The 72,089-nt window shown below is 40.3% G+C and overlaps 1 protein-coding gene and 1 pseudogene across 2 annotated transcripts; one reads left to right on the top strand and one right to left on the bottom strand.

The window, feature by feature from the left end:
* Positions 1-13,232: 13,232 nt before the first annotated feature.
* On the bottom strand, positions 13,233-67,914 carry STX2 (syntaxin 2). Of its 2 annotated transcripts, none has more exons than XM_063086288.1 (10): positions 67,772-67,914; positions 54,282-54,356; positions 46,372-46,471; positions 36,248-36,322; positions 33,434-33,507; positions 32,546-32,654; positions 22,084-22,157; positions 21,828-21,965; positions 19,540-19,650; positions 13,233-13,808 (listed from the first exon to the last, which is right to left on the bottom strand). In XM_063086288.1, the coding sequence occupies exons 1-10, from the start codon at positions 67,799-67,801 to the stop codon at positions 13,731-13,733; spliced, it is 864 nt and encodes a 287-aa protein (XP_062942358.1). In that variant the 5' UTR covers positions 67,802-67,914; the 3' UTR covers positions 13,233-13,730. The 2 variants fall into 2 exon arrangements, with proteins under 2 accessions (XP_062942358.1, XP_062942357.1); XM_063086287.1 differs by lacking the exon at positions 13,233-13,808 and adding an exon at positions 17,278-17,358.
* LOC134369497 (protein KTI12 homolog) lies at positions 52,063-52,712 on the top strand (annotated as a pseudogene).
* Positions 67,915-72,089: the final 4,175 nt, after the last annotated feature.

Here is a 72,089-nt window from a genome sequence, read left to right as displayed (position 1 = left end):
AGGAGGTACAGAGACGAGGGGATACGGTGCTGCATTAGTCCGGGTGCTCCAGAGAGACAGAACCAATAGGATATGGATATAAATATATGAGAGGGGGTTTATTAGGGGAAGTGGCTCACACAACTGAGAAGGCTGAGAAGTCCCATGATAGGCCGTCTGCAAACTGGATGCCAGTAGCGTGGCTCAGTACAAGTCTGGAAGCCTCAGATCCAGGGAAGCCGATGATGTGATTCTCAGTTCAAGGCCAAAGGCCTGAGAGCCAGAGGCGCCGCTGGAGTAAGTCCTGGAACCCAAAGGCTGAACAGCCTGGAAGTCTGATGTCCACAGACAGGACAGAAGAGTGTATCTCGGCTCCAGCATATAGAGCTAGAGATTCATCTTTCCTCTCTTTGTTTTCTCTGGGCCCTCAGTGGATTGGATGGGCCCACCCATATTCAGGGCAGATCTTTCCCACCCAGTCCACTCAGGTCCACATGCTAATCTCTTCTGGTAACACCCTCACAGACACACCCCAAAATAATGCTTTCCAGGTTTCTAGGTATTCCTTAATCCAGTCAAGTTGACACCTGCAATTAACCACCACAGATGTTCTCCAGCAAGGAGACCAAGATGCACGCCCAGTGGTGGTTTGGATCATGCTGATCTTGCTAGGAGCTGCTCACACTTGCTTCAAAAACCCAAATATAAAGTAGAAAGTGCTGTATCCTATAAAAAGAGAACCTATCAGTCTGCGAGTTCAAAGAATGAAAAGATCCTAGTGTAACCCATACCAAAGCTGAGCCCCATGTGAGGCAGGCTGTATGGAGAGCCACACATACAGAAATACCATTCATCAGTGAAATGTACTGAAAAGCAACTCCAATCTTTAGCTGTGCTTCTTGGAAAATTTATAGGGCATCTAGTCCATAATCCATCCACTTTTTATTTTGGAATAATTTTAGATTACAGAGACGTTGCAGCAATACCTCCTAACATCTCTTTTCCTTTCATCCTCGCTCTTCCACCCTTTGAAATCTGTTCCACTGCCTTAAACTCACTAACTCCCCAGCCCTCCTGCCTTGCTCTCCATTCTCTTCGTGGCACCCATTTTACATGGGATTTCAGCCCCTTTCTTGTTTCCCCCTCCTGTTCAACTCTTTTGTTATATAGCTTAGCCTCTCTGTCTTCTTTTTGTTTTCTCCCCCATCCCACCAATGGAGTGTGCTGGAATCAGTCCAGCAAGCAGGACCCTCACCCTTTCTGCATGACCTTCTGTTTCTTTCCTTCTCAGCCCATCCCTCCCCGACTCTGTTCTGGACTGTGCTCAAGGGGTCCAGGAGGAATCGCCACATTCTCAGGAGATGGAGAAGGATGCCGGAAGTGACAGGGTCTCCTCCATATGGGTGAGGGGTGGCCATGGACTGGGATCATGAACTGTGCCTGCTCACATGAAGAGCCCAGGGGATCGCCCAACTCCATGCTGTGGCTGCCCCAGGAACAGGAGAGGGAGCTCTGCATAGAGTCAGCTTCTTTTTTTTTTTTTTTTATTTTGTTTGTCGTTTTTTCGTGACCGGCACTCAGCCAGTGAGTGCACTGGTCATTCTTATATAGGATCCGAACCCGCGGCGGGAGCGTCGCCGCGCTCCCAGCGCAGCACTCTACCGAGTGCGCCACGGGCTCGGCCCAGAGTCAGCTTCTACAGGAGAGAACACCGCATGGCTGTTGTCACCTCTGCTGAGAAGCTCCCCAAAATACCCTGCTCATGACTGCTTCACAAGCTGATTGCCCACATGAAGAGTGGGCTGCTTGATACATGAGTCACATCATCTCAAATGAAGAAGGGTGGCTACAGTGGCATCCACTCTGCGCACTGTCTCCCCACCTGCACAGAGACGCTTCTCAGCAGGTTGCCCTCGAACCAGGTCCCATGGCCAAATGTTCTTATTTACCCATGGGTCTTTACTACAGTTTATGTTAAGCACTGCTTTCTTATAAAACAACATATGGGTTTGCAAAACGTTTCTTTTAGTCTGTCTCTGAAAATACACTGAAACATTTCTAACCTCTGTGTTTATGGATCAGTTGTGATATTAACCATGGAATTCATAATAGCAATGTGATAATAGCAAACATTACAGTCAGGTATGGAGTTAAGTCTATCCACGTGCTATCTTATTTAGTGCTCATGACCAAACTGAATTAAGTAGTGCTGGTAACCTCATTGTTTAGGTAAGGAACTAGGAGCTCAGAGGATGGAACCTCCCAAAGCTATACTGTTGTAAAATGCTGGAGTTGGGACATGAACCAAGTTCTGTGTCCATCAGAGCCTGCCCAGTCAATTGCTAGTCTCTGGCCCCTGTCAGCTTTCTTGTTCCTGTTTTGCTGCACTTTGGCTGGTTTTGCTTATAGTCATAGTGTGGCTATAAAAACTCCAGTAGACAGAGTTCATCTTCTAGATTAATTTAAATGCCTAGCAAATGCCCGGTGCTGAAATATTCATGCAAAATAAAGTTTAATAATATGAACTTTTTCCTACGTGTCAGACAATACAAGTACACGACACACTGTATATGTGTTGTCTTACCAAATGCACCATTGGCCCAATGATGTTATTAACCCATTTTACAGAGGAGGAAACTCAGGCTTAGGAACATTGAGTAACTAGCCCAAGGTCACAAAGTTAGCCTGGGAGCCAGGCCCTGAACCAACAGAGCTTTACGCAGGATTCCACTTCCTCAATCACTTCAGACCCTGCCAGGGCCCAGGTGGCTGAGCAGGCTCTGCCTCAACTCCCACTAAGGGTCAACACTAGTGTGAGTTCACCCACACCCTGAACTACCCATGCCTTTCCCAACGTATACCTCTCAGGAAAAGGCCCAATAGAGATTCCATCACACCAGTATTGAGTCCCCCCATTGGAGCAGAGAACACAAAGTGACAAGCCGCAACCAGATATGGCCACAGGCTTCTGCGGTTAGGCACATATAGGTTTTTGTTAGTGTTTTAAACTCAACCAACATTTTAAAAGTGGGACAAACACTCAATATTTCCAGCATCTCTTGAACATTTGGACACCCAGCAGCCCTGGGCTTGCATTCAAATGTGGAAACAGGTAGCTATAGCTGAGAAGCAGCTACCCCAGACAGGGCATCTGACCCACAATTTGCCACAGTCACCCCCACTCCCTGCCAGCCCCACGCTGAAGCAGCTGTCATATGCCACTGAGCAGGTACCGCTATTTTTGCACAGTACAAAGGATTTCTCTGTTTCCATGTTCTCTGTCACCAGTGGGGAAATGAAAGACAAGATCTACCAACTTCCAGGACATCACCACTCCTTGGCTGTTGGAAAAACATCAGGGGCCCAGGGCTCAGTCCTGCCCTCTTGCCTTCCTTCAGTCACTCACCCAGCCTCATGACAGGTTAATTCATCCACCCAGCCCTCTCCCCTGAAGACTGATGTTGAATGTCCAAATGCCTTCTCCCATATCCAGTTGGACAAATCATCGACAGCTTATACATAACATGTCAAAAACTGAGCTCCTAATTCTCCCCCAGCATGTGCCCCTCTTCTGCCTTCTTTGCCTCATTGATCCATCCTTCCAGCTGCCCAGGCCAAGAGTCTGCCCTGCCTCCTCTTCTTCCCATGCCCCACATCCAATACGTCCACAAATCCTCATTTTTATAACAACCTTTCTGAGATATAATTCACATACTGTTTTATTCACCCATTTAAACTGTACATGGCAATGATTTCCAGTATATTCATAGAGTTGTGCAGACATCTCCACAATTAATTTCAGAATATTTTCATTACCCCATAAAGAAACTCCATGCCTTTGAGCAATCCAGGTGAAGCACTTTTGACTCAAACTTCAAAGTATATTTATAAAGTCTCCCACCTCTTTTGCCCTATCCACAGCTATCACTGTGTCTAAGTCACCAACATCTCTCACCTAGATGACTTCAATAACCTCATAACTCACCTCCCTTTTTCTATCCTTGTCTCCCTGTAGATGTGTCTCAACATGAGAGTCAGGGCAATGCCTTTGAGTCATGTGTCAATTATCTGTATACAAGCTTCAAGTAGTTCCCATTTTTGTCAGAGTAAAAGTCAAAGTCCTTACAGTGGCCCACAAGGTCCTGTGTGACCTGGTTCTTCACCCACCCACCCAAACACACACATACAACGTGGTCTCTCTTCTCTCCTGCCACTGCAGCAACACCCACCTCCTGACTGTTGCTTAAACACACCAGGAATGTGCCTGCCTCAGGACCTTTGCACATGCTACTTCCTTAGCTTAGAAAGTTCTTCATTCAGAAATCCAAGTGAATCACAGTCTTATTTTACTTAACCATTTTGATTGTTGCCTGTCTCCCTCCTCTAGACTACAAGCCCTACAGGGATAGGAATTTCACTTGGACAGTTCACTGCTGTATCTCAGCATATAGAGTCTTACCTGGTGTGTAGTCAGTGCTGTGGAAACATTTATAGAATGAAAGATCCGCATGTCTCCACAAACACAATAAGGGCACGATATTGATATTTGTTTCCCGTATCAAGAATACAACCTAAGATGCACACTGAAATGAACCATAATAAGCATCCTGATGAGGGATCGGAGTCTGCGTTTTTTGCATTAGAGAAGGCAGATGGAAAGGAATGGAAAACTCTAATCAGTGTAGGGACTGGAAGTGAGTCATGGGAGCAAGGGTTTCCTACCTTCTTTCTCTGACCGGAACAGCAGGGGCCCTGCCCCATGTGGAAGCAGAAGGCCAGAGGCCAGGCTCTGCCCACAGCCCTCCACCTGGAGCTGGCTCCTGCGCCTGTTCTCCCCTTCTTCAAGGAGGGAATTGTCCAGGTGTCTACTGGAGCAGCTCAGAATTACAGATTTCTCAGAATCTTCTCTCTAGAAAAGATACTCCTATAAATCCATCAAAGTCAGGGCAGGGGGTAGACAGGGATGCTCAACTCCTTCTGCCTGGACACTGGATCCTGCCACCCACCTTGAGCTCCCAGCTCTTCAGCCGTCCAGATGGCCCAACCATCAGCAGAGCCAGGCAGAGGCAGGTCCTTGTAGGCCCTGAGTCCAGTGGCTGCTTCCGCTAATGGTCCTGTGACACTTCCACTGAGCAGAAACGTGGAAAAGTCTGTTGCCACAGCCTCCCACTGAATGGCTATGATGCCACAGTGGGAAAAACCAACCAACCAACCCCTCTCTCTTATCTACAGATGGGAACAAACCACAAAATCCCCTCCTGCAGCAAGGATGACACAAGAAGCTCTGCACAGCCACGCAATATCCACTGACCCACCAGGACAGGCTGCAGCCAGGAATTCAGGGATGAAGTGCCTACATGAGGCTTCCCAGGCGACAGTTCCGGGCTCCTGCTGTCAACTCCCAGGCTCCCCATCCCAGGGGGTGGGGGGCGGTTGACTCCAGGCGACGTACCTGTAGCTGCCCAGCGTGGGTAGCAATGCTCTTGGTGACGTCCTTCTGCCATCAGGACAGCAGAGGAGCCCAGCCCATGAGGATGGGAAAGTCTAACTGGAGAAGAAGATGATACCAAATGCAGAAGATGCTCCCACCAAATCTGCTCTCTGCTGAATCCTGAAGATGACAGCTTTCTCTACTGCGGGGCTCCCAACCCGCTGGCTTTGTACTTGCTGTGGATGGAACTATGTGCAAAATTTTGTGGGTGTAACAGGATGTTCTGCTCCTGACAATATGATAACAAGAAGCAGGGATTAACTGTTATTTTTAAACTCAGTAATTCTTTTCCAGTTATGGAGAATCCCCTGTAGGGATACATCATTCGAGTGAAGTTAGCCAGATCCTCTTCCAGAATAAAAATGTCCAGAAAATCGAAAACTAAAGCCACATAGTAATAATGAACACTCACTATGTGTCAGGTACAAATCTAAGCACTTTACATTTATTGCTCATTTAATCCTCCTAACAATCTTATGAGGTAGGTACTAATAGCCCCATTTAACAGAGGATGAAGCTGGGGCACAGAGTGGTGAGGTAACTTGCCCAAGATCACACAGCTCATGGGTGGCAGAGTCTGAATTCAAACCCAAAGTCTGGCTCCAGAATCTGAGATCTTGATAATTACACTATGTCACCATCTTTCCTTGTGGAAAGAATGACATTGCTGAGGATTATGTGCCTGGGATGCAGGGCATGGTTATCAGGGAAGTGGCCAAGGGCACGTCCACTGGGAATTGGTAAACTGGCCCCTACAAGATGGTGGTAACCATATGGACTTATCTACCCCCTTAACCACATCTTACCCCTTAAAGACTATGGCCACTACCAGCATTTGCAAAATTCAATACCTAAAAGGGCCAGGCAGGGAATGTACCTGAGTGAAACAGGCAAGGTACTGTGCAATAGAGAGTAGTGGGACTGTGGCAAACTGGAAAGTGCAAACCTGCTCCGAAGCGCAACTACTTCTTAGCTCCAGCTGAGTGTGGGCCCACAGGGCCAGATCTCCAGATGCGTTAAAAGAAATCTGGCTCTCTATGTAAAAGCTTCCAACTTTCATACGTTGGAGACATTCCAAAAAATACAGACTCTGACAATACCAAACACATCAAGGAGAATGCACTGCTATGGCCCTCCTCATCATTTATGGATGACATACATTCTGATTGGTTGGTACCTGGTTAGAATTGACTCTGATTGGTCATTGCCTGGTTAGCATTCATTCTGATTGGTCAGTACCTGGTTGGCTTCATTCTGATTGCTCAGCACTGAGCCTGTACCTGGAGGCATTTCATTAAGTAAACGTGATCATTTTTTCTAAGGAGAAGGTTCAGAGCTTCCAACAGGTTCTCAAAGATGTCCACAGTCCCTAAAGAGCCAAGAACCACTAATTTAGCGGTTCCCACTCTATTTCCCATCTAGGAACTGTCCCTGCTGCTCAGTTGATTTCTCTACCGCTGCCCTGCATCTCCCTCCCTGTCAGTGACTCAAGGTCTTGGTTTCTACAATTAATCCATCTCTCTCCCTTGCATGGAATTCCTCCTCTCTTCTGTACCTCTATTTTCCATTTTTTAAAAACAACAGACCTGGGCCGGCCCCGTGGCTCACTCGGGAGAGGGCAGCACTGGGAGCACCGAGGCCGTGGGTTCGGATCCTATATAGGGATGGCCAGTGTGCTCAATGGCTGAGGGTGGTGCTGACCACACTGTGCCGAGGGTTGCAATCCCCTTACCAGTCAAAAAAAAAAAAAAAAAACCTCCACATTCTGCTCCAGCTGTCATCCAGTGTCCCTGGTCCCTTTATAACAGAATTCTTCAGAAGAACCCCCTCCTCGCCTCCCACCTCTGCTGAATCCACTTCATTTGGACTTTCATCCCCAGCACCCTTGCAGCCACCCTACAATGTCCGTGTCACCACATCCAACAGTCCCCATCTCCCTGCCCTCCTGAGAGCATTTGGTGCAGTTGACCTCTCCTTCCTTCTTGAAACACTCTCCACTTGGATGTGAGGACATCGTACCCTTTTTTATTCCCCCTAGTGCCATTCCATTCCAGTCTCCTTTGTTGAACCCTTCTCCTCTTCCAGACCTCTGGTTTTGAAACACTCCAGTCTTAGTCCTTGGGCCACTTCTCTCCCTAATGATCTCATCTAATCCTACAGTTTTAAGGACCACCTACATGCTGGTGCCCTGCAGATTATAGATCATCAGCCCCCTCTCCTGAGTCCCAGCCTCGTGTATCCAACTGCTAAATAAATTTCTTGACTCCTATGTCTAACAGGCATCTCAAACTCATTTACCAAGCATAACTCTTGACTATTTGCTGGCAAGCACAATCTACCCAAGAGAAATGAAAACATTTGTCCATACAAATATATATACAGAAATGTTCCTAGAAGCATTATTCATAATAGCTAAAACTGGCCACAATTCAAAAGTCCAACTGGTGAGTGGATAGACAAAGTCCAACTGGTGAGTGGATAGACAAAGTGTGACACACCCTGACAATGGGGTACATTCAGCAATGAAAAGGAACTAACCAATGATGCACACTAGAGTGCAGGGACCTCAACAGCATATGCTGAGTGAAAGAAACCAGATGCAAAAGACAATGTCATACACAATTCCACTCACATGAAATGTCCGGGAAAGGCAAAGGTATGAAGACAAAACATTGTCAGTGGTTGCCTAGTGCCAGGGGTGGGAGAGGAGATTAACAGCAGATAGACATGAATTTCTGGGGGTGATGGAAATGTTACGAAATGGGAGGGTTGTAATGGCTATGCAACTGTACACATTTACTAAGAAATCATAGAATTGCACAGTTATGATGGAGGGATTTATGGCAAATTATACCTCAATAAAGCACTTTCTTTAGAAAAAGAGGAAAGTGTGTAGGCAGTGTATCCCAGGCCAGTAGCACACACAGCAATACTTTATATTTCACTGTTTGCATGTCTGGGCCCTAACTCCTAGTGGGATTACAGAAAGGCACAGGGGATGTTGGCAGCTACACGGACACGACTTGGTCCCAAGGGACCTAGCCCTGCTTGACCCAAGGCCACACCAGCTTGTAGAGATGACCTCTGGGGGCACTTCAAGTCCTAAGAGACCAAGTCCCCTAAGCAGCACAAAGGAAGCAGCTAAAGAGCCTCATACTTCCTGACACCCCCGCCTCTGCCGGCCCACACTTGATCCCCCATGTCCTCACAGATGCCACACTCTGCACTGTAGATGCTATCTTTGCTGTCCGCCCATTCCTCTGGACTTGACACTCAGAACCTTACCTGATCCCTGACCTACAGTCACACTCCCTTGCCTCACCAGATCCCCCATGCCCGTCTCCTGAGCCCAAGCCCCCGGCTGCCTGCTCCCCCCACCTGAATTAGTATCTGCAGCTGTGCTGCTCCAGGAGTTTCTTCATTCTCCCTGAGATTAAGGTTGATGGATACTTACAAAATTGGACAACTTCCCAACACCATCTGCCTTATGGCCAGTCAGTCTTGTCCTCTGCTCTCACACGGAAAGCCAGCTCAGGAAAACCACTGCAACCCATTAAAAAGTAGTTTGCAAAGAAATGGCACAGGAAAACTATCGTTTTTTTAGGTATACTACATTCATAGAAGATTTTGCCCCAGGAGAGTTTTCCACTGTGAACTTGCTAAGGATATAACTAAAATAAACTTAAATCTTTAGTCCTGGAAAGGCTCTCCAGGATGGATTTTCCACCACAGATGAGAGAACTGAGGTCACCCCAGCAAGGTCCTGCCTCCCACTCCTCCAGGCTGCCCTCCAGAGCCCATCCCTTCATAAAGCCAGAGGCCTAGCTGTCTCCTACGGCTCAGGAGTTTGCTTCCTCTTCAGTAGACACAAGTCAGAAAACCATGACCACATGTGGCCTTGAATTCATCCTACAGCTCAAAGAAAACCACCACGCAGGGCTACGACATGGCATTCCTAACATTTTCTGCCACTTGTCTCCTCCTGGTCGTTTTGAAAACAAAGGCTCACTTCCTTGGCTCCTCTTGATAACAATGAATCAGACCTCTCTCCAGAGGGTGTTGCCTGCAGCACTGGAGTCCCGTGCCACACACCACCCACACTCCACCCATTCCATACCGCACACCCTGAACCCAACTGTACTCAAACACCAAATCAGAGTTCAGTGAAACAAATATCGCCTGACATTTCCTAGTATTTACCACGTCCATCATAATCTGCAAAATTACCTGGCAAAATCCGCGTTAGCCCTTCCTCGGCTGCCCTTGGAGGCTGGTTTTTCTGTTTGTTTAAAGAACTCCGAGCATCCTTGTAGTCTGTTCTCATTAAGACTCTCCTTTGTGTTAAGTGAGTTTTATAGTGTTAACTAGAATAGCAACTAAGAAGCCCATCGCCCTTGCGGGGGGGAAACCCTGGACAACTTCCCGGGGGCTTGCACTGGCCCCTGACCCACCTCTGGAGTCACAGAGTGAGAACCAGAGACATCTGCCGCTGGCCACCAGTGTGGGGCAGGCCCAGGGCCCTGCACTTTTGCGGCTCTGCCTTACAGCCCACAGGGACACAGGCGCCACATAAGGCTAGTGGATTTTTCTTTTCTTTTTTTTTTTTTTTTTTGTCTTTTTCGTGACCGGCACTCAGCCAGTGAGCGCACCGGCCATTCCCATATAGGATCCGAACCCGCGGCCGGAGCATCGCTGCGCTCCCAGCGCTGCACTCTCCCGAGTGCACCACGGGCTCGGCCCACTAGTGGATTTTTCTCAGGCCCAAGTCCTTCTGCTCCTCTCTACTCAATACACAAACTTTCCAGTTCAAATTCCATCTCAATTTAATCCACTTTTTAAACTCATGGAAGGATACGAGTTTAGGTTTACTGAAGAAAGTCATAAATTCATGTAAGTGATAAACTTTGTTTTCTTTAAAAAGTATAAACAAAGGAACTAAATTAGTGAATGTGTTACTGGACTCAGGTCTGGCTGTCCACCCCTTTGAAAAGGAAATTAAAAAACCTCAGAATTCAAATGGTTGGTGTTAGAAAAGCAGATGTATTCAGCTGATGGAGATGGCAGGCTACCCCATCTCAAAGATTTACATTTACTGAGTGGTTTTTAAAGGAAGGGTTGAGAGAATGGAATGTGGGAGGTGAAAAGCAGGAGAGCAGATGTGAGTTACGAGGGGTACATGTCTCCGAGTCAGGTACAAGGTCTCGCCAAGGCTTCACCTGGTTTCTGTTCTCATCTTCGCTGTTATCTCAGGACTCTGCAAGATTTTGATTTGCGCCAGTGTACTTGGCTAGTGCCCAAGGTCAGCTTCCAGTCGTTTGGCCTTGATCATTTCTCAAAACTCTACAAATCTCAAAGAAAGAACTGCTAGCTTTGCAAAGTACTAATTAGCTTCTCAGCCTTGTTTTCCTACTTAGCGAGCGAGATAAGAAAGTCAGGGGATGGGAAGCAAGAGTGGAGAGAAAAAAACTGTCCATTTAAAAATCCTCCCCACCTCTGCAGGCCAGGAAGCTTTAGGTCCCAACATGGCTTCAGTCCTGCTCACTCCAACAAATGTGCATGTCAAGACTGAGAATTGAAAGGAAATTTATTGTGAAAGAAATATAGGAATAGCAGATTAAAACCACTGCACGGGAATTTATCTCCATGAATTAATTTTCTCCAGGACTATCTTCTTTTCTGTTTCTTTTTTTTTTTTTTTTTTTTAATTTTGAGTTTTGAACATCAGTTTCGAACATAGTTAGAATTCAGTAAGGGCTAAGAAATTAAGGAAATTCCACTTAATAGGAAAAACTCTGAGAAGATTAAGAAAAGTATAGATATAGATAACTCAGAACATGGTGGGGGGAAAGACTCCCCACCCTCATTAATACATGTTAACGAGAATCTGCCAAATTGGCCCAAGAATTCAAACCAAGTGGCTGAGATATGGCCTGGGTTTGTTGAACTGGGATTTGTTATAAACAGCAAGAATTCAGGTGAGGTCCTTAAATATGTGGTGCTGACATCTAGGACATGAACAACAGAAGCTTGTAATGCCAACAGTAATAAGTAAAATAATCAAAGAATAATTATCAAAAACATCTGAAGTTATCATACATAATAATAGCCACAGGGAAGAGTAATTTTCTTAGTAGAACAATTTATTAATGGATATGTAATAAAATATCTCCCCCACAATCTCTCCAGAAATAACAAAGCAGAAAGTAAATATTTCTTTTTTGTTTCTCTGGGAATTTTTTAAATGTAAACATGAAATATTTGAAGAAATAATAAAAAAGTAACACATGAATCTGTAAATACATTTTTTTAAATGTGATTTCAAATGGGTACATGAGGCTGAGACATACAAACATGTCATCCAACAACTGACTTAAATATCTAAATATAAATCAAAATTCATTTCCATAACTTCAACTATAAAAACACAAATTCAGCAAGTACTTCAAATCTAGGAAGAATAACTTGAAAAAATACAGTAAGAAGTATTATGAAAGGTGAGGACTAATAAGACTGTACTTGAAGAAGTGGGACATAAATGGAGGCAGGTTCTCACCAGCACAAGGGTCTACTGCATGTGGACATAATTATACAGACAGATGTCTAAAAGTTATATAAATACAAGCATGATCTTTAAATATTTAAATATCCTTCAAGACAAGTTATACCTTCAACTTAACCACAAAACAGTGAGCACATCCCACTGACAGGCTATTTAAAGACCAAAAACAAAATATGTCAGAGACAGAATATACCTATGTAATTCTGCATACACAGTTATGATCAGCAAGTAATAAAATGCGCACATACAGACTGGATCAAGCTAAGCAGTTTGATATATAAATTGTGAACGTGAGGAACTCATAATTGTTCAATAAATAAGGAACACAGTTTCTAAACTGTTCGATATTATTCACACTTATTGTTTGGAATCAAGTGTTATCTACGTTAGTTTCAAACCAAACATTGTTAAAAAACAGTCACATACATGATTATAAAATCATAGACAGGAGTAAGAAAAGTTAACTATATTTTGGGTATCCTTCACATATTCATTAAAATTTGACTAGATACTATCTTAATAGACAACCATTCACTGTTCACACATTTTCCAAGTTTAAAAACAAATCACATTATTATACTGAAAACACTGAGCAATAAAAATGTTTAATTATCATAGATTACTATAAACTTTGGGAATTAACTTTTAAAGTTCAGCAGAATATTAGGTACTTAAGAACATTTGAGTGATAAGTACAATAGTTTAAATTTATAAGAATTAATGTCTATATAATCTCCTTGAGTTCAGAGTACTAAATCTCACTTTCATCACCATCTTAAATTCAGACTTTATTAATGTGAACAGGGAAACACAAACCTTATTTTTAGTGAACAAAGAAGAGACCATTGCCTTTACAGTGCAGTAACTAATTATTTATTATCTTGAGTCATGGAACAAGTAGAAACAGAGCTAAATACAATAATCAAGACTTTTTTGGAGGGTATCAGGCACATTTAAACTATAAATTAATATTAACAGAAGGCACTTGAAAAGATTTTTGATGGGCTTTGCAACCAATGTTTTCTATGACAATGGCAAACTTTGTAAACAACTGCACAAAGATGGCTCGAATACCATGAAGCTTCCTATTTTATTCAAAAAGTGATATTTAGCATATAAAAACAGGGTAAATTAAGATGTTAATATATTAAACAATTAGTTTACAAAGATTTAAAATTATAGATATATTACAAAACAGCTCCATTATAAAAATTATTTCTGCAAACAAGAAATAAAAACAAATTAAACATAGTACAAAAAGTCTCTCTGTTAATCAGCATATATTAGCTGGGAGAAGGGGAGAAAAGTCTTAGACCTGAAATCTAATAGCTTCATAACATAAAGTATTCCTAATTAAACTTCACATACGTATTTAACACTGAAATATTTTTAAAAATTGAAATTTCCAATAATTCCTCATTTCAAGGCCACTGAAACAAAGTTCACATTGTTAAATTTCTGTGGTGTGTCACTTAAGAGTCCAAGGATATCTGGGTTAACTCAACACATCCATATTCTGCTTACGGTGCTTCCACTGAACAATACATTCTGTTGTGCTTTCTCCTTGACTTTGCTAATAGAGAAATCAGCACTCAATGCCATGTCACAATGTCTAGGATTCATTCGTGAAATGAGAGGATGTTGATTTGCTGCAGATGTGGTTTGAGTCTCCAAGGATAAATAGCTCTTGGGATATGATTGCTATGACAATGTTGTTGCTAGGATAATTCCAAGGATCACAAGCAAAATAATTACACAAATAATAATGATCATCATTTTCTGTAAGATAAAGAAAAACATTAATTTGCAATATATCAAAGAAAAAAATCAACCATGTCATTTCCTAACAAAATTCTTCCAGAATTTGGGATAGTTTAAAATATGTCCAAAATTGAAGAAGAAGAAAAAAAGACCATGCTCTCTGATCATAAACCAAGAAACTGTAAATTAATTTTAAAAATTAAAAAAATATATATATAAGTCCATTATCAAGGAAGAACTCCCAATGTCCTAGAAAAGGGGACAAAAAGGAAAACTACAAAGGTAAAGCATTAAGTTCTAGACACATGTGTATTACATTAAATTAAATTAATAAATTATGTTATTGAATCAACTAATTGCTCTTGGAGGGAGAAGACATCATGTGGGCTCCTAATAAACATTTTACTTTGATCATAATAAAATCCCAGAACTTTTGTAATTGGATGCATTGCACATATTTTAAATGCACTTTAAATAAATCTATTTCTCATTGGCTGAAAAAATCCTTTTTATTGATGTTTTTACATTTAAGTATGACACGTGTGTTAAGAAATCAATGAGACATAACTCATCCACAGGTTAGAAGCAGGATACAATATAGCATCTACCTTTTTTTCTTTTTTTAATTAACAAGCATCCTCACACAATTGAAAGACTTACGAAATCTAGTCTCCTCCAGGAGACATGTCTGAGGGAGAAGGAAAGAAGACAAAGATGAAAGGCACACCACGCTGCATGTTCTTCGTGTTCTCTTTTTAAAAAGCTGGGATTCATCATCTTAAATTGTAGTTATCAAATGTATGCCACAATTTAATCTAAGAAGTCATACCTGCTAAGCCTGGATAGCTCTAAATTAACACTAGCAGGCTGTGAGCTCTGTTAATTCTGGCATGATTCATGAAGATGGGTGTGGACAGGCCCTTCAGTGAACTTTCAAGTGAATTCCTCAGAACCGAGGGAGAGTGGCCTTTGGGATACCCCCTCTCCTGCAAATTTTATGTTCCACATTCACATTACGTATATTTCCTGGAAAGCCCTGACTATGCTATTATCTTCTTTATATGTTTTACTAGAACTTCTCTTAACACCTTTCTAGAGGGACGTCTTTTTCTTTGGGCCATCAATATTTGTCCTTCACCTCCAGAACCTGGGCTCGCTGTCTTTCCCATTGTGTGCCAAGCCTGATAATCTCACTCTGCCTGGGAGCATCTCAGAGAATGGCCCACTGTGGACACATGCCGACTCTCACTTGCAATCGTGCTGTTTGCCAAGTATCTGAGTACTACACAGGTGTGTACTTTCAGAATGGCTGTTAAAAGCATGGCATTTAGGGTATAAGTATTCAGACGTCATTCCTGTACCCCAAATGTCATATATCTAACAACCACGGTCATCTCATCTCCTGGTGATAGCTCCAGCCAAATGCCTGGGCTTCTCCTCAGTGGAGAGAATACACTCTTGGGAGTCAATCCAATTTTGCGTTCAAGTCACGGTTCCATCACCAACTATATATAAATCTCTCAGCCTGTCTCCTTATACATAAAATGGGGCATCCCACTCATGTTGCAGGGTTGTAGGGACCAGGACTACCTCTGTAAAGCAGCCTTGCATCTTGGCACATCCCACAAAGCAGGCAGGTGGGGTACATTGTCTAGCCTATAGGAAAGCCTCAATGAGTTTTTGCTAAAGGGTGAAAGTATAAATTAATTTTTTACAGCATAATTAAAGACATCAACCACTGTTTTCACATACAAAAATAACTGATGGTATGTATTTTGATCTGTTTTTTATGAGTGAGTTAGGATCATTTAACGGTCATTTTTCTTTACAGGCACTAGGATGAAATGACCAGCCGGGCCTACGGCACAGGACCAGGCCCCATTCCTCAGGGTCACACTGAGAGGAACCTTCTTTTAGTCAACATCAATACCAAGTAGCATTCATGAAAAGTAACATATTTGGGTGGGTCCAAGCTAAAAACTGTAATTTATCTTCAGTATAACCACATTAAACTAACCATATTATGGCCATTAGGAAAAATTAAGAGAATACATATTTTAGAAAGAATTATGAATATACTGAAAAATACCATTACATTAGTGAAGAAAAATCACATATACCATTTTTCAGCAAAGCTAAGAGAAAAGCATTAGGAAAGATACATAAACATTCTGCCTAATAAAAACAGTGCATAAAGAGTTCTTTCTGCCTTCTAAAGAACAGGATATTAACAAATGCAACATCCCAGAACATATTACTGGAATAATTTCAAGTGCAATTTTGTGGCTTGCATAAATATCTGAACATTAACTGTGCAAGCTCCTCATCTATCAATTACGTACACTAAGAGTCACAGATGCTCAGGTTAAGTCTTAAAGACTGAAAAGCAGTAGTGAAACTTGACTGGACAAGGGATTCCTTTCTGTCATAACATCGTATTTATAAAAAAGCACCACAGACTATTAAGTCTGCAGTCACTTTCATAACATAGGAATGAATTCTCCAGGGATACTCGTCATAATCTAGATACTCTGGGGCATTTCATAATATTCTAATTACAATGATTATGCCAAACATTTACAGAGAAATAATGAGAATGTCCAAATTTAATACACCAGACAGCATCCTAACTTAAAAGGGAATGCAGGAAGGATGGCTCCAATTGCATAAGAAAACCAGAGGGAAAAACAAAATCAACAAAGTTTGCGAAAAGTTGATATATACAGTGAACAAAAATAATAATATTTAAAATAAACTGAATATCTTTTACATTCAGAATTAGTTAAGAACAGGCATCCTAACTAAATACACAGTTTTTACTTTAATAGGAAATATTTTTAAACAAAATAGATGCTTCTAATTAGAAAAGCTAGACAAAGGATTTAAATTTCAGCCAATGTCTTTCACAGCTTTAGTTCCATTCCCTCAATTCCACAGTAGAATAGCGAGACAGCGTATTTTATAAAGCAACTTAAGTTGTTGCAATTTTTATAAAAGCTAAAATTTAAGAGATAAAACATTAAATGTCAGGTTTTTAATTGAGAATCAATCTTCACGGGTATGGTTACAACATTAATAAAGGGCCCACTGTGTCCAAACAGTGAAATGGTCTCCCTAGATCGGAAACAAAACACAGAGACCAAGGAGCTGCTGCCTCCCATACTACCACATTAAAGGGATAAAAGTCAACCTAGAAAGCTTAAAAACTGTTGAAGAGGGTGACCTTGGCTTAAAAATGAATTACCACCCAGCCGAGCTTTATTCTCAGTAAACACAGTGGCTGGAGACTAGAACCCAGCAAGGCAGGCAAGCACACCCCCACAGCATCATGCACTACTCAGCGAACAGACTTCTATTATTTTCAAGTATGTTAAAATTGGGCAAGCAGTACTACTGGTTAATTACAAAAATTAATAAGTAAATTAGTTGATTAGTTACTTACTGCCATCCTGGCAGAGAGGCATGCACACTGACGTTATCCACACCATCATTTGCCAACTGATAAACCAATAATTAGAGCAATTACAGCAGCAAGAACCACTGACACAGCAACAATTATCCACTTTTTCTGTGAAAGAAAAGCAAGCTAATGATATCATGGTTAATTTTACATCACCTCATCAAAAGACAACCTTCATTTAAAATAAAACAATCCATCAGAACTCACTTTAAAATCTAAGTTACAGGGCATGTCCTTAATCCTGTTCGGCAATTTTTAGTTCACAAAAAGAGTGACTTAATTTAATAAGGCCAGACTATTTGGAGATAAACTGCTGTATGACTCTTAGAATATTAGGCTTCAGCAATGAGAGAGCAGCATAATCATATAATTTTGATAAATTTCTGATGGACTCAGACACACAGTTAAGTTTTTCATGTATATGGAGCTATGTAGCCAGCTCAGTAAACTAAGAAATTAGATGTCTATCTAGTCAGTCCCTATTCTCTTTCAACATGCAGACTTGCATCTCCTTTTTGTTCACTGCTGACAGTTATACCCTTCACTGCTCCAGACATACCACATAGAAAAAAATCAGTCCAGTAGTGCTGCCTTACTACCTGGGGCCCCACGCAGCTCCCCTGGGAATAACAACAGGGAGCCAGGATAGGGGACAACCAACACCTGAGCCAGAAGCCACAGCAGAGCTGGAAAGCAGCGAAGTGAGAAGTGAAGCAAGCTGGGTGGGTTGTCAGGTATTTAATCAAAAAGACAGTGATCATTTTTGAAACAGGCATCACATTGCTGACTAGCTTACACTCTGGGTAATGTGCAGATCCCAGGCACCTTGCAAAGTCAGGCTGACTCAGAAGAGTAAGAATGAAAACCTAGCACATCTGCCTCTTTCCTCTTTGTAAAACCAATGAACTCTTCACTAGAATTTTCACGAATTGGTATGTTTAGGTCATGGGGAAAAGGAAAGGAACTGCCTTTTTTTTTTTAATGAAAGTTGATTTTGTGCCTGGAACTAAGCTAAGCACTTAAAACATGTAACTTATCACTCCAATTTATGTTAAGGGTCAGTATTTTTAAAAGCAGTAACAGAGATAATGTGAGAAATATGTCTTATATTTCAAAGATAATGAGCATATTTAGATATGCAGGGAAATTCAGGGTGACAGGCTCTCCAGGCTAACATCACAGTGAGCCATACATCTTCACTGAGAACATCCCACACAATTAGCTACAGGAGAGTCTGCACACACAATCTGACTCTGCACTTTTCCTAACACTGACATCATGGTAGACATGTCCCCTAACCTGCATGGGGCAACCAGCCTCTGCAAGATGCACTATAAACACAAATCTTCCTCAGGGAGGTGGGAGGCGACACACACTCAATGCAGTGCTGGGCCACTTGCATCAATCTCCCCACCACAGAGAAAAAAACAACTGCTGGGTGAGGACAGGCAAAGAGACACATGGTTTCCTAGTTCCTGGGTCGAAACTTAAGCTTTGTAGTTTCATAGTTTTCCTAGAAGACCTCTCATTCACACACAACGCTCTTAAAATTCAGATAAAGATACTAAAACTCACTTACAAAGCTTACATCATCCTCAGCATCTCTGAACATTAACAGGAGGGGACAATGTGGAAAATCCATAATCTGTCAAGTTTCAGAAGCATTATGATAAAATACCTAAATTAGTACAGTAAGTTTTAAATTCTGCCCCAGTAACAAAAAAAAAAAATTTACATAGGGTTCCCTTAACCCTTTTGAATGCAAAGTATGTGGATCTTAAGAGAAAGGGACTTCCTTCTTTTGAGCATCCATTTAAGTGGATGCTACATAAGATTTTAGGTCTGCAGTCTCAGATAATTCTCGTTTCCTCCAAACCAAAGAATAAGTAAAAAAACCTAAATAAAGACTAAACATTCACTGGATAAAATGCATACCCAACAACTGTTCAGAGAATTTCCAATCCCATCAGTTTTGGAATTCTCTCCAAATAGTGACCCAAAAAACAGAAATCTAACATTCAACCTCATCCAACCCAGAAGAGAGGATACAGTCCTGACTTGTAGCTGTGGAGGGTTTTAATTACTTCAAACACAAAAGGGCTTATACTCAATATAATTTATCTAATAAACTTAGATTTTTTAGCAAAAAGAATTATTTTAGTTTTAAAACAAAACGTTTATTTATGGATTTTTTATTTCTTGGAATACCTTTTAGTAGGTTAACATTAATTACAACATGACGCCAAATGAAGAGAAAAACGCACTTTAATTCTTAAAAACCAAACTCACCCTTCTTGCTTTGCTCTGATATTTAATAGCTTTTTTAGTTTCTTCTTTAGCATGTTCTACATAGTCTGCAGCATTCATAACATTTTTTTCTATGTTGTTGATCATTTCCCCCTTAAAACAAAACATTTCAAACTTAGAGGACATTGTCAAATGACTTAATTATATATCTTAAGATAACCACATCACAACATTTTTATATAAACATAATGTGCATGTAATGGACACCAAATTTTCTTTTTCACATTTACAAAAAGGTAAAAGGTGAGACCATTAAAAATTTGCCAATATAAAGCAATCAAAATTCAATTTATATTTTAAAAAGAACTAAAAGGGATAGGCAACAATGTTGATAATTAAAGGCATATCAGGTAGATTTTGAGATATGCTTTAATATGTGAACACTTTTTACAGATGAGCACAGTGAACGAAAGGCAGCTAGCTTTAGGTTAAACTAATATTTTACTACTATACACAAACACACAATATACAAAGAATGACATCTTTTCTAAGCGGTGGAAAATTGTTCCTATTTCTTTAAAATATCAGTAAACTAAGTATAGCTTATGTTTGACACTAAATTGACTAAATTAATGAGCAAAAACATAAACTGAGGTGAATCCAGTGAAATGTCAGGGGAGAAAACACATTACCTGGTTTCTGTCCACCAGCAGACATACTCTGCAGCAGTGAATAGTAAAGCATTGAAGAATGATGCACAATTAACTTATTCACAAATTAAACTTACTGGTAAGTTCTGACTATACATATATTTTGAATTAGATGAATCGATATAATGTAATAATAATAGATTTTAAAAAGGAAACAATGAAACAAGGCTAAGAATACAGGGATTTTTCTAATGAAGTTTAATGCAATGCATTTGGAATAGAATAGTAATAATTAAAGTCTAAGGTACTATAAAATCTTCAATAATTATAAAAATAATCTACTATTCTTATTGTCTAATTGGTTTCCTTTGGAGTACTTACTGAAAATAAGCTGGTAGTCATCAGACCCCAAATTCTGCATTTCTCATACCACAAATGGCCATGGGTTCCACTCGAAATCAAAAAGGAGTAAAACTGTTCCCTCTCTGTCCCCCCCTGTGGTTGTTAGTTTTCTTCTAGCAAATGCATAGTGCTTGAGCTGTTCACATCCATTTTAGGATAAAGTTCCTCAAAATAAACAGTGTTCTTCAAAAGATTATTGAAGCATGTGGAAATGAATACTGTACATGGGTAGATTTCCTATCCCACTTTTCATAGTCCAGGCAGTCACAGAAAACAAGCCGATCAGATTAGAACCTTTCTGGAGGACTGTGCCAGCCAAAACAGATCCTGAAACCCAGTCTCAGGAGGAGTGAGAAAGGGATTGCTTCACTCAAATCTGATCTGAATGCTTCCCCTACAGCTGGTGGTCAACGGGATCCCAACCAGCCACTGAATCAGCGAATGGTGGAGTCCCGTGGTAGGTCCTCATTCAGAGTCAGGAGAACACGTGTGACCAGGTCCATACACCTAACAGATATGCACCATCTTGTCTTTTACAATGAATGTTACAATTTTTTAAAAATTGTATTAACTCTTTGGGTATCTCAGAGGAGTCTCTCCACACCTCCTTCCTTTCCCTGCCTGTGTTACTAAACAGACTGAGGACAAGTAGTAAGTACAAACTTTTACTTGTCATGAATTGTATCCCTTTTGGGGTTTATTCTTTTAAACATTTCTTCCAATTATTTCTATAATATATGCTCCTTGCAGAAAACTTGAAAATATACACCTTTAGAGAAGAAAATTAAAATTCCCATAGTCCCACTATCATTACACTATTGGGTATATTTCTTTCCTTCTGTGAATACTATTTGATGTAGCCAAGTCCATGCCATGTATATGTGTGTGTGTATTTATATATATAGTAATTTATATTTATACATATGTATGGACATATACATAGAATTTTTGTATCTCCCTTTATCTAAACTTAAAATTCCAGCACAAACATTTGTACATTTCATTAAATATTCTCCATGAACAAAAGGTTATGTTGCCTATGGTTGCCTACAAGGCTGACCTATGACATACCATAATTTAATTAACTAGACCAGTCTCTCACTGCTGAAAATTCAAGCTGTTTCCAGCACTTCGGTATTAACATATAACACTACAATTAACTTTTGAGTTTTGAGACTGGGTCCAGAATAAGGGCTTTGCCAGATATAGTGGGATCAAATACAAGATTTTACGCAAAACTATTATCTATTGTAGAGAAGTAGAGACATCTGTAGTTACCTGAGTCTCAACAAACATAGCCATATCCATGAACATTTCATGCAACTCTCGGATACTGGTCTCCAGCTTCATAATGTCTTTGTGACGAGACTCAATTTCATTGAGAGCTTGTCTAGTAATTTGTGAATCTGATATAATCTTTGAAAATCAAAAATAAAAGAGAATATTAATAAACTTACGACTGGTAAGGATGTTAAAGAAAAAACATCTACCTGCATAAGAAGGCATGCAGCCGCCATGCCATGTGAGCACTCACGTCGGACGTGAAGATGGAGGGCTTCCCGCTCTCCAGCATCTCTTCCAGCTCATCGTCAGTGGTGGTCCTTCCAGCTAAAAGAGCAACAGTGTAAAACTCTACTCAGAATCTGGCATTTTTAAAACAATGGCTTTTTCAGCCATAAGTTAGCAACTAGAATCTGAGTTGCTAACATTTTCAACAGTGTGTTCTTAGGCAGGTGTTAAAGATGAGAAATGAACCCAAGACTGAGAAGCAGGAAAAATAAGACACTCAAGAGAACTTCATCACTGGAATGAGTAATAAGATCTCTTTTTAGTATTAATGAGAAACAACTGTGAAAGGAAATAAATAATGTTTTAGCACATCAGTTTTCCTAAAAATTTAACTCTGGAGGAGGCAAAGTTTTTGAGGAAATAAGACTGTGGCCTGAGAAAGTGTAAGGCAGAGGGCAGAGGAGGGGGACAAGGTGTCAAAGATGTTTAGGATATAGAATTAATTGGATTTTCTGCTACACTAGACAGGAAGGCAGATGGAGAAGGCAAAGACCAAATATGTGTATGAGCAGAAGGATGTGAATCACTTACAGCATGGCCTGCGAGAACCTCCCACACCAGTTCTCCGTCCTTCCCCATATGCTGACTTAACACAGCAGACTTTGAGCTCCATCCCAAGCCTGGCCTAGTGCGCACAGAGCAGGGAGACATCCTGTAGGGGAAAGGGAAGCTCTGCAGAGACCACATGCTCTGCGGTGCCTCGGTGCATCCCAGCAGCCCGGGCCAGAGCGCACGGAACAGAGAGAAGTCCTGCAGGGGAGGTGGAAACTCAGCAGAGACCACACCCTGTGGTACCGCCCCGTGATCCGGCAGCCCAGCAGAGTCCAAGCTGACCAGAGAAGTGGCTCCCTGGAGAGGCCCAAGACCCGAGGGAACCACACACACAAGGCACTAGAGGCCAACTGAGCAGTCACAGAGGTAGCCATACCAAATTGGCAACCACAGAAACATCTTAGTTAGTCAACAGTGTCAAACTTGTGGACTGTGAATCCCCCTGCCACAATGAATAAATATCAAAAAAAAGATACCAGAAATACAAAACATCAAGAAAATACACCACCAAAAGTTAATAAATCTCAAGCTCTAGATCCTATAGAACAAGAAGCCCTTGAAATGACTGACAAGGAATTTCGAGTGATAATTCTAAGGAAACTGAATGAGATACAAGAAAACTCAGCTAGACATCATGATGAAACAAGGAAAAGTATACAGGACCTGAAAGAGGAAATGTACAAGGAAATCAATGTCCTGAAAAAAAATGTAGCAGAACTTGCTGAACTGAAGAAGTTATTCAGCGAAATAAAAAACACAATGGAGAGTTTAACCAGCAGGCTTGCAGAAGCAGAAGAGAGAACCTTTGAACTTGAAGATGGGCTGTTTGAAATAACACAAGCAGACAAAAAAAAAAGAAAAAAGAATCAAAGACATTGAAGAAAATCTGAGAGAGATATCAGACAACCTTAAGAGATCAAATATCCGAGTCATGGGTATTCCAAAAGGGGAGGAAAAAGGAGATTGCATTGAAAAGATATTCAACAAAATAGTGGCAGAAAACTTCCCAGGTATAGGAAAAATCACAGATCTTCACATCCAGGAAGCTCAACGATCTCCAAACGTATCCAACCCAAAAAGGTCTTCTCCAAGACATGTTATAGTCAAATTGGCAAAACTCAGACAAAAAGAGAATCTTAAAAGCTGCAAGAGAGAAGCGTCAAATCACCTATAAGGGAGCCCCAATCAGGCTAATATCCGACTTTTCATCACAAACCCTAAAAGCTAGAAAGGAATAGGATGATATATTCAAAATACTAAAAGACAAAGATTGTCAGCCAAGAATACTCTACCCTGCAAGGCTATCCTTCCGAAATGAAGGGCAAATAGTATATTTCTCAGACAAACAAAAACTGCGGGAGTTCACCACCACACGACCACCCTTACAAGAAATCCTCAAGGGAGTACTGGGTTTGGTTCCTGAAAAATAACTACCACTGCCATAAGAACCCAAGAAAAATCTAAAACCACTAGTATAAAAATGGCATTCATGAAGAGAAAACAAACAAACAAAAACGCTATCTACAACCTAAGGAAACAACAAACACAGAAAACAAACAGTAAATCAGAAAGCAAGGAACAAAACACACCTAAGACAAACAAACAACCAATAAAATACTGGGAATAAATCAACACCTTTCAATAACAACTCTTAATGTAAAAGGCTTAAATTCCCCAATCAAAAGACACAGACTGGCTGACTGGATTAAAAAGGAGGACCCAACTATATGCTACCTACAAGAGACCCACCTCACCCATAAAGATTCACATAGACTAAGAGTGAAAGGATGGAAAAAGATTTACCATGCAAACAGAAAAGAAAAACGAGCTGGAGTAGCTATTCTTATATCTGACAAAATAGACTTTAAACTAAAAACCACAAAAAGAGACAATGAGGGACACTACGTAATGATAAAAGGACCGATCCAGAAAAAGACATAACAATCATAAATATGTATGCTCCCAATGTTGGAGAAGCCAGATTTATGAAACAAACTCTATTAGACCTAAAGAAGGAAACAGACACTAATACCATAATAGCAGGGGACCTGAACACCCCACTGTCAATATTGGACAGATCATCTAGGCAAAGAATCATCAGAGAAACACAAGATCTAAACAATACTCTAGATCAATTTGACTTGGCAGATATCTACAGAATATACCATCCTACGACCTCAGAATATTCATTCTTCTCATCGGCAAATGGATCATTCTCCAGGATAGATCACATATTAGGTCACAAATCAAGTCTCAACAAATTCAAAAAAATTGGAATTATCCCATGTATTTTCTCAGACCACAATGGATTAAAACTAGAAATCAATAACAAATGAAACTCTGGAAACTATACAAACACATGGAAATTAAACAGCATTCTACTTAATGACATATGGGTCCAAGAAGAAATCAAGCAGGAAATCAAAAAGTTTATTGAAACTAATGAAAACAATGATACATCATACCAAAACCTGTGGAATACTGCAAAAGCAGTATTAAGGGGGAAATTTATTGCATTAAATGCTCACCTCAGAAGAATGGAAAGATGGCAAGTGAACAACCTTACACTTCACCTTAAAGAACTAGAAAAACAAGAACAATCCAAATCTAAAGTTAGCAGACGGAAAGAAATCATTAAGATCATTAAGATCAGAGCAGAACTTAATGAAATTGAAACGCAAAAAACAATACAAAAGATCAATGAATCAAAAAGTTGGTTTTTTGAAAAGATAAATAAAATTCACAAACCATTAGCATGGCTAACAAAAAAAAGAAGAGAGAAGATTCAAATAACAAAAATTAGAAATGAAAAAGGCGATATTACAACTGATTCATCTGAAATACAAGGAATCATTCGAGACTACTATAAACAACTATACGCCAACAAATTTGAAAATCTGGAGGAAATGGATAAATTTCTGGACACACACAAGCTCCCAAAACTGAACCATGAAGAGGCAGAAAATTTGAACAGACCCATAACAATAAAGGAGATTGAAGCTGTTATCAGAAGGCTCCCAACAAAGAAAACCCCAGGACCAGATAGATTCACAGCAGAATTTTACCAAACATTCAAAGAGGAATTGACACCAATTCTTTACAAACTATTCCAAAAGACTGAAACAGACGCAAATCTCCCAAACTCATTCTATGAAGCAAACATCATCCTGATACCAAAACCAGGTAAAGATATAACCAAAAAAGAAAACTACAGGCCGATATCCTTGATGAATATAGATGCAAAAATCCTCACTAAAATACTAGCAAACAGAATACAGCAACACATACATAAAATTTTTCACCACGATCAAGTGGGATTCATCCCAGGGATGCAAGGTTGGTTTAACATACGCAAATCAATAAATGTGATACACCATATTAATAAACTCAAACACAAGGACCATATCATCTCTATAGATGCTGAAAAAGCATTTGATAAAATTCAACACTCATTCATGACAAAGACCCTCTATAAGTTAGGTATAGAGGGAAAGTATCTCAACATAATTAAAGCCATATATGCCAAACCCACTGCCAATATCATCCTGAATGGGGAAAAGCTGAAAGCTTTTCCTTTAAGAACAGGAACTAGACAAGGATGCCCACTCTCACCACTCCTATTCAACATAGTGTTGGAAGTACTAGCCAGAGCAATCAGAGAAGAGAAGGAAATAAAGGGCATCCAGATTGGAAAAGAAGAAGTCAAACTGTCCCTGTTTGCAGATGACATGATCCTATATATTGAACAGCCTAAAGCCTCTACAAAAAAACTCTTGGAGTTGATAAATGATTTCAGCACAGTAGCAGGATACAAAATCAACACAGAAAAATCAGTAGCATTTCTTTTCTCCAATAGTGAACATGCAGAAAGAGAAATCAAGAAAGCCTGCCCATTTACAATAGCCACCAAAAAAATAAAATACTTAGGAATGGAGTTAACCAAGGAGGTGAAAAATCTCTATAATGAGAACTACAAACCACTGCTGAGAGAAATTAGAGAGGAAACAAGAAGATGAAAAGATATCCCATGCTCTTGGATTGGAAGAATCAACATAGTGAAAATGTCCACACTACCCAAAGTGATATACAAATTCAATGCAATCCCCATCAAAATTCCAATGACATTTTTCTCAGAAATGTAAAGTACTATCCAGACATTTATATGGAATAATAAAAGACCACGCATAGCCAAAGCGATGCTGAGCAAAAAAAATAAAGCTGGAGGCATAACACTACCTGACTTTAAACTATACTACAAAGCTATAATAACCAAAACAGTATGGTACTGGCATAAAAACAGACACACTGATCAATGGAATAGAATAGAGAATCCAGAAATCAACCCACACACTTACTGCCATCTGATCTTTGACAAAGGCACCAAGCCTATTCACTGGGGAAGGGACTGCCTCTTCAGCAAATGGTGCTGGGATAACTGGATATCCATGTGCAGGAGAATGAAACTAGACCCATACTTCTCACCGTATACTAAAATCAACTCAAAATGGATTAAGGATCTAAATATACACCCTGAAACAATAAAAAGTCTCAAAGAAAAAATAGGAGAAACACTTCAGGAAATAGGACTGGACACAGACTTCATGAATACGACCCCAAAAGCACAGGCAACCAAAGGAAAAATAAACAAATGGGATTATATCAAACTGAAAAGCTTCTGCACAGCAAAAGAAACAACAAAGTTAAAAGACAACCAACAGAGTGGGAGAAAATATTTGCAAAATATACATCTGACAAAGGATTAATATCCAGAATATACAAGGAACTCAAACAACTTTACAAGAAGAAAACAAGCAACCCAATTAAAAAATGGGCAAAAGAGCTAAGTAGGCATTTCTCTAAGGAAGATATACAAATGGCCAACAGACATATGAAAAAATGCTCAACATCACTCAGCATCCGGGAAATGCAAATCAAAACTACACTGAGATACCATCTCACCTCAGTTAGGATGGCTAAAATCCAAAAGACTCTGAACAATAAATGCTGGCGAGGTTGCGGAGAAAAAGGAACTCTCATACATTGTTGGTGGGACTGTAAAATGGTGCAGCCTCTATGGAAAATGGTATGGAAGTTCCTCAAACAATTGCAGATAGATCTACCATATGACCCAGCTATCCCACTGCTGGGAATATACCCAGAGGAATGGAAATCATCAAATCGAAGGTATACCTGTTCCCCAATGTTCATCGCACCACTCTTTACAATAACCAAGAGTTGGAACCAGCCCAAATGTCCATCATCGGATGAGTGGATACGGAAAGTGTGGTATATCTACACAATGGACTACTACTCAGCTATAAAAACAAATGAAATACTGCCATTTGCAACAACATGGATGGACCTTGAGAGAATTATATTAAGTGAAACGAGTCTGGCACAGAAAGAGAAATACCACATGTTCTCACTTATTGGTGGGAGCTAAAAATAAATAAATAAATTCACACACACACACACACACACACAAAACCAGGGAGGGGGAGAAGACATAACAACTACAATTCCTTGAAGTTGATATGACAAGCAAACAGAAAGGACATTGTGGGGTGGGAGGGAGGAAAGGGAGGCGGGAGGGAGGTTTCAGTAACGGGCCACAATAATCAACCACATTGTATATCGACAAAATAAAAAAAAAAATTTAAAAAAGATAAAAATTTAACTCTGGCTTGTGGGAAAGGGGGTTAAGCCAAATGCAGCATCTATTAAATGAACATAAATACAGATTACGTAATTAGAACCAGATGCTTTAAAACTTTCCATGTGTTGGTAGTTACTATCTTCCTTTTGAGTTAAATGTGTTAATGCCTTCTAAGAAATATGTACATAGGATTTTGCAAAAATCTAATTCATTCTTACTATTCTTTACATAAATGGATAAATGTCATAATTAAAATATAATTTAATGTGAACGCTCATAGCAGCATTATTCATAATTGTCAAAAAGTGGAAACAACTCAAATATCCATCATCTAATGAATGGCTAAACAAATTGTGATATAAATATGTAATGGAATATTATTTAGCCACAAAAAGGGATAAAGCTGAAACACAGCACAACATAGCTGAACTGTGAAAAACTATGTTAAGTGAAAGACATCAATCACAAAAGAACATATATTGTACGATTCCATTTATATGAAATGTTCAAAATGGGAAAACTTATAGAGCTAGAAAGTAGAACGGTGGTTGCCTTGGGCTTGTGGGAGAGAAACGGGGAGTTAAGATGATGGGTATTCAGTTTCCTTTTGGAGTAACGAAAATGTTCTAAAATTGACTGTGGTAGAATGGGTAAAGGGTCACGAAAATCAACTACAATGTATATTGAGAAGTTAAAATTTAAAAAAATAAAATAAAATTGATGTGGAAAACACTAAAAACCACTAAACTGTGCACATCAAAAATCATTCACATACTATGTGAATTATATCACAAAAAAGTTGTTAAAGTGTCATTTAATGGAAATACACTTAAAATAGTAAATTGCAAAATTCATTTCCTTAATCTTATACTGATTTCTTTTTCTTTTTTTATTTTTTATTGTGGTAATCTTATACTGTTTTGGGAGAGATAGTTCTCAATCATTTTAAATATCTATTCAAAATAGCTCGATAAGGAAATTATCTGGGTTTTTCCTTGCTTTTTAAACAAGATGAAAAATTTTTTAAACAATGCAAAATATAATTGTCAAAACTCAAAACTACTGTTTACTTCTCATGTTAACAAAGCTCTTCCTGTATTCCACCAACACAATTTAAAAAGTTGCAATTACTAAATCAGTTTTTACAAGCTAACAAAAATAAGAAATAACCTGGTGTTATGGAGCATAAAATGCACTACATATTCATAATTCCTTTATCCATAATTCTGAAATCCAAAAAGTTATGAAAAATAGTTTTTTTTCCTAGGTTTGATGTCAAAATTCATTTGATGGCAAAATCTGACCTAAACTGAGCTGAGGCTATTTATAGTCTTAATTTATCCCACATATTGTAAATATTCACGTTTCACAGGAGAAAAATATTAATGTGTTTGATTACAGGGTACAGACCCAGACTGACCAGCATCCTATGCATTGTACCATTTTCCTAAAATCTTAAAAATTCTGAATTCCGAAACACCAAGCATTTTAGATAAAGTACTGTGGACATATATAACATGCCCTGCTCCCAAGAAGGAACTTACCACTTAAAGAAATAAAGAACACAACACAGGAAAAGACATCCGTGATACAAGGCATAAAACCCACCTGATGACAGGGCTGATATAAAAAGGAAAAAAAAGGAAGAAAAATGCTTCTAGGTGCAGAGGTTTAGAGAAGGCCACAGAGAGGGTTAAGAATTTAACAGACTTAAAGGAATTACTAAAAAACTGCCAACATGCATATGATATTTTATTGCTTATAAAACACTTTCACAAATACTACTGCATCTGATAGATGAGTATGATCTCAACAGGTGAAATGGGAAAGGAAACACTGTAAGCAGGGATGACATCACTTAGGAAAGACAGAAGAGAAGCATGTGACAGGTCACGTGGGCTAGGAGGGAGCAAAACCCAACAGCTCTGCAGGAAGACAGCATTAGGCCTTGTATGCCAGGCTGAGGACTCAGCATGACAGAGGAACAACAGACACACACAGTGAGGCCCCTCACACTCACCTCCTAACCTGGGGTCAGTAGTGATTATGACGCCCTCACTTTAAAAAAATAGCAACTTTCGGGCCGGCCTGTGGCTCACTCGGGAGAGTGCGGTGCTGATAACACCAAGGCCACGGGTTCGGATCCCATATAGGGATGGCCGGTTAGCTCACTGGGTGAGCGTGGTGCTGACAACACCAAGTCAAGGGTTAAGATCCCCTTACCGGTCATCTTTAAAAAAAAAAAAAGTAGTAACTTTCACTAAAGTAAAAGTTGTTTTTAAAAACATTTTAACAGAAAAGCAATCTGATTGGCATTATGATTGAACTATCACTTCTGCCAAGATGGAGTGACAGGCACCATGTTTATATTTACCTTCCACTTGAAATAACAACAAAAAACATGGAAAAAAATCTATGAAACAAAGGTTTTCAAGACACTGAACATCACACAACAAACAGTGACTCCCAAGAGAAGAAAAACAGAGAAGGTGAGTTCAATGACTGGCTGCTCAGGTGGGACTGAGGGTGCATGGGCCATGGAGCAAGCAGAGGTAATGCCACTGGAGCCTAAGGGACTCCCTACGTTGAAGAGGCAGAGCTGAGGGGAGACCAAGGCAACTGCAGTTTGCAAGATTACACACTAGAGATGAGAGAGATGCATAGAGAACGCCGGGCACCTTGCTTACTCATCAGGGTACCAACCAGCACACACGTGTCAGGAAACTCTGGGAGAAGATCAGAGGGACGGTGCCCAGCCTTGTGCCCCAGCTGGACCTGAGAACCTCCTGCTGCCATCAGACAGAGTACTCAGAAGGGCCTTACCACAGGAGTGCGGAATAGAAAGCCCTCAAGTAAAGCTGCTCTGGCCCATTTAAAAGCAAGACACAAAAGGATAAAACTGTGTTCAAGTGATTTAACACTCCAAGAGATTAACATTGCAAAACAAGGCCCAGGAATGCTTACACAAATATTAAAAATACAAAATACAAAAATACAAAAATACCCAGCATCCAACAAGGTAAAATTCACAATGTCTGGCATATGATCAAAATTTACCAGGCATGCAAAGAAGCAGTAAAACACAAATCATAATGAGGAGAAAAATCAACCAATCAAAACTGACACAGAAGCCGGAATTAGCAGACAAAGACATTAAAAGTCATTACAACTGAACTCTAGATGTTCTGTTAGGTAGAGTCATGAAAGATATAAAAAAAACTCAAAGAGAACTTCTAGAGATGAAAACTATAATGTCTGAGATGAAACATAAACTGGATGGGATCAGAGGCAGATCAGACAAGAAAAAATAAACTCGAAGACACTGAACACAGCAATGGAAACTAACCAAAATGAAACACACAGGAAATAAGAATCTTGAAAAAGTGGAAGGAACATTGCTGAGCTGTGGGACAACTTCGAATGGCCTGACAGATGTTTAACTGCAGTCTCTGAAGGAGACGAGAGAGAGACATCAGGAAGATGAAGGGTCTGAGACTTTACCTCCCCTGCACGCTGACAAGTTAGCTTGCCAATTTCGTGGAAGCTGGCAGAAGGTCTGAAACCCTGGGATCAAAGACATAGGGCTTCATCACTCGCAGCACAGCAGGCAGCGTGAGGGTCATGTTCACATTGGCTCCCTGTCTTCCAAGTCTCACGGGGACAGGCACAGCAGCCCAGGTGGAGGACATCTCCACAGTGGGTTGTCACAGCTGAGGAAGCCCTGACCTCATATAATGAGGACTGAGCAAACCTGCCTAAGCTTCATCGTGCAAACAAACTGCTCTGCCCCAAGGAGGCAGCATCTCCAGCTTCTGAAGCTGACAGCTCACAGACATCCCTAAACAGACAATCTAGGCAAGGCCTCTGCTTACAAGACAAGCAGCGACGTGAAGCCTGGCTCCCAACAGGGTGAGAGGGTGAAGGAGGGCACAGAAATGCCTGAAGAAATGATAATTGAAAGTTCTCCAAATATGACTGAAATGCTAAGAATGGTGGTTATTAGAAAGTAATTTAAAGTCCACTCAGAATTTTCTGAAGGACATAAAAAAGTAATAGGTTTGGCTGATTCAAGGAACGGGAAGCTTATGAAAGGTTTCTAGGTTTTATGATACTGGTAAAAATAGAGATGAAATTCCTTTTTGAAGTTAAAATACTTTGAAGTGAGACCTCAAGGAAGAAAAATACGTTTTTAACAAAAACAGAATCTCCATTTACTCACTTATTTCTAGCTGACGCTGTATACGTCCTTTGCTTCGCTCCCGAAATAGTGTCTGTGCTTCATTATATCCTGTCATGACTTCCACAAACTTGCGAGATAGTACTGAATGCTAATAACATAGAAACAAATTAATACAAAGTGGTCGTTTTTTCCATTGAAAGTGACACATAAAAACTTTACAGTTTAGAAACTCAAACTATTATACTACTCCTTCAAATGGAAAATAAAAATAATAATAGCAATGTACCGTGTAATAGAATCTATGCTAAGAACCTGACATGCGGGCCGGCCTGTGGCTCACTCGGGTGAGTGTGGTGTTGATAACACCAAGGCCATGGGTTCGGATCCCATATAGGGATGACTGGTTCGCTCACTGGCTGCACATGGTGCTGACAACCTGACATGCGTTATCTTATTTAATTTTCACAATAACCCTACTAAACTGCTCATATCCCCCATTTAAAGAAGAGAAAACAATGATTTAGAGGGATCAGTTAGCTCATGGTTACATGCATTATTAATAAACCCTGGGTCAGGTTTGGAACCCACACAGTCTGACCCCAGAGCTCACATGCTCGATGCCCTCCTGTCGAGTAGGGTTAGGTGCTCCAAACTCTCCTCTGTTGCACATGATCTACCAAAGATGAGGCCCTACCAAAGGCACTAAAATGATGGGAAACTGCTCTTTGGAACTTAAATCTGTTGATGGCTGAATAGATATTTTTCTTCACAACAAAGAGATGTGTTCTATAAATACTATATATCCTTTTTATGCAGAAATGTGAGAAAAAATGTGACAGTGAAGATGAAATTATCTGAGTTTGAAAGAAAAAGAAAAAGATCTATTCTTTGACATAACCTCAATCTAAATGAGGCTGATAATCAAACCTGGGTTCGTCGTATCCGAAGATCCACTGAAGTTCGGTTCCCACTCTCATCCTTATCAAAACTTTGTTCAATAGCTAGAAACAAACAGGAAAGAATTACCTTTAAAATTTAAAAATGAAAGTTTTTCAAGCCAAAACTCAAAATGCCTTTCTTTCTTGTCTTTGTTGGTGTTTTTTCACAGCTGGCTAGTATGGGGTACGAACCCCTTACCCTGGTGTTATCAGTACCACAGTCTAACAGAGTGAGCTAGCCTCCTCTTTCTCATTCTTTGAAGTGTATCTCTCGTAGAACTAAAGTTAATGAATAGGTGACCTTTTAAAATAATACACTAAAAAGACTATTAATCAAGAGAAAATGTTTTTACTACCCTTAATAAATATATATGTGTGTACACATTTTCTCATAGGAAAAACGTATATATTACATATATAAAATATATTTTGTATATATATTTACTCCTAGGAAAAAAATGGAAAGATAACTCATAACCTTTAAAAATGGTTACCTCTATGGGGAAAGGGGAAAAAGGTGGGGTGGGGACAGGGACAGAAAGAAGCTAGACTTCTTTGAAAATGTTTTGTTTCATAGATTTGACTTTAGAATGACATAAATGCTTAATATAACTATAAAGCAAAATTAAATGTTTAAAAGCCCAATCCCTAAAATTCAAAAGCAAATGAAACAAATAAACCTAACAGTAGTTCAAGTTAATGAAATAATCACACAGAGAAGAACTATTCAATGTGACTTTAAAACCCAGTAATTGGATTGTATAGCCCAGTGGGATAGACCTAAAGACAAAAAGAATGACAAAAAAAAAAATTGAATTATTTGAAGTAATCATACTTTTCCAGTTGGTGCTAGCATATTACTTCAGTCTATTGTGTGGGGACTATGGAATAAAGCAAATGAATAATTACATAAGTGTCCATGAGAACCAGAATCTAGGGCACAGTTGAAAGGAGATAAAGATGTAATACTCCCAGATTAAGTAAAAATCCTTAGTTCTTAATTTAATTGTAAGTATGAGTAACAAATCATGATTCATTTTATGTTTAAAAAAATAAAAATAAAAAAGTCCTACTTCTGTCCACTGAAAAGGCCTAGAAAATGTGACCAAATCATTGCCACACATAGCAATGTCTACCCCTAAGCACACAGATCTCGGTTTCTAAATTCCGTTCTCTAATAAAAGCAGTCGGACTCCTTGGAGAAATGGCTGATCCCAGGCCTGGGACAGGAAATGAAAGAAGCATAGATCATCTTGTCATGCCAAAAAGCAGGAAGGCTATCAAATATCCAAGACTCTGAGGGTCCTGTCGAAAGGACTCAGGGAGTCAACTCCTGCTGGCCAAAGACAGAACAATTTGAGCATTAAGGATAGCTGCAGTGATGGAAACATGTCAGATGTGTTTAAATCCATGTGTTCACAATGATAAACAGGAAAGAACAACAACAAAATGTCCCACCAGATATCTCTGGAGAATGCTAGGGAATCAACTAGTGAAAATCACATAGAAGAGAAAAAATCCAGCACTATGCAATCTGTACCTCCAGATAATCAAAGAGCTGGAGAGAAGGTTTCTCTTTAAAGAACTATTCCAGCTGGCTGGCAGGTTAGCTTAGTTGGATAACTCCTAATGAGTTTATGGATCTTGGCAGTAATCACCAATTGTTGATAATATTACAAAATAGAATGTTGTTATATCTTAATGTAACCATTAACATCTTAATGTAAACATTAAGACAGAACATCTGTAATCAGATGTTAAATCTTAACATAAAAAAAACCACACAAAAACCACCCAAATGTGATCAACTTTGAAGAGCTTAACTACCAATCTACAGCAAATACAGAGGACAGTGGGGCTTGTTAAAGGACACACTACAGGAGTGAAATCAGCAAAATCTGAAACACGGCAAATTCTGTAGGACAGATGACCTGGTTTCTCCAACCAAAAAAAAAATGCTAGGGGGAAAAAGGATGGAAGGAGTATCTGATTTTAAAAAATCTTAAGAGACATATCAACCAATCAGTGTATGGTCCTTACTTGGTACCCAATAAAGGTAAACTCTGATTGGATATTTTATAATATTAAATAATTGTAATTAATTTTACTTAGATATAATAGTGGTTGTGCTTTGGGGGGGGAAATCCTTCTGTTTCTGAAATGTGCACTGATGAAATCACAGATGTCTGGGATTTGCTTGAGAATCACTGGGATGGGAAGAATGTGTGAGAGCTGCAGAGCTGAGGGACACTGGGCTTGTGGGTAGCATCTCTCTGCTTCTATACACGTCTGAAATTTTCCATAATAAAGGTATTTTATAATCTGCATACAGACCGTTCCTGATTTTGATGTTATCTTGTAAAAATTAAATACAATGTTTCTTTCTACCCTATCAAGAACAAGCAACCTGTTTTTAAGTCCTATACACAAGCTATAATTTCTCAGAAACTCTGCTGTTCAAGTTGAACATCAAGCACCATAAGCTAAGTTGAACTGTACTAAAAGTTTGAAAGAAGCTACAAACTAAAAGAACCATTCAAGAAGAACTCGGCAATTCATTTTAAGGCTATCTCAACTTCTCAAATAGCTGTAATTTAGACCAAAATGTCATAAAAATATAACAATATAACAACTTATAAGCAAATGCTTAATCTTATGAATTAGTACTTTGAAACACATACAAATATTTTAAAGTGGTCACAATTTTAATTTTAGAAAATTTAAAAGAATAAAAAACTATAAAGAAAAAAACAAATACCCATATTCCCACCATCAGTAAACAAACATAAAACTCTAAACTTACACTTTAACGTGGCTCGAACTTTATTAGCAGTTTTCTTGATTTCTTTGTTCAAATCTTCAAGCTCTTCTTTTATTTCTTAAAAATTTAAAATAAGGCATCTGAGCTATAACATCCAACACAAATAATGCCCAATAAATTTAAATGAAATAATATTCTTAGCAAATATTCAAGTCTCCCTTCCCCATAAGAAAAACTATCGTATACACCAGTGGTTCTCAAAGTGTGGCCCCTAAGCCAGCAGCTTTACTGTCAGGTGGGAGTTCAGTAGAAACACAGAGTGTTGGGCCCCACCCTGGATCTACTCAAGCATTAACTTTGCTGGGAATGTGGCCCCATGATCTGATTTAACAAGCCCTTCAGATGAGTTTGAGAATGGCTTGTTTATGCCAACTAATTGATAAAATTGCTGACTAAATCCATTACTAACACTAGACCTGAAAAAGGAAAGCAGAGATTTAGCCATACTCTGAAAAAAACATTCTCCATGCATTTGGTTTTCTCTTCTGCTATCAACTGTGTAATGGAGGCATAAGCATATCACAAAAAATGAGTGCATAAAGCCACAGGCACCAGCTCCCTGTGTAATTGAACCACTGCCCTGGAGCCTGGCTCCTCAGACAGCCAAACCCAGTGAGCACACTCAGCGCAGCAGTGGAGACAGAGGCCTGCCTTTATGTGCAGGCGGGCATGCTGGAAGCCAGGTGCCAATGCACCAGGCGGGGCTGAGAGCCGGGTTTCTCTCATGACTGCTGCAGAGGCAACTGCACTAGTGTCCAGCTGCTTCAGAACCAGCAGGCAGCAGAAACGTTTACCCCACCCTAAAGACTTGGCTAAGTGATCTGACAAAAAAGCTTCTCTTTCCTTTGGACAGAAGTTGTTGGAGAAACAGTAAGGCCTCCACCTCCTGTCTCTGGAGCTCTTCTGTCATTTTAGAGAGTCCTGCACTTAATTCTCTCACTAAATCTCACGCAAGTTAGCCAGGGAAAAAGCCAATGTTTCCAGCACAGACAACATGACCAAGAACAAAAAGCTTCCATAGGTAGAAAAAGCTTTATGCTACTCTTCCTTGCAAGCCCTCACCTCAGGGCATACACAGTGCCTCTCCTGATCCTGTGGCCCCTCCTGGTCCTACAGCCTCCCTGCTCCTACATGATAGCCTCTACCCCTTAGGAAACCTGCACATCTCCAGTTAGGACAGCTGAGAGGATCAGCCCATGGAGACAATGCATCTCAGCCTACAACATCAATCCAGATTCAGCAAACGTGCCCAGGCATTTGCTGTGCAGCACACACACTGGGTGCTGGTACCAAGTTTTATATAGCCATGCACCTGCTGTGCAGCACACGCACTGGGTGCTAGCACAGAGTCTTATATGGCCATGCAACTGCTGTGCAGTGAGCGCTGGGTAATGGCACTGAATTTTATATGGCCATTCACCTGCCATGCAGCGCACACACTGGGTGTGGTGCTGAGTTTTATATGGCCAGGCACCTGCCATGCAGCACAAGTGCTGGATGCTAGCGCTGAGTCTTACATGGCCAGGCACCTGCCATGCAGCACACATGCTGGGTGCTGGCGCTGAGTCTTATATGGCCAGGCACCTGTTGTGCAGTGCACATGCTAGGTGCTGGTGCTGAGTCTTATATGCCCAGGCCTGCTGTGTGGTGGCACATGCTAAGTGCCATGCTGCGTCTTCTCAGTCCTCAGCTATGCCTTCTGAGAAGTACGCGGACACTCTCAGAGTCTGCATTATCAGGTGACTGAGTTATTCTCCAGAAGTGAAAGGCCATACTTCAGCAACTAGCTAACAATCAAACAATTCCATAAACATTTACCGGATACTTTACATGTGTGAAGATTTGTGTCATCTAAGGAGGCTATAAAGATCACCAAGGATCTTACAGTTTGATAAAAGATGTGAGAAAGACACACAAAAAGCCAATGCAAAGCAGAACCTAGAAACAAAGGGAGGCTTAGCATAAACACTGTGGGTGACCAAGAAGAGTGTGTGGGGCATTTACAGGAGGGAATAGGAAGCCTGTGAATGGAAGACAAGCAGGCTCTCACCCCTCAGCAAGTGGGATGGCCTCGGACACAGGGGCAGTCAGGTCTTGGACTAAAGTGATGGCAAGTAGAAGGACCCCAGCAGGACAACAGAAGGAACCAAGAGAGACACGCCTAAGAAGTGTGGGTTTTTCCTGTAAGCAGCAGTCAACCTGGAAGGTTTCTGAGCAAAGAAAGATATTGGCAGAGCTATGATTTAGAAAGATTATTTTGATAATGGATGAAACTAGAAGAAAGAACAGACTAGAGGCAAAGGGACCATTTAGTGAAGTGGTTCTCCTCCATGAACATTTTTTCTAAAGAGAGAGTCTAAGGGGAATCTCTTAATTTGGAATGTGTGGGGTATTTCTCATCATCACAAAGACTGGGGTGAACTACTGGCATCCAAAAGACAGAACCAGGTCCAGCACTTGGTAGTACTATGCAAGAGAACTGACCTGCATAACTCTCAAATGTACACTGGGAATTCAAGTAGATGAAAAAGTCTATGCTCTTGAGCCCAAAACCTGACTCCATCTTACAAATGAACAGTATTTTCATTTGCACAGTTTCAATATCAGAGGATTTTCAGAAATGCAACTACTGTATAAATTGAGGGAAGGTTGTTCTCTATTTCATTTGGATCTTTAATGAGAGCTACACTGACTACTTGAGAAAAATCACAGAGGAAGACTGTTCACAGTCTCTGTATCGCCACTACAACACAATCCACCTCTGTCAGTCTGCATTCTGAGCTGTCGCATTCATAACAGTCTTTTGAATAAGAGAAAGCACCTGTTTTCTAGTGTAGTCATGCCAGAGCCTTTACAATAAAATTTGCATTTCAACATGTAAATTATTTTCCCTTTATGTCTCCTTTATATTACACTTTGGATACTACATGCTTTTGAAAATTATGAGGGTAGGTAGGCTATATTATCTATGGATTTCATTTAAGAATGGTAAAGGGGACACAGTGATTGTTATAAAATGGGACATTTAATGGGATTTAGAGAGACTTGCTATGAATACAGAGGGAGGCTGGACTGGAGGCTCAGCCCCAATACAAGGGTCCACAGGTTCTTGGCAGTGCTGGTCCCTGCACTATGGAAGGCTGAAGCTAACACCCCCAAAACCCAGCCACTGTGTTTGGGGAATGAGAGCTGAGCACGGGGGTCTAAGTTGAAATACACATGGAGTAAGTGCATTTATGCAGGGCCTGGCCCAGCAGGTGCCTGACCACAGCTGAGGACCAGCCCGTGGGGGACAGTCGTGAATCATTGAACAGACACTAAAGCAACACCAACTGAGGATCGAGCCCGCTCATGGATTAGACTTATGCACTTCAACTGGAACAGTAGAGTAGGACTCACTTCCTTGGAGTAAGAAAGCCCCTCGACTCTCACACTACAAGGGTGGGGGACACTCAAGGAAACACTGGACTTCCTGCTACAGGAATGTAGGGCTCAAGCAGTTAATCAGAGAAATAAAAGAAGTATTATCGTTTGATCCCATAACCTGCAGATCCTATAAGATAAGGTTATATTTGACAAAGGTGGCGTTTCAAATCAAATCACTGAGAAAAGAATGGGATACTGGGAACTTCCTCTTCTACTGGACTAGGTAATTAGGATCAACCCTCCTGCTGTGAAAAATTAGAAAGGCTGAACACGATATTTTTTTAAATCTGCTCAAAGCTAAAAAGGCAGAAAAGATGATTCGGAAGAATAAGGAAAACCAGAGAGGTGAGCCCAGCATATGGAGCTGCTTTTACTAGCAGCATCTGCCAACTACATAGAAGACAGCTGAGATGCTGAGAGTTGAGAAGACTATGCAGGCAATGAAGGGCTGCATCCTAGGACAGAGCTGGGTAGACTGGGAAACTAGATGGCCCTCGTGGGGGCTGAAGCCTAACTCTGAATCATCTCAGTCTCTGAAAGTAAATCCAGAACTGCTGGTATCTTCAGCCATCTGTCAGAAATAAAAATAAAGTCTATTTACCATTCAGGGCACAAATTACTGCCACAAATAATTTGTACACAAAGATCAATATCCAATCAAAAACAACCAAGTGAACAGAGTGAAGAAAACATTAACGAAACCCAACAAAAACAACAGACAACATAAACAGATCCACAGGGGCACCAGTCAATGGAGTTATCAGACACAGATATTAAAATAATTATGATCAAAGGGATAAAATATAAGATTATGAATTGTGTCAGAGAATAGGACAGTACAAAAAGGAATGAAATGCAGTTCAAGGAGTGAAAACCAATCCAAAAATAACTAAATAGATAAAGAGAGATTCCCTGACGTGAAAGATAGTACCTGAAGAGAGGTCAGAAAATAAGTCAGACAGAAAATTTCAAAATAAAATAAAATACAGAGAGACAAAATGATGGGAAATAAAGAACAGAGGGTAAGAGACATAAAGGATACAGTGAAAAGGTCTAAAATGCATATAATTCAAGTCTCAAAAAAAAAAGAAGACAGAAAATGGAGCAATAATGATATATGAAGAGATAATGGCCAAGATTTTTCCAAAATTGCCAAGAAAACACCAATCCAAAGATTCAAGAAGTCTTAAAAGAAAGCCTTATAAAAAGACAGATAAATAAAAAGAAAATTACATCTCGAACATCAAAGTAAAATTGCTAAAACCAAAGACCAAAAACGAAATATCTTAAAAGCTCCAATTAGCTGACTTAAAAAAAAAAAAAGAAAAGAAAGCCAAAAGACACTAAAAAGACATCTTAAAATCTTCAAAGTGGTGAAAGAAAATAACTTCCAAACTGGAATCTTATACTCAAGAATAACAATATCCTTCAAGAATAACATTAAAATAAGAATAATTTGGGATAATAGCATATCCTTACAAAAGGAAATAATAGAGTTCTTCAGAAAGAAAAAAAATTATCTCATATGAAAGTTTTGAGACACAGAAAAAAATGAGAAATAATGGTATGGATAAATATGTGGTTAGATCCAAATGTAATACCTTGGGATGGAGATATATAAATACACATACATGACACCAACAGCATATAAGTCAAAGGGGATGGAGTTAAAGTTATCTAAAGTCCTTGTATTACCTAGGCAAAGCACTCAAGAAGGCACAAAGTATTACTACAGATAAAGAGGGACACTTCATAATCATAAAAGGTTCAATTCGCCTCAAAAATTCTACAATTCTAAATGCATATATGTCTAGATTGTATCTGCATATGCACCTAGATTGGGTCCTGGAGACGGGAAAATATATAACTATAAAGGATATTCATGAAATGGGAATAGAAACTGTGGATTAGGTAATAGTATATTATCAATGTTAAATTTTCTAAAATAGATAATTATATTGCAGTATATAAGAGAATATCATTAGTAGAATAGAAATACTGGAGTTGTTAGGGGTGGATGGTCATGATGTTTACAACTTACTCTCAAATGATTCTGCAAATAGAACAATGTGTATATATAATGTGCATATGTATAGGCACACAGATGCATGCACGTGTGTACACACACACACACACACACACACACACACACACACACACACACACACACACACACACACACACACCCCAGAGAGGTAAATCAACTGTGGCAAAATGCTAATAACTAGTGAATCTAGGTGAAGGAAACATGGCTTTCCACCATACCAAAATTGCAGCTTTTCCATGGATTTGAAAACTTTCAAACTGAAAATGAGAAAAGAATGTTTGATGGTGGAAGTCCTTTGATCTAGCATGTCCATTCCTGGGGATCTGGCCAAAGAGATAAGCTGGCAGGTACTTGCAGGGATGCTCAATGCAAGCCATTTAGAACCACAGATATCTGGACACTGCACACCACACCTGATGAAATGCTCTACGGATATTGGCCTACAATAGCAGAGTGGGTAAGAGTGGCTCTGGAACAAAGACTGTCTAAAATTTGCTCAAAAATCAGGGCCCTTGATACTTTGGACCAACTGCTTAGCCCTTCTAAGCCTCAATATTCTCAGCTCTAAAATAGACCCAATGACAGCATCAGCCTCCTGAGGTTACTTCAAAGAATAAAGGAGACTGTCCATGTCAAGTGTTTAGGGTAACATGGGGACTTGGCACCTATAACTAAGTACAGGTTAATAATACTATAATACTACTATAATAATGTGAGATCCTGGCAACAACCATTACATACCATAAGAAAGTTACTTATAAATAGTAAAAAGCTGTGCCTTTCTTCCCCAAGACTGTTTGCTTTCAAAACTCTATGCTCCTGCACAAACAGCTTTGTTTGCTATAAACAATGGCAACAAAAGAAGTATTACATAGCCCTTAAAAAGTGATCATGTAAATCTCCATTCATTAACCAAAAACATGCATTGTAAAACAAGTACTGTATGATCCAAATTTTATACTTTTAAAATGATGCATTTTTATACACACACTTTTTCTTTTTAAACTAGAAGAATATTTACCAAAATGTTAATGGTGTTTACCACCAAGGTACGAATTACAGGTGGATTTTTTTCCCTCCTTTCTGCTTTTTTCTAAAATGTCCACAATAAACGTGTTAACTTTGATAATATAAAGAGGCTGCATTTAAAAGATGAAGAGGACAGGCCGGCCCGTGGCTCACTCGGGAGTGTGTGGTGCTAATAACACCAAGGCCATGGGTTCGGATCCCATATAGGGATGGCCAGTTAGCTCACTTGGAGAGCGTGGTGCTGACAACACCAAGTCAAGGGTTAAGATCCCCTTACCAGTCATCTTTTATAAAAAAAAAAAAAAAAAAAAAAGATAAAAATAAAAGATGAAGAGGACAACATTAAGGTGGAGGAGGAGGATCTGATCAGGAGGGTCGGATCATAAGAAGAGGAAAAAGACAAGGGCTGGGCATGGCGGGCAGAAATGTCATCAGGAAGATGGGGGAGAGGGGCCCTGAAAGACCACTCTCTCAAATGAAGCAGCAACTGCTTCAGGGATGAGATGAATATGTGGTTTTAAGGATGGGGAAACGTGTGTGTTTTTGAGTCTGAGAGCTAAGACAAGAAGAATAGCAAATCGAAAAACCACCTAGAGTCGGTTCAGGGACACGAGCACAGTTTATCCTTAAAAAGAGACACACTCTTCTCACTTCGAAACAGAAGAGAAGGATCAGGTGGAAACACAGTACTGATGGTAAAACATAATGACAATAGCAATTATCATGTGTCAAGAGCTTATTTGGTACCACAATTGTCCTAAACAGCTTTCATAGCACTGACTCATTTAATACTCATGTGGAAACTGAAATAGGAAATGTTAAGTAACTTGTCCAGGGTCACATATGGAATACATGGTGGGACAGGGATTTGAATCCAGAGCTCATGCAAGAAGCAGCTTTCTACACTACGCTAAGGAATTAATAATGATCCAGAGGCTTTCAAGAGAGTTTTTAAAATGTACTAAGGGCATCACTCTAATAGAAAAGCACAAAATGAACAGCAGTAGGAGGTGTTAGAGGTGGGGAAGAAATTAGGATGTAAACGTCCTCACTCAGGCAGTCATGAGAAAGGCTGGCACAGGACAGTGTCAGTGGGAACAGAAAAGAAGAGCAAACAAGGCATTAGCAACAGACGTGACTGCAGGAGAGGAAGGCCATGATTAAAAGGAACTGCACAACCTATTATAAACTAATAAAATCTCCACCAGCCTATGTAGGAAATCATAATGTTATCACTGGGATCCTAAAAGTTGAATCGCATACATTTCATGCTCCTGCAGGGGTGGATCCACATTTTGGAGGGCCTGAAATTCCTACATTTTGCAAGGGTCCTCTTAAAAGAAAAGAAAGAAGAAAGTGAACAGAAAAAAGTGCAAGTAAAAAAAAGTGCAAGTGTTTTGTGTCTCAGCACCTCTGCGCTGGGTCCTGTCACTGAGTGTTCATGACATGACGAGGCTGGCCTGCCCTTGGTTCTGGGCCTGCCCAGGGCCAGGCTGTGCTCGGGCACCACCTGGAGGCCACTGTGCTCTCAGCACACCTCTGGATCCTGAGGTGGCTGTGGATTCCAGGAAGGCATCAGCCCCAGGAATGTCCCTATTCACTGGGACCCATCTCAGAAGCTCACCCATAGTGGGCAGGGAGAACAGGGAGGAGCTGGAGATCCTACCTCCCCACCTCCTCCCTACCACTTCCCTCCACCCGACAGGAACCAGGGCCACCCCCTTTTTCAGGAACAAAGATCTGGGAAGAGACAGGAGCCTATTACCATCTATATTATCCTGGGCCCATTATCCCAGGCCCATTATTGGGCAAGAGGAGCAACTATATTTTGCTTTTTAAAGACTAAACTAAGTAAGCAGTTGGACATTGCTTCTTACATTTTGGTTCACACTCCTGTCATAAAATAAACAAAAGGAAAAAAAAGCAATAGTTTTATTTAGAGCCCAAAAGGGACTATTGTGAAACATTAACAGCTCTATATTTATTCAAACAATAGTTGTATCTGCGTGGCAGCAAAAATGTTTTGTATGTAAGTTACTAAAGATATATATATACTCACACACTGATAATTACTCAAATTCAATTTCCCTAAGAATTAAGCAAGATATTAATAGATGATAGGTATGTAAACACTAGACTAAACAAAGTTACACAGGTTTCCTTATTGCAGGATTCCTCACAGTCTTTATTATTCTAGGGATATTGTAACTTTCCAAGAGGAGGATACAGTATAAAAAAGCCCACAAATATATCTAGCCACAGAATCCTTGTTTCACAGACTATCTGGCTCCAGGAACACATTTTGGGAAACACTCCTCTAAATCATAGAAAAGGCATCGACGGAGGCTCAAAACATTAGTATTTTACAAGACATGCAAAATGTTAAAATTTTAAATGTGTTATTTTTCAACTTAATATCAATTTCTTATTTTTTTAATGTACAGCTACACTAAATAATCTGACAAAAAAGCATGCTCACTTTCAACTTTCTTCCAAGATTGAGAATAGGGTGCCCCTTCACCACTTCCATCAAGTACTGCACTGGAGGTCAGTGAAGTCAGTCAATTAAAAACAAAAAGCTAAGAGCTGAGAGGTAAAGTGTCACTATTCACAGAAGACATGACTGGGTGCTGGGACAATCCAACGAGAATCTACAGAGAAAGCGTTACAACTAATAACTAATTTAGGCAAGGTAACGGGACACAAGGTCAACATACAAAAATCATTGTATTTCTATATACTAGCAACAGACAAATAGAAAGTGAAATTTAAAGCAGATACTGTTTACATTAACATCAAAACACCAACTACCCAGGAATAAATATAGCAAAAAAATGAGAGACCCCTACACTGAATCCAGCCGAAAAGTACTGAGAGATATTAAAGATCTAAATGGCAGAGCGATGGACCATTTTCATGGATTAAAAGATTCAATATTGTTAAGATATCAGTTCTCTCCCAAAATGATGTGTAGATTCTAAAATGTAACCTCTGGCTTGTTCAGATCCACGTCACCTGTAAAATTTTCAGTATTTATCATCCAGATCAAGAAAACACTTCCTCATAACCACCAACCCCTGATGCTCAGTTAATTTTAAATCATTTGCTTATGTGCTGTCCTCAAGAGACACTGAGAACAGCACACTCCATACAAAAGCCCTTCCTTAGGATTTTTAAAATCACCTCTCAATATGTCTTCATCTTTAAACCTGCTCTAACAAATGTTGTTTTCCAAATCAATCTCTTGTTAACTACCCTCTAGACATAAAATTGTGCCATTCTTATTTAACTGTGGACATAGTACAGATCTCAACTTTAGTCACTGACTGGTAAGTATGCTTCTGTTTATTATATATCAGTGGTTGTTTCCCTGGCTGAACACTAATGCATCACATGTGGAGCTTTAAAAAACTATATTGATGCCTTGGAGCACCCCAGACCAAAGGCCTCAGAATCCCTCGGAGTTGGGCCAGACATTAGTAATTTTTACAAGCTCCTGGCTCAAATAATGTGAAGCCAAGGTTCAGACCTGTGTTATAGATGGCAAGAGAGAGAGGCACACAGACAGATGGACAAACTCTTTTTTTTTAAGCCATCAACTTACTTCCTTCTGGATTTGGTGCAGAAAGAATGATGCTGTGGTTTTTCTTTACATCTTCAACATATTGAGCTATTTTAGCTATACTGTTTCTAATCTCCTCAACCTAGGAGAGATACAAAGAGTCAACACAGTGTGGAAATTCAAATTTGCTACCAGTTTTTATTACCTAAAAAGGGAAGGATAAAGGAGGTAAATAAATGAATAATTACCACACAAAGAAATAAAAACCTTTCCCATTCTCACGTTATCATTTAATTTTAAAAATAAAATGTACCATACTAATATTTCTACCTTTATGACTAAAGCAGTATCATCAACATTCACCAGAAAAACCTATTAGGTTGTAAAAATTTCTACAATCAAGTCCCAAGTATTACCACAGATGGTGCCAACTAGAACCATACTACTATTAATACTAGTACTCACTAAAATCAAGAGGGAAACTTACCCCATAGAATATGCTGACAGTAATACTCTTACATGAAGTAAAATCTACACCTCATGCTACACCTCATGCAGCCAAGCCTTCATATTTGTTATCTTTGATCTCTAAATGGCCTAAATCATTCAAAATATAATGTACTCATTAGCAAGATTTATCCAGATGGATTCATGACATTATCTTAAAAAATGTCTGTGGTAGGCTGAATAATGGCCCCACATCAGTCAGGGTTCTCCAGAGAGACAGAACCAACAGGATGTTATAAATGTATGAGAGGGGATTTATTAAGGGAATTAGCTCACACAATTGTGAAGGGAAGTCCCATGATAGGCTGTCTGCAAACTGGATGCCAGTGGCACGGAAGGCCTCAGAACCAGGGAAGCCAGTGGTGCCGCTGGTGTAAATCCTAGAACCCAAAAGCCTCGAGCTCTGATGTCCATGGACAAGAGAGCAGAGTGTATCCCAGCTCCAGCAGATAGAGAGAGCAATTCACCATTTTCTGTTTTTCTTCTCTCTGGGCTTCCAGTGGATTGGATGGTTCCCTCCCATACCGGGGGCAGATTTTTCCCACCCAGTCCACTCAGGCTCTCATGGCAATTTCTTAGGGGAACACCCTTATGGACACACCTAAAAAGCTTTACCAGGTTTCTTGGTATTCCTTAATCTAATCAAGTTGACACCTTGAATTAACCTTCACAAGTTCACCCCTTGTCAACTTGGTGTCCATACTATCTCCTTAAATCATTCTTAATCTTCAAATGGGACAGTAACATAATAGTTTCTCCTAACATGATGCAACTATCCTGAGTACAACTAAAAATGCGTTAATCACTTTCCCAGAAGAGGTAAAGTCCTTAGACAATATTTACTCTTCACCTGATATTCCATGACTTAAATGCAAATACAATGGTGTAAAGTTAACAATATTTAAATGCTGATGTAAAGTCAGCAAGTCTCATGGTACATGATAAAGAACAAGAGGAACAAAAACAAAACTAATTGCTTAACATATGTACGGTATATATACATATAGACAAATTCTTCACACAATAGGGAGGACGATTACAATCCTCATTTCTGTCACTGGTCATGTGGTCGAAGCTGGTATAAATAACTACCTTCTTCTACGTTCCCTTTGCCTTCAGTGAGCACCTCAGCTGGTTGTGGTTCTTTACCCACGAAATGACCCAAACCTTCATCCCTAAGAGTCTAGGCCATTCATAATCTTGCCTGGATTGGGTTGTTGTAATTTTCCATTGACTTTAATCACAGGGCATGGTGGTACTAAGAGACATCCTAAAGGGTCTCCTGTATTCCAGACATAATCTTCCTTACCTCCACTGTGGAGTAGTAGTCCAACTTCCCCTTGGTAGTCTGGTTCAATCACTCCAGCCAACATCATAACTCCTTTCTTAGCCTATTGACTCAGAGGCATGAGGAGCCCAAAGTGGCCAGGTGGCAGCCTTAACTTCCAGTTCAACAGGATCACTGCTGTGTTTCCTGGTGGAACCATTCCTCCCTCTGGAACCAAGACCTCCAGACCAGCAGAGCATAAAGTTGCAGGGACAGAAAGCAAAATTTTTCCTGTGGGTCACTAGGGGTAATGGTGAGTGGTGCCACTCCCATTTCTACCCCTTAATTCCTGGACCTACGAATCCTGGCTATGGGAGAAACAGTGCCATACACTGGGTGCTGATTTAGAGCATATACCTTGTCCCAGCCCTGCAGGGTATTGTCACCTAGCAGGCATTGTAACTGTGACTTCAAAAGGCCATTCCACTGTTCAATAGACCAGCTGCTTCAGGATGATGGGGAACATGGCAAGATCAATGAATTCCATGTGCATGAGCCCAATGCTGCACTCCTTTGGCTGTGAAGTGAGTTCCTTGATCAGAAGCAATGCTGTGTGGAATATCATGATAGTGAATAACCCATTCTGTGAGTCCAAGGATGGCAGTTTTGGCAGAAGCATTTTGTGCCAGAAAGGGTACCAGAATCTGTATTAGTCAGGGTTTTCCAGAGAGACAGAACCAATAGGGTACATTTATAAATATCTAAGAGGGGATTTATTAGGGGAATTTGGCTCACATGATTGTGAAGGCTGAATAGTCCCACGATAGGCCATCTGCAAACTGGATGCCAGTAGCGTGGTTCAGTCCAAGTCCAAAAGCCTGAGAACTAGGGAAGTTGGTGGTGCAATTAGTCTAAGTCTTGGAACCCAAAGTTGAAGTCTCAAGTTCCAATGTCCACAAACAGGAGAGCAGAGTGTATCCAAGTTCCAGGAGAGAGAGAGATCTTTGGCTTTTTCCTGTTTTTGTTCTCTCCAGGCACCCAGTGGATTGGATGGTTCCTGCCCATATTGAGGGCAGATCTTTCCCACCCAGTTCATTCAGGCTCTCATGCCAATCTCTTCTGGAAACACCCTAACAGACACAACTAAAAAGACAGCTATACCAGGTTTCTTGATAATCCTTAATCTAATCAAGTTGACACCTAGAATTAACCATCAGAGCCCCCAAAGATGTTTGGGTCCTAATCCCTGGAAACTATGAATGTTACCTTATTTGGCAAAAGATATTTTGCAGATGTGACAAACTAACAATCCTGAGATGGGGAGATTATCCTGGATTAGCCAGGTGAGCCCTCAGGGTAATCACAAGTGTTCTTAGAAGAGAGAAGTAGATGGAGATCTGGCTACAGAAGGCACAACATGACCACTTAAGCGAGAGGCTACACAGCCAGCTCCTCCCTCTTTCTTCATTTTAAAATAGTAATCACTAATCCATTGTACATTGTGGTACATGTCCACACCTAATCTTGGAGCCTGTAAATATGTAACCTCACATGGCAAAAGGGGTTTTGCAGGTGTGATTAAGCTAAAAGTCTTCAGATGGGAATTATCCTGGATTATCTGGGTTGGCCCAATGCAAACACAAGAATCTTTATAAAAAAGAGACAAGAGGATCATGTCAGCAAAAGGAGATGTGATCATAAAAACAGAGGTTGGAGTGATGTGCTTTGAAGATGAAGGGCCATAAGCCAGAATACAGATGGCCACCAGTAGCTGGCAAAGGCAGGAAACGCACCCCCCTGTAGCCTCAGGAGGAACTGCCCTATTGACACCTTGATTTTAGCCCTATAAGGCTCATTTCAGATTTCCAGTCTCTAGAACTGTAAGATAATCAATTTGTGTTGTTACAGGAGCAATAGGAAAACTAACATACATGGAAACATAAATAACATCTTTTTATGGGAAAAAAAAAAAGTTTTCCAAAAAAAAACAGTGAAAATAGGAGCAGTGCTCTGTTTTTTTTTGTAAATCTGGTTTCCAGCGAAACAGAAAGCAGCTTGGTTCTCCCCTATCCTCCTGTGTTCAACGTGCAGCCTCTGGAAAACCCCATCACTGCACAGTCACCAGAGGATGACAGTGAAAGAAGCAAAAACATCTCAGCATTATCATGAAAACAGTTCTGACAATGTGAACCAAGACCCAGACCACATTTGGAAAATGGAAGCATTAAAGGACTAACACAGAATTCTGCTTTTATAAGAACAGTGAACAGCTATACCATTGGGCCTGGTCCATTTACACACAAGTTCTGTCGAACTTCATATATTTCATATTCTTATAATTTAATTTTATTAATCATGTAAAAACAATACATATAATAAAAGCTAATTTTTTTTTAAACTTCTATTTCATCATGAGAGCTTATATGCAAGAAATGGTATTTTGGTTTTAGTTCACAGATCTATATTTCAATTTGCCATCTTTAAAGTACCATTTCTAAAGTAAATTCCGGGGTACACACACATCAGATAGTAGAAAAAATATTAACTCCTGGAGAGTTCTGCAACATATACCACTGATATATCTGTAGCAGAAGCCCCAGTGTGGCTCCAAAAGAAAAAGAAACTGTTGGGCTACAAAGTCAATACCAAGAGGGAAAGCACCATCTTTACAATGGTGCCAGCTCCTATTTGTGTCCATGAATTATATGACACGTTCTCTTTTTGTCCATTATAAATCATCTTCACAAAAAGGAGATTCCCTGGCCACCTTATAGAGCACTATTTTAGTCTTTAACCAAATACTGGCCATGTGCAAAATCCATTTCTTTTGCCACGTTCTATGTAATATTTAAGATCTGAATGCCATTTTCTAAAAATGAGTTCATATTGACAAACATCATTTGCTTCTCTATTTGTCTAAGAAACCATTTCACAGAAATTAACTGCAAAATAAATTGAATGTTTCACAAATGAAAGCTTGAGCTTAAGTTAGAATCCAAACAAGGTCCAACACTCTCAAACTTCCCTAAAGCATGAGCAATCTGTTTCGTATGGCAAAGAGGGATTAGCACCACATTAACAAAAGATGACTGTGGCTTAATGGCATTCAATGAACTACAATATGTCATTTTTCTTTTTTTTTTTGGCTGGCCAGTATGGGGATCCAAACCCTTGACACTGATGTTATCAGCACCAGGCTCTAACCCACCAAGCTTACGGGTCAGCCCATATGTCATTTTTCTATTAAATACCACAAAAACATTTAATGCTAAGAGATTCTTTAAAATAAGAAACAAATTTTTACAAAAACTTGCACGGAAGAGTTAAGCATATCCAGGTAAAGGGGGTAAAATCAGAAAAATAATAATTTGACAAAGTGGATAGGGAGGCAAAGACAATAAAAAGAGTCTCACCTTCGAGAAGCGAAATCAGGAAATCCAGAATTTTAACTCCTTTATACCTTAAAGTAAGTGCTTGTACCTAACAATTTAATCTTATGATTTTTCCATTGGATAACATTAGGAACTAACAAACACTTGAAAACCAATGACTAGGCTTACACTAGGTATTCTCGAAATTCTGGTTGAACCTGAGAAACTGATAACTTTTCATATATTTCTCTTAATACATTATGTATTTTCAAATCCATGCACTGATAGGCTAGTTTAGACTATCAACTGATTTAGGTATCAACTGAAACTATTTGACTGGATTCCGCATAATCAAAATAAATCTTGCAAATGAAATTTTCCTTATTAAAAAATGCTCTGGATTCCTGTTTCTTTTCTTCACATTTAACAAACTCAAAGTATTTGTTCTGTGACTCAATTTCAAAAATTGGAAATCATGCAACATAAGACCAACTATTACTTAGGTATAACTTAGAAATTTAAACAGGGAGCTGACGCAGTGGATGTGGTGGAGGTGGTGCCTGCGATGGATGTGGTGGCCCACGGTGGATGTGGTGGATAATGCTGCCCTCACTGTCTGGTCTGCTGCCCACGGCTGGCGTCCAGGTGAAGACCTCAGGTAGCAGTGCTAGCATACTCAGGGAATCACGGGCTGTGAGCTCTGTAGTCCATGAGTCCAGCCCATGTACCTACAGAACTGCAGCCGGAGGAAACTGGGCACCAGATTTTCCAGCTCCTAAGACTACAAAAATCTAAGAAATCTAGAAAGCATGTGTCCAGTGCCTTCTACCCCCAAACCTTTGGAGGTCCTGATGTGGCACGCTGAGGCTCCTGACTCCCAGAACTACTAGGACTAGTCTTTCTTCACCATGGTGGGCTCAGAGGAGCCATTGTCCCTGTTGGAGAACCGGGCTCCCCTCACCCCATCGACCTACACAGACCCGGCCCCTTGCTCAGCAGCTTTCTGCATCAGGTGGACCAGGTCATGAACCAGGTGCTGGTTGGACTGACAGAAGCATACAAGAGCACTGTCCCAGGTCTTGCTCACACGTCCTGGCACCACGGGGCACCCTGACCAAAGCAGAAGTGAGTTGCTGTGTGGTCAGTTTACTTCTTACACTAAAATGCATCCCAACAACAAGAATATGCCTCCACCAGCCAACATGTTTCTTCAACATCTGAGCCACAGCCAGCACTAACCAGAGGGGCAGGGGGAAGTCAGGCTCCTGTCTAACCTCCACTGCACTGTACCTGTCTGGGAAGGTAGCCTGGAGGTTTGCAGAATGTACTGATGCAGCATCAGTGCTCCTGGGACTGATTCACTCAACTTCCCTAACTGCATCGGTGCCAGGCCTGGGGTCAGCACATAAGTGGAGACTAGAGAGAATGGAGAACTAGCTTGGAGGATTCTGGACGTTTCTCCAGAGGACAGAGCCCAGGTGGACAGGGGCTATGCAGACTGGACTCTACTTGGGATACTGCCTGGCACTGACTTCCTCCATCTGAGCTGTGGAAGAGCAGGATAGATGGATGAGAACTGCCTTAAACCAATGGCGAACGGAAACAGGATGGCACAGTTCCCCATCTGTTCAGGCCCTTCTCTCATACCACAAACATTTTTTGAGTACCATACACACTTTTTGTTAATCTCTGTTTATTCACAGATAAATCCATTGGTTTCTGTCCTTGGGAAGCTTTGGTGTTGTGGAAGTAAAAGATATAACCACTAGATTATTTCCTCTAATAAAATATTTTAAAAGAAAAAAAAAGAATTCAAACAGGGTGTAAGCCTAAGAGAAGCACTGGAGAGATAAGAGGGAAAGGAAAAGGTCTGCTGGTGAAGGAGGTTGCAGGTTGGATCCGGATTCAAGGGATGCGGTTCTAGAAATGGGGCCGGGTGACCATACCTCAGATACAGACCAAACTGACTGACGGCCTGGCTGGCAGAGCAGAAGTTCCACACTTATGTATTTGAAAGTTTTCTACACTTCAAAATATCAGCCACTAGGTCATTTGTGACTTCTCTTCTCTTCTCTTCTGAGATACCTTATACATAAGCAAATATATAACTGTCCAATCAAAGATTTTAGAAAATATGCCACATGAACTTTGTGATCTGTGCGATCTCTATATGGCAAGGACAGCAGAAGCAGCAGCAAGCACGTGAGCTGCACACACCTTCACACACTAGTGCACACCTGCTTCCAGCAGCACCCAGCGGCCAGGACTTCCACTTGCTGAAGGGCCAAGAAGTCCTCAGTCCTGAGAATTTGTGATCTTGTGGTAAGAACCTTTTAAAAATCCATCAAACGGTGTGGCAGGTTCTCCCAGAGGTGGCCTGCAACTGGAGGCAGGGCTATCTAGCAATACCCAAGGGCAAGTCAGAGAGAGAAGCATGTGCACGTCAGCCCCAGGCATAGCCTCCTCGCCAGGGGGAGCAGAGGGCTATCCCTATGCTCTGTGTCACAATCTACCACAGCACCCAATCCCACTCCTGGGCTACTATCAGGAACAAGGATTTGCATTTCTTTCAATATTAACTAATATTCTGTAGTTCTAAAAATTCTAGAGAACTTACATAATTCATACAGCAACTTTTAAAAATATTAGTTTCAGTTTCTGTAGTTTGTAGCAATAAAAAAAATTTTAATTTAAAAAATAAAAATAAAAAACATAATTTTAGTATTATTTCAAATAGGACAAATGACAATTATATTAACTATGATAAAGAAAAAAGCCTATGACGGTGTTTCATTAAATGCTCTTACCTGATGGAAGAAATCATCCATAAAATGGTCCTTTTCAACAACAATAGTTATGTCTCCATCATCATTTTTCCTACACTAAAATGGAAAAATATAAAAGGTAAAATTCAGATTGTGAAAATTTTTATAATTCAGTTACCACAGGATCTCAACTCACTACAGCACCAAATGGTAACAAATCAGCAGTGTACACTATCCAGGACAATTTAATTCCTCAAAAAAAATTTTTTTTAAAAAGATGACCAGTAAGGGATCGTAACCCTTGACTTGGTGTTGTCAGCACCACGCTCTCCCAATTGAGCTAACCGGCCATCCCTATATAGGGATCCAAACCCGTGGCCTTGGTGTTACCAGCACCACACTCTCCCGAGTGAGCCAGCCCTTAATTCACACTCTCCCGAGTGAGCCAGCCCTTAATTCTGCAACATTTTTAGCACAACAGACTACAGCTGAAGCCAGGAGGGGAAGGGTGGAAGCCATGAAACAAGACTGGATTTCTCAGAACTGAGCAGGTCAGAAGCATTCATCTCCACCATGTAAGTCAATATAATACATGCTACTTTTATTTTCAAAAAGTGAAACTGCTTGTATTGCATATTTTCTATAAAGATTAGAAATACATCACTAGTCAACTTTTCTAGAGAATGTAATAATTATCAAAAAACTTTCACAGATACTACTGCATTCTTCATTCATACCCATACCAATAATCAATAAACACTTCAGAAAAGGTAGAGTATTAAAAAGAACTAAATAAGTAAAACTGAGGAAGAAAGCAACTGCATAGATACTGGCGAAGAGCCAGAATGATACTATATTTAGAAGTCAGTTTAAGATAACATCAAAGAATAAAGAATCAAAGATACTTTAGGACCAGGTGCCCTCAGGCTTTCCTTGCCTGAGTCTCCTGGAGGGCTGTGGTGACAGACTCCCAGGCCTAGGTGGAAAATTTACATTTTATCAAGTTGCAGGTGATGCAAATGCTGCTGGACCAGAGACCTCCACCCTTCTAGGCAGTCAAAATAATCAAGAAAGACACTTTTATCTATGGCTAAAGGTGAGAGGAGATAACAAAATAAGCCCCTGGGGAACTGATATCTTGAGATATGGGTCCACTAGTGAGATGTGACCTGCCAGAGCCACAGGGGAGGGGCCTGCTCTGAATCTTCCCCCCAGTGACTGGCCAGATGAGTCAGCTCAATTCCAGACTTACAAACGCTGAGGTGGACAGAACTTCAGGAATTTTTATAATCCTGATAAAAATCAAGCACTCTTTACCCACTGAAAGTCTGAAGTATAGTTTTATTGATCTACAATCCAGGAAAAATTTGGAAACAAAATTCTGCTAAAATTTAGCTAAGAAAAATATGCAAAATGGAATAAAAATGTTAAGAAAGTACAGCAAATCCATCCCCTGTACCATCCAGGATCCTCACTAAAGCAAAATCAATTTGGCCTAAAAATCCATAACAATCTCTTCCCCCCTTAAGGATGTACATCTCTGAGTGTCATCTTCTTTTTGCTGAGGGCCCCTGTTTGGAGAAAGGGAAAGAAAACGTGCTGCCCTGAGATAGAAAGCAATGAGCTCACTTACATACAGCTCTCAAGAGAAGAGGGTAAGGACTGCTTTATCACCAGGCTGATCACACTGGGACAGCCAAGGCACAGTTCAAGGAAAAAGGAGAAATCTACCTACATTAGACTCCTTTAGACAAGCACCCCGTGAAGATAGGGGCCTCTCAGAACTGTGCATATTTACTCACATGGACTCCCCGGGGAGTCCGGTGTAAGTGGTATTCCCAGCAGTGCCCTGAGTTTCCCTAAGCCAGTTGTCAAGAAAGATACCTGGAATTAGGGAGTATCGCTAGTGAAAATGTTTTACTTGTGCTATGTTAACAGGCCCAGGGTATGGGTTGAATGTGTCCCCAAAAAATATATGTTGAAGTCCTAATCCCCAGCACCTCAGCATGTGAACCATATTTGGGAATAGGGTTGTTGCAGATGTAATTGTTAAGATGAGGTCATACTGGAGGAGGGTTAGTCCCTAACCCAATATGACTGGTGTTCTTATAAAAGACAGAGACACACAGGGAGAAGGGGGAAGAAGGCCACATGAAGACAGGCGGAGATTGGAGCGATGCGCCTACAAGCCAAGGAAAGCCGAGGACTGTGGGCCACCACCAGAATCTAGAAGAGGCTAGGAAGGATTCTCCCCTACGGGTTTTAGAGGGTACAACACCTGGATTTCAGACTCTCGCCTCAAGTACTCAAGAGAATAAATTTCTGTTGTTTTAAGCCACTCACTTCGTGGTCCTTTGTCACAGCAGCCTGAGGATAGGAATCCACCAAGTAAAGGCTGAAGCACATTAGTGCCATCCTTTCCTTAACCAACTATGCTAATTAATCAAGACATTTATCCATAACTCTTTCAGCACAAAAACAGCATAATGTAGAAGAAAGAACACTGGATCAGGAGCTGAAGATCTACATTCTAACCCCCTCCCCACCAGTCCATTAACTTGTCTGAGTCTCTGCCTCCTGCCTATGAACTGGAGATAATGACCGTTCTACCTCCTTCATAGACAGGCTTGTAAGGATAAGATATCCACCAGTATTTTCAGGGTAGCATTATTTTCACATGTAGTACATAAACCAATAAAGGCTTTTTTATTTATTTATTTTTTTTGGTCTGTTTGTGACCGGTAAGGGGATCGCAACCCTTGGTGTGGTGTCGCCCGCACCGCACTCAGCCAGTGAGCGCATCGGCCATTCCTATATAGGATCCGAACCCGCGGCGGGAGCGCTGCTGCGCTCCCAAGCGCCGCACTCTCCCGAGTGTGCCACGGGGCCGGCCCAACCAATAAAGGCTTTTAAAATGATTTCTAGTCCATACCATTTTCTTACCTCTAAGCCAAGAAGCACTTTAAGACAAAATGGCAATCAACTAGCAAGCAGCAGAAAGTAACTGTAAAGTAAACCCACAAACACTTCAACACCTTTTTTCAGGATCCCACATTGTTTTAAGAGAAAAAAGAAAAGAAAAGAGCTGCTAATGGGTATTGACTGCTGGCATCCAGGAGCACAGGAAGCACTTCAGGTATCTCAGTTAATCCTCCTAGCAACCATCATGTACGGCATATATTACTATCTCCATTTCACACATCAGAGCACAAACTCAGTGGCTAAGGAATGTGCCCAAAGTCTTAGAGCTTGGAGGTGGTAGACACAGTAGTTGAAGCCATGTCTATTTGACTTTACAAAATTCCTTGTCTTAAAAATACTAAAAGCAGGTCTAGTCCCAGAGTTGTGGCCCTTCATCCACACAAGAGTTCATGCTGAACAACTCACCCCACCACACAGTCCAGCCCAGCCACCCACATGACTTCAATCACCCAGCTGCCAGTGCAGCCCTAACTGTCACTGTAGGCCCAGCCATCCAGCCACCCACGGAATCCCAGACCTCCAGCTGACCATATGGTACCAGCCACCACAGTTACCCAAATGGCCACACCAACAAGTATGGGGGCAGCCATCCAGCCACCCACACAGTTCCAGCTGCCACAGCCACCCACATGGCCCCCACCCACCCAAATAGGCCCAGCCACGCTCAAGGCCCCAGCCACAGACAGAGCTGCTAGCACCCCCCGGAACTACTGAGTCTACCCGGAACTACTGAAACTGAGTCTACTTGGAACCAAAATTAAAACACCCCACCCAACTAGCAATATACAACAAATCTACAGAAGGGAGTCTCTCTCCTCAAAAGCCACCCCCAGAATAATCAAAGCAGCAAATGCTTCACCCGGTGAGTAGAAAACAATGTAGGGATACCAGAAATACAAAAAAATAAAATAAAATAAAGAAAATATGACACCACCAAAGGAATACTGTAATTCTCAAATACCAGACCCCAAACAACAGGAAATCCTAGAAATGTCTAAAAAGGAATTCTGAGTAACAATCTTAAAGAAACTCAGTGAGATACTAGAAGACTCAGACAACACTACAAAATGAGAAAAACAATCCAGGACATGAAGGAAGAAATTTACAAAGTGATAAATACCATAAAAAAGAATGTAGCAGAACTCCTGGAACTGAAAGACTTATTCAATGAAATAAAAACTACAATATAGAACATAAGCAACAGGCTAGAGAAAGCAGAAGAATTTCTGATCTTTTAGACAGTCTTTTTCAAATAACCCAAGATGACAAAAAAAAAAAAAGAAAGAAAGAAAGAAAATGAAGAATATCTAAGAGAAATAGCAGACAACCTTAAGTGCACAAACATCTGAATCATGGGTGTTCCAGATGGGGAAAAGAAAGGAAAAGCCATTGAAAATATATTCAATGAAACAATAATGGAAAACTTCCCAGGTATTGGTAGAGACACAGACTTCCTGATCCAAGAGGTTTAAAAATCCCTAAACAGATTCAATCTGAAAAGGTCCTCTCCAGGACACACTGTAGTCAAACTATCAAAAGTCAAAGATAAAGAGAGAATCCTAAAAACAGCAAGAGAAAAGCATCAAGTCACCTATAAGGGAGTCACCATTACACTAACAGTAGACTTCTCAACAGAAACCCTACAGAACAGAAAAGAATGGGATGATATACTCAAAGTATGAAAACAAAAAAATGCCTGCCAAGAATTCTATACCCAGCAAGGCTATCCTTCAGAAGTGAAGGGGATATAATGTATTTCCCAGATAAACAAAAACTGCAGGAGTTCACCACCACATAACCAACCCTACAAGAAATCCTGAGGAAGTCCTGCACCTGGTACCCAAAAAATGATAATCACCACCATGAATACTCAAGAAACAACAAACATCAGTAGTAGAGCAGATGTGCAGGCAAGAAAGAGAAATAAACTATATCATATCACCATAAAAAAAAACAATGAACACCAAACACATATAATAAAAGAGGAAGAAAGGAACAAAAGATATTTAAATCAGCCATACAAAAAGCAATTAAATGTCAATTAATTAATTAAAAGCAATTAAAGGAGTAAGACAATAAATTTCAATAACAACTCTAAATGTAAATGGATTAAATTCCCCACTCAAAAGACACAGACTGACTGGATTAAAAAGCTAGACCCAACTATATGCTGTCTTCAAGACACTCATCTCACCTGTAAAGACACACACATACTAATAGTGAAGGGATGGAAAAAGATATACCACACAATTGGAAACCAAAAATGAGCAGGAGTAGCTATTCTTATGTCAGATAAAATAGACTAAGTCAAAAACTATAAAAAGATACAAAGAAGGGCATTATATAATAAAAAAGGAATCTATCCAGCAAGACATATCATAAATATATATGCCTCCAACACCTGAGCCCCCAGATATATAAACACTATCAGAACTAAGAAAGATATAGACCCCAAAGACCCCAATACAATAATACTGAAGGACCTGAACACACCTCTCTCAACACTGAACAGATCATCTGGGCAACAAATCAACAGAGAAACACAGGATTTAAACTACACTGTAGACCAACTGGACTTGGAAGATATTGACAGAACTTTTCATCTAACAACAGAATATACATTCTTCTCAACAGCCCATAGAACATTCTCCCGGACAGACTACATGTTAGGTCACAAATCAACTCACAGCCAATTTTAAAAAACTGAAATCATTTCAAGTTTCTTTTCAGACCACAATGGATCAAAACTAGAAATGAGTAACAAGTAAAACTCTGGAAACTATACAGACCCATGAAAATTAAACATCCTCCTCCTGAACAACCTATGGGTCCATGAAGAAATTAAACAGGAAATCAAAAAATGTCTTGAAACTAATGAAAATAAAGACACATCATACCAAAACCTGTGGGATATGGCAAAAGCAGTAGTAAGAGAGAAGTTTATTGCAATAAACACACCAAAAGAATAGGAAGATTTCAAATAAACAGCCTAACTCTACAACTCAAAGAACCAGAAAAACAAAAACAATCCAATCCCAAAAATAGTAAATGGAAAGAAATAATTAAGATCAGAGCAGAACTAAATGAATAGAGACCCAGAAAATGATAAAAAAGATAAATGAAACAAAAAGTTGATTTTTTGAGAAGATAAACAAAATAGATAAACCATTTGCTAGGCTAACTAAAATAAGAAAAGACCCAAATAACAAAAAGCAGAATGAAGGAGAAGACATTACAACCGATACCCCATAAATACAAAGACTCATTACAGACTATTATGAACAATTATATGCCAACAAATTTGAAAATCTGGAGGAAATGGAGAAATTTCTGGACACATACAAACTACCAAGACTGAACCAAGAAGAAATATAAAACCTGAGTAGACCAATAATAAGCAATGAGATTGAAGCGGTAATCAGCAGTCTCCCAACAAAGAAAAGCCCAGGACTGGATGGCTTTACTGCTGAATTTGACAAAATCCAACATCACTTCATGATAAATACTCTTAGCAAACTAGGTATAGAAGGAAAGAATCTCAGCACAATAAAAAGCCACCCACAACAAATCCACCACCAATATCATCCTGAGAACAACACAAGGATGCCCACCCTCGCCATTCCTATTTAACATATTACTACAAGTACCTGTCCCTGTGTGCAGATGACATGATCCTATACATAGAAAAACCTAAAGACTGTACAAAAAAGCTCTTAGAGCTGATAAACGATTTTAGTAAAATATCAGTAGCATTTTTATACTCCAATAATGAACTAGCAGAAAAAGAAATAAGAGAGGACACAAAAAGATGGAAAGACATTCCATATTCTTGGATTGGAAGAATTAACACTGTGAAAACATCCATACTACCCAAAATGATCTGCAGATTCAATGTAATCCCCACCAAAATACCAATGACGTTCTTCACAGAAGTAGAAAAAACAATCTTAACATTCATGTGGGACAACAAAAGACCCCGAATAGCCAAAACAATCCTGAGCAAAAAAAATAAAGCCGGAAATATTACACTACGTGACTTCAAATTATACTGCAAAGCTATAGTAAACAAAACAGCATGGTGCTAGTATAAAAACAGATACTCGGACGAATGGAACAGAATAGACAACCCAGAAATCAACCCACATACTCACAGCCAACTACAAAGGCAACAAGAACATACACTGGGAAGAAGACTGCCTCCTCAGTAAATGGTGCTGGGAAAACTGTACTTCCATATGTAGAAGAATGAAATTAGACCTGAACCTCTTGCCACTGACAATATCAATTCAAAATAGATTAAAGACTTAAACATAACACATGAAACTATAAAACTCCTTAGGGGAAACACTTCATGAAGTAGGACTCGGCAGAGACTTTATGAATATGACCCCAAAAGCACAGGCAACAAAACAAACAAACAAAAAAAGCAAATGAGATTATATCAAACTAAAAAGCTTTTGCACAGCAAAAGAAGCAATCAACAGAGCAAAAAGACAACCTACAGAATGGGAGAAAATATTTGTAAACTATGTATCTGACAAGGGATTAATATGAAGAATACAAGGAACTCAAACAACTTAACAGCAAAAAAACAAATAACCCAACTTAAAAATGGGCAAAGGAGCTGCAGAGGTATTTCTCAAAGGAAGATATATAAATGGCCAACAGACACATGAAAAAATGCTCAGCATCACTCAGCATCAGGGAAATGCAAATCAAAACCATACTGAGATATCATCTCATCCAAGTTAGTCTGGCTCTTAGCAAAAGGACAGAGAATAACAAATGCTGGTAAGGATGCTGGGAAAGGGGTACCCTCCTACAGTGTTGGTAGGACTGTAAATTAGTGCAGCCATTACGGAAAACAGTATGGAGGTTCCTCAAACAACTACTGAAAGAACTACCGTATAATCCAGCCATCCCACTGCTGGTTTATACCCAAAGGAATGGAAAGCATCATATTGAGGGGACACCTGCACTCCCATGTTTACCATAGCTCTATTTACAACAGCCAAGAGCTGGAATCAACCAAAATGTCCATAGAGGGATGACTGAATAAGCAAAATGTGTTATGTATACAAAATGGAATACCACTCTGCCATAAAAAAGAATGAAATTCTGCTATTCACAACAACATGGATAAACTTACACCTCTACCTGTAGTCCAAGAACAAGCCATAGGACTAGGAATATATTTTCTCTACTGTTTTATTTCTTATTCACACTTGTAAACCTCTACTTATATTTTATTTCTACCTAGAATTCTCAAAACTGTAAGATATTAGGAAATAGACTCAAAAATACTCTCTTTGCTTTTCCATTCATAATAAAGAAACAAACAAACAAAAATGTCTACCAAAACAATGATATTTTGGCTTTAGGCCTAAACTACATTATCCCTGTCTTCAATGAATGCCCATGTTCAATTTTTGATGCTGACATAGTGTAATACCTGCACAATAGCCATGTTTATGTTTTGTAAATAACAAAACCATTTGTAGCAAACACTTAATAAAAGCACTGGGAATACTCTCCAATATTACATATTTGATATCCAAAGTATCAAAGTGCAGGATAAACATTCAAATATCAGCCTTGTTTCTGTTAAATGTTGACACCATGTGGTTCAACCCCATACATTCATCTTAAGTGCTGCACAGTTCTCCATTATATAAACACGCCACAAAGTACTCATGCATGTTCTACTGTGTCCAATATTTTACCATCAGTAACAATACAACAAAACAACATTCTTGCATGTCTTCTTATGCACACATTACCATTATTCTCTGGGATATACATACATATATACATACATACATACCTAGTCACCTCTCCACCCTTCACACTAATTCACTCCCACCTCAGGGCCAATGGGTTGGTCATGCCTTCTGCCTAAGGCTCTTCCCCGGACTTGTCCAAGCTGCTCCTCCTTATTCAAATCTCAACTCCACCTTGCCATCCTCTGATTAGCCTGTCCAAAGCAGTCTACACCCACACCCATTCACCCTGTTTTCTTTCTTTCACAGCAGTAACCACAGAAGATATTTTATTATTAATTTGCTTACTGGTTTATTGTCCATCTCCCCCACTACAAGTTCTATGAGGGCAAGGGATTCTTTCACAACTCATGCATCAAGCCTGAAACAGCACCTGGCACATAGCATACATTCAGTAAAGAACAGTCGAGTGAATGAAGGTAGAGCAAAGAGGAGGACAGAGATAAGCGGTAGAGAGTGGAGAAAGCACGCACAACAGGACAAACAAAACAGGAAACAGAGAGACACACACGGATTGAGACACAGCAGGCGCAGAATGGGCACGCCACAAGGACGGCCTCATTTGTTCACTCTGCCCTAGTTCCACTCCCTCATGCCCTCGAAATCTGGAAGACACCACTCCACCTTTTCATAAATCTCTTCCTTTTCTGTCGCAGCTAATGGGCTTATATCCCTTGCAACCCAAACAGCCTTGAAGACAACAGATTCCATTGGCATCTACATTTTTCCTACCATGGGCATTTTCAAATGGAAACTCACTGATTCAATAAACACCCAGCAGATGCTCTGGATCAGCCACTAATCCCAAGGCTTCAGAGCAAAAACGACACCATAAGTCTGCCCTGAAAAGGTTGAAGAGTCCGGGTCAGGTGCAGGAAGAGAAACAGGACTGCATCTGTGTTCAGAATGCCCAGAGACAAGAGGATGGGCCATCTCTGGGGACACAGAGGAAAGGAGGGCAGGAAGACTTCCTGGTAGCAATGCTTGAGCTGAGGCCTAAAGGTGAGGCAGGCAGAGAAAGGCAAAGAGGGAGAAGTCCAATGGTCTCGGCAGTGGGAGCAGCATGTGCAAAGCACGGAGGGAGGAGGGCACATCCAAACACACAAGAAGCATCTCACGACTGGAGCAAGGTGATCTGCGCTAAGGAGGGAAACCCTCTCTTAGACTTCCTAGTCTTTAAATTCAGAATAGACCTGAAGATAAGAACAAGAAGTAATTAATCTATGAAAATGTATAGGTTTTGCTACTTTTTTTTTAAAAAGGACACATTTACATGTGCAAATGAATAATCTTATCATAGTTAAAAATGGAGAAACTACAGATTAAACTGTAGAAACTATATGAGAATAAACAAAATATAAAATTTGGCAGGACTGAATAAATTATAAAATACTAAACTATAAATATGTGGCTGGCCAGTTAGCTCAGTTGATTAGAGTGCCACCTTACAATACCAAGGACATGGGTTCGGATCCCCATACCGACCAGCTGTCAAAAAAAATAAAACAGAAAAAGCAATAAAATAAACTATAAACATATGCATATATAAAACTATAAATGTGTTCATATGTGAAATTATAAACATACTATAAAATTCCTAGTATTTTAAGTTCCAGTTAAATATTTTTTTAAATGTTATTTTATAAATTGGAATCTGAACCTTTACTATTCAACACTCTACGCTATATGTGCAAATCTGAGCTGTCCAAAAATAATTTTAAAATATCTGGGCAGTGTTTCCTGCCCTTTAAAAAAATTATATTTGCAACTCATCACCCTAAACCGAGGAACAAAAAATAGTAATTCCCTCATTTCTCTTAGGTCTGCTAATGAATACCACATACCTACCATGTATTTATGTTTATTATCATGCAAATAATTCCCACAGTTAAAATCTGTTGTTTCTCTATTCTTCACTAAAATAAATATATCCATTTGCAAACACAAACTTTTTTAAAAAGGTAATCAAAATATATTGGGGGCCATTATCATGTAGAATAGCTATTCTGTTTTGATTTACTTACATCCTAAAATACATTTTCTTATGCCTTCTTCACTCTTCCTCCCCTAGGCTTCATGCACCTACTGTATGTGCTCAATTCATTTTTGTGTCCCCTGAACCTAGCACATTACCTAATAGAGACCTGACACTCAAGTTATCTGTTGGATGGGTGGGTCTTTTACTTTTAGTAAATCAGAAACAACACCCTTCTGGATTCAGAGTCTAGAAGATATTGAGCAAATCACTCAAACTTTCTGTGTGCAAATGATTGGCTGCTCAAAAAGAAAAGCAGCTAAATCTGCCAATATAAAATTTGTCAATACAAATTGTATTGGACAAACTAAGTTTTAAGTCCTTTCCAAGTAGTGGTACCTTTTTCTTAGAAAAAAGTATAGCCAATAAAGGAAACTTTTTGGAGGCATCACAAACATTTTGTTCCTGTGGACACTGTAGATGAGACACTTTAACTACCAAAATTAAATATGAAACCTTACCTACCAAAAGACACCAAACTACTCCAAGAACTACTTGGAAAGGACACATTTTCTGAAAAAAAAATTTAAACATATCTGGTAACTTTAAGATGGATTTTTAAATATTAAAAGTTGTTAAACTTTAAGTCTATCAAATTCAATTTTGACTTACTATTTTATACTAGGGAGAAGGTTGCTTTTTATAACTTCCTGCAAACATAAAACCTAGTGAAAATTAATAGCACTTATAATTATATGGCACTTTCTCCCTTCCACCTTCCCCCTAGGTAATTTTATGTTTCACAACTCCCTCTGTGAGGAAGACAAGAGAGATAGTATCATCCCCATTTTATGTACACGAAAATGAAGTATTGAAAGGATTAAGAAGTACTTGCTCAAGATTAGACAATTACAGAAGTAGAAACTTCCACTAATTTGCTCTCCTACTGCTCAGTCCACTCATCTAAAAGCAGGATGATACTAGACTAGATAAGGTCACTTCTAGCTCTAAAATTCTAGAACAAAACCGATTTACATGTTCTTACTAACACTGTTTCAGGATGAGTTGGGATATACATAAACTGAAAAAGTAATAAGCAATTGCCTTATTTACTTTCAGCTAATCAAGCCAAGAAAAGCTGCTTATATATTCTACTGACAGATCTTTCTTACTATTCCCCTATATTACATAAATTTGGCTATTATTTGCTAAAATAGTCACAGCTCTGATGTTCACTGACATTCAGCATTTCATTTAACAAATACCTTGAGTTCCTACTAGGTGGTACTAAAAGATAATCTATAGAGTTCGACAATGCAACAGTAATTTGCTAGGTTTAATATGATGTTGATCCGAGGACTGCAGGGAAGGTACAAAATATTTGACCACTAATAAAGGGAAAAGAAAGAAAAATCACTATGAAGAAACTTTCTCAGAATGAGTATAAAGCATAATTTCTCCGATTCTAAGGATGAATTAATTGCCTTTCTCAATCAGAGTTCCTCATCTGACCGATAGGACACAGACAATGATCTGAGTGACTATTATCTATTCTCCCAAGCGGGTACATCACAGCTCGATTCCAGAAGCAAAGGAGAGAGGTTAATTCATCACATGCGATGAATGTCTTAGGGCAGTGAGCCTTAGCAACCTAGCCCCTAGGCTGCCAGAAATTCACAGAGCAGTCGCTCTATCTGTGTACTGGAAAAACAAAATACAAAGTGCACACTCAGGTCAAATTAGAACTTGTATAAGAAGAAGTCACTGGGGGCCGGCCCATGGCTCACTCGGGAGAGTGCGGTGCTGATAACACCAAGGCCACGGGTTCCGATCCCTACATAGGGATGGCCATTTAGCTCACTTGGTGAGTGTGGTGCTGACAACACCAAGTCAAGGGTTAAGATCCCCTTACCGGTCATCTTTATAGAAAAAAAAGTCATAATTACTTCTGTTGGCCTAATAATCTTTCGACTCGTAACACATTCTATAAACATCCACTGAAGTTTCGCTGTCACCGTCTCATGTTGTCATCTTTACGCAGGGAGAATGTATCAAAAATCGTTCCATTTTTTTAAGCGAACTGCTTTTCTCTTGCTAAAGTAAACGGTAATTTGCTGTACCGTTCACTGAGTTCCTATGAACTAGCCGGGTGTGTGAAGTGTATTAAGAAAGAGCAAACACCCAGTCCTAGTTCCCCAAAGCAAACTACTTACTGGGGAAACCTAAGACCCGAGTTGCCCATGCCTCGCCCCACCCCAAGCACCCAGCACCATAAGGCGCCCTCATCTGCGTGGCGCTTATTCCACCCCACCCTGTTGATCCAGTGTGAGGCCCTAGGGACAAAGCGGGGGGCAGGAGACACGGCCTGTTCCCGGGGGACGACACCCGCTGGGGCGGGCGGCAGACAAGTCCTCTCTGGCTGTGATGCGTGCAGGGCCAAACGATGGAGGAAATTCCTAGGCTTGGGGCCGTTCCCTGTGACTCTGGGCCAACTGTTTACACTCTTAAAAACTCCGGGTCCCCAACTGCTGAAATGAGCGCGGCCAGAGTCAGAGAGGCTACTGAGACCCCGCTCGGGTAACACCAGCCCCCGCTAGCCCAATGGAGCGGCACTGCCGCGGGCGGGGCGACGCCCTGCCCGGGACCCTGCCAGGGACGCCGCCCGGAGCCCCCGCCCCAGGACGCCCTCGGGACCCCACCCGGAGCCCCGCCCTTGGGATCCCGCCCTCGGGACCCCGCCCGGAGCTCCAGCCGCCCACGGGCCCGGCCCGAACCGTCACCCGCCCGCCGCTCACCGCCGTCAGGTCCGGCAAACGGTCCCGCATCCCCGCCGGCCGGGCGGCGTACCCCGCCGCTCAGGCCTGCCGGGCGCCGCCTCAGCCGCCGCAGTGCCAGCTCCGCTCCCACCGCCCTGCCCTCGGGGCTGCTGCTGCCACGGTAACCGCGGCCCGCATGCTCTGCGCATGCCCGGCCCGCGCCCGTTCCCCGCCCAGCCGGAGTCTTCTTGAGGGATGGGGCGAGCCCGGGGGCGGGGCCAGATGGAGGGGCGGAGCCGCCGAGAGGGCGGGGACATCCGGGAGAGGAAGGGTGGGCGGGGCGACTGGCAAAGGAGAGGTCGGAGCAGGAAGGGGCGGGGCGGGGCAGTCAGATGTGCTGTTTGCCCCTTCCTGATTTCTTTTTTTTTTAACTCTATTTTATAAACCGATCATCCAGTGACTAGTGACAAACTTAGCAAAGCTATTAGAATAAGCGGGGTGCGGCTTTGGATAATGCATGAGCTGAGCCTTCTTTTTGAGGGTCGGCACCCAGCCTGTGGGGCGAATAAAGGAGCAGAGACACAGTCGCAAGCGTAATGTCTAAGGAGCAGAGCATGAATGACTAATGCCGAGCGCACCTGCGGGCCAGGACCTGGGATGCATCAGGCAACACAGAAGCAGACAAATAAATGAGAAAAGAAAGTGGGGATATGGGCGTGGAGGTGGCTACATCAGATAGGTGACCATGGAAGGTTTTGACCAACTACACAGTCCCCAAGACTACCCTAACTTCTGACAGCCTCAAGTTCTGGAGATCCCCCAAACCACCTTCAAGTTCAATAATTCACTGGAAGAACTCACAGAACTCCCTGAAAACTCTCCTACTCAGTTACCGTTTCTCACAGGGAAAGGATATAGATTAGTTCCAGCCCAGGGAAGAAGTACAGCGGGTGTAGTCCAGGGATGCATCAAACGTGGAGCTTTCACCGTCCTCTCCTGGTGGAGTCGGGATTCATTACATTCACTGCATTAATGTGTAGCAATATGCACAAAATATTGCCAACCAGGGCAGCTCACCTGAGCCACAGTATTTAGAGTTTTTGTTGGGGCTCATTTGTATATGCATAATTGACTGTCCCCATGTTTGATGTCAGTCTCCTGGTTGACTGATAACAATGTAACCCAAACCCCCACCCTAAGTCACATTGTTACTATCTGGTTAGCCCAAGACCCACATACAAACAAAGATGACCCTCCAGGAGAAGGCAAAGACCAGACTCCATTTTGAACAACGTTAGAGCTGGCCGGTTAGCTCAGGTGGTTAGAGCACAGCTTTGTAACATTTTGGACAAGGTTAGTTCTTTACCACCTCCTTGAGAAGGTGGCTTTTGATCTGATAAGAAGGCAGTCATAATACATTTGAGAAGAATGGTCTACAGAAACACATACACAAAAGGAAGTTCTGGATTTGGTTCTAGGTGTGATTTCATTTTTGGTTTTTACTAGGGAAGTGTGTAAGTCTGCTTGGCTGCTGTGACAAAATACCACAGAATAGGTGGACTAAACAATGGACGTTTATTTTCTCATGTTTCTGAGCCATATTTACCTTTTCTTACTTTATTACTTTGAGATTTTTCATAATTTAGATCAAAATCAATAACTTGATGAATGTGGGTTGAACAAAAATTTTCTATTATGTCTAAACTGCAAAAATAAGGTGGGGGAGAACAATTACACAGAACTTGTCTGAGAATGTAGTTAAGATAAAGGAGGTGATGGAGTTTGGATGTGTTGTCCCCTCCAAAACTCATGTGGAAATTTGATCTCCAATGTGGCAGTGTTGGAAACTGATTGAGTCATGGGGGTGGATCCCTCATGAAGGGATTAACGCTCTCCCTGGGGTGGGGGGATTAATCAGTGAGATCTCGCTCTATTAGTTCCCATGAGAGCTGGTTGTTTAAAAGACCCTGGCACTTCCTCTCTCTCTCTCTCTTGCTTCCTCTCTCCATGTGATCTGCTTGTACACTCCAGCTGCCTGCCACTTTCCACCATGAGTAAAAGCAGCCTGAGGCCCATGCCAGATGCAGCTGTCCCAGAATTGTAAGCCAAATAAACCTCTCTTCTTTATAAATTACCCAGTCTCAGGTAATTCTGTTATAGTAACACAAAACGGACTAAAACAGGAAGTAAAACTGAGAGAGGATAGAAAAAGCAATTGACCCTGGGCACAGAATTTGAGCTTCTGTGTCAAGCAGTCCCTAAAACCAATATACACTAGGTCTTTTATGAGCCAATAAATTTTCTTTTCGATTTTTTTTCACTTAGAATGAAGAATCCCTGATACATTGCTACCAGTATTAAAATAGACAACATTACAGATTAAAAACTATGAGTTAGGCTATTTCTAAAATGTAAAGCCCAAACGAACAAGGATTTTGGTCTGTTTTGTTCACTGCTGTGTCTCCAATGCCTACAAAGTTTCTGGTGCACTGTAGGCACTCAGTACATATTAGTAAAGTATAAGAATGGATGTTCAAATCCCATTTCTTCTATTTACTCTCTATGTAACTTCAGACAAAATGATCAATCTCTCTAACCCTCTGTTTTTCTATCTGTGATAGGAAATGGTGATAAAGCCATCAAGTTGAGAGGCTTTGACTTTCCATTTCCACCCTGCTGTGAGTGGAGAGACTGATTTGCTTTACTGACATGCTCTCTCAATCGCAAACAATACAAATGACTGAAGAGTATTTAATCATTTTATAATGTTTATTACTCTTAGAAATAATTAACATGTAATTTTAAAAAAAGCTAAATCACACACGGTAAAATTCATTGCAAGTTTTTTAATCAGATTGAAAAGTTTTATTTGGTTGGTAACAGCAAAAGAAAGAAAGAGAAAATCCCTAGGAAAATCAAATTCAGGAGAAAGAACCAGGAAAATAAAAATGTAGCTATGTCCAAAAATGCATACTGCAAAATTGGCACTTACTTTAAAACTTGATGAAAAAATCAAGTCTTAACAAACATTAGATGTGCAAAATGTGGCCTGGACACACACAAATACTCTCCATGGCTAGAAGGTATGATGAATAACTGCTTATATTGATGAACTGATTAATGAATAAAATTTTTAGAGCCAAGGGCTCTAAAACATACATGGGGAAGAATTGATTCCTCCATCAGTTAGCTATCTTTCAGTAGTGATAGGCGGGCTTGATCCAGGCACCCAGACAATGTCACTGGGACTCAATTTCTCCCAATGCTGAGCCCTAAGCCAGATTCAATTCCCATGGAAGAGAGAAATGAAGCGTGCCTTCCAGCTAGCTATCACATGATTCTCTAATTTTACTCTGATTGGGTCAACTCAGGTCGTTTGCCTACCACAGAACCAATCACTTATCAGGAAGCTGTGCAGCTGTAGTAGGGCAGACTACCACTCCTGGATGGAAGTGCCTCCCCTGAACTCCTGGGATTGAAAGTAATGGCAGAGAGAGGGTGGACGCCTGGAAAAGGACTAATGGGTCCTGGGTGGCATAAATAACCACCCGATGCCACCTCCATCCCAGTGAAGATAAATTTATTTGCAAAAAAATGAGAAAAGAAAACATTGGGATATTTTCATTGCCTTGTTTAGAAAACTAATTAAGGCATTAAATTACTCTAACAAAGTTTCCTTTAGAAAATACTTTGTTAATGAAAACATAGTGATGTCAGTATAAGTTTAATTAAACACATTCAGCCAAAAATGTTCCCTGGAGCCTGGATATGGCGCATAAACATCCAATATTTGTGGATCTCATTCAAAGAATTGGAGTCCCACAGTCAGAAGCAATTATAAGTGAATCCAATCTTTATTAAGGTATCCCAGAGAATATTTGAATAATTTAAAAGATTGATTTAGAACCCACAGGATCAGTCTTTTTTTTTTTTTTTTTTTTTTTTTGCGACTGCCCAATATGGGGGTGGATCACTTTTTTTCTACACATTTTTAGTTTTCTAGGTCTCATACCCTATAGCTCCTACAATACTGTCTTTTCTCTTCACACCATAACTTGAACTTCTCCACCAGAACATCTCCTCCTGGACTCTCCAATTGGGCAGGCATTTTTCTATCAGACCCTTTTCATTCCCTCAGTCACCATCATTTTTAATCTCTTTCTCCAATAAGTATTTCCCCTACCTGGTTACTCCCTCTCTACCAACTGATTATGCAAAACATTTAATAATACAGGCAGCAGCTGGATAGTGTTAAATTGGGAACCAAAACTTTCCTTATTCTGCCAGGGAAAAAATTGAGGTTGTGAATACTCATAAATAATTTATCATTTTTGTCCCTATTACATACATGCATATG

Source organism: Cynocephalus volans, chromosome 2 (assembly GCF_027409185.1).
Source record: "Cynocephalus volans isolate mCynVol1 chromosome 2, mCynVol1.pri, whole genome shotgun sequence".
NCBI lineage: Eukaryota > Metazoa > Chordata > Mammalia > Dermoptera > Cynocephalidae > Cynocephalus > Cynocephalus volans.
Note: the sequence above shows the minus strand (reverse complement) of the source record. Positions and strands in the feature narration are given on the sequence as shown.

Bases quoted from the DNA above. Each gene is read 5' to 3' on its own strand.
- STX2 (XM_063086287.1), bottom strand. From the start codon at position 67,801: ATGCGGGACCGTTTGCCGGACCTGACGGCG. The intron at 33,508-36,247 runs GTAAGTTTAGAG...GTTTGTTTCTAG, and splicing joins AGTTCGAGCCACGTTAAAGT to CTATTGAACAAAGTTTTGAT. The intron at 17,359-19,539 runs GTGAGTTTGGTT...TTTCTTTCACAG, and splicing joins ATCAGAGCAAAGCAAGAAGG to AAAAAGTGGATAATTGTTGC.